The 72,089-nt window shown below is 44.0% G+C and overlaps 1 protein-coding gene across 4 annotated transcripts; it reads left to right on the forward strand.

Moving 5' to 3' along the window:
* The first annotated feature begins 22,614 nt into the window (after window positions 1–22,614).
* On the forward strand, window positions 22,615–43,936 carry Sertm1 (serine rich and transmembrane domain containing 1). 4 transcript variants are annotated; one of them, XM_040754415.1, is made up of 4 exons: window positions 22,615–22,850; window positions 23,345–23,508; window positions 24,688–24,746; window positions 40,959–43,936. In XM_040754415.1, the coding sequence occupies exons 1-4, from the start codon at window positions 22,676–22,678 to the stop codon at window positions 41,473–41,475; spliced, it is 915 nt and encodes a 304-aa protein (XP_040610349.1). In that variant the 5' UTR covers window positions 22,615–22,675; the 3' UTR covers window positions 41,476–43,936. The 4 variants fall into 4 exon arrangements, with proteins under 4 accessions (XP_040610349.1, XP_040610350.1, XP_012974119.1 ...); XM_040754416.1 differs by having other exon boundaries at window positions 22,721–22,888; XM_013118665.2 differs by lacking the exons at window positions 22,615–22,850; window positions 24,688–24,746 and adding an exon at window positions 22,890–23,016.
* The last annotated feature ends 28,153 nt before the right edge of the window (window positions 43,937–72,089 follow it).

Raw genomic sequence — 72,089 nt, forward strand, 5'->3', positions numbered from 1 at the left:
ACAGCCCAGGTCCACCTACTGAGGGATGGACTGCTCACAGCAAGCTCTACCCTCCTTCACCGGTTAGCTATGAGAAAATGCCCCGTGGAACAACCTGAAGGATGTCGTGCAATATTTTGATCACACTCTGACGATAAAGTTTGCTTTGAATCAGAGGGCGGAGCTAGCTACCCCCTGACAAAAATTAGCCACAGAGGTTATGGAGGACTGACGACAGATAGAGAGACAGAAAGTGTCAGGGTGGTGCTTAGAGAGAGAGGGTCTGTGCTGCTTCTCTGACCATTCAGGTTCTAACCCCAATATCTGACTCCCTGAGTGTTTATTGATAAAGAACAAGGAGGCAATTCCTCAACTGAGTAAGATTACCGCTTACATCTAGATTTGTGTCGGGTTGATAAATCTAGTCGTGGTTGGGGGTGAAGGTCAAAGGACAATCATAGCCAGTACTGTGTTAAAGGTGCTGCGGACCTCTTAGCAGAAAAGGGGAGGGGTGGTGCTTTTCTCTTTCCTTGTTTGGGGGGGTGCTGTTTATTTGTTTTTGTTTTTGTTTTTTTTCTTTAGAGACAAGGATGGTCTCATTATGTATCTCTGGCTGTTCTGGAACTCACAGGTAGACCAGGCTGGCCTCAAACTCGATGAGGTTGGTCAGCCCCTATCACCCAGTACTAGGATTAAAGACCTGGGACACCATGCCCCACCTAATAATGCTGTTTTCTTAGACCTGTGTTCTTTCTCTCTCTCTCTCTCTCTCTCTCTCTCTCTCTCTCTCTCTCTCTCTCTCTCTCTCTCTCTCTACACACACACACACACACACACACACACACACACACACACACACGGAAAGTTTATTCTCTAAGAAAGTTGACAAAATTCTCAATTGTTTTTCCTGGCCAGATTTTAAACATGACAGACACTAAAAAGCTAGTAAGAGACTATTGTTAAAATCTTTTCTAAAACTTGAAATAACGCTTTTCCATCTATTTCATTTGTTTTACATGCCGACCTCAGTTATGCCCTCCTCCTCCTGGTCATCCCGTCCCATCCCTGCCCCCTTGCTGTCTGCCTCCCTCCCCTTCAGGTCTCCATTCAGAAAGCGGCAGGCATGTAATTTGGAGAAGCTGACATTGCTTGCTGTCACCCAGAAGCCAGAAATCTCCAGGAAAACGCTGTGAATGCCGCAGGCACTCAGCGGCCTCGTACTGGTGACTGGCACTGAAATGTGAAGCGATTCAGTGAAGACTCCACACCCATCAAGGATACGAATTAGCCACCACGGCTGCTCAGGGGGCAAAGCTCGGCCCTCCTCGAAAGAGAAGTGAGTCTTTCTGATAGAACTGCAGGTGCACTCAACTCTGCATCCAATTCCCAGGCCCCCTGGCCCCAGCAATCTAAAGGCAAAGCCTAAGAGTGCTTGGAGGTGAGGAATCCCCAACAATACACCATGGGAGACCGCTGTGCAAAGCCCAGCCTGACAGACAACAGACTCCAGGACCTGAGAAAAATCTACCTAGGAAAGTTAGAGCATGGAGTGGAGCCAGCCCAAGAGAGAGGCGGAGTGTCTACCGGCAAAGCTGAAGAGGAGAGGCTGCTCGAGCCTATTGGCGCCTGGATGACTCCATCATGAGCCCCAGAAGCCGACCTGGAGCAGCAGGGGCTGGAGATTGCCTCTGTTTCTTGCCTTGGCCTGATGTTTCTTTGTTAGGCGTACATTCCTCCCTTGGAGCATGAACAAGCTAACTCCGCGGCAGTGGTTGTTATCAGCACATAAATGGTTTTCTTTTCAGGGACTCACAATTGGATTGCCCGAGCGTCAGGAGAAACTGCGCTTACGATTTTGAACAGTTTTGGATCTGTTTAAGCTTTCTGGACTTTTAAGGATGGACCAACTGTATTTTGTGTTATGAGATAAATGGAGGCTCAGAAATGGGTGATGAGTGCTTAGAAGTTATTTGTTTGAATATCAAGTTTTACGTAAGGAGAACCTGTGAGTTAGTCTTGGTCAGCTGCTGGATGGGATTTGTGGTTGTCTGGGAGACAGACCTCTAAGCGTATCTGTGAAGGTGTCCCCACAGAGGTTTCACAGAAAAGGGAGGTCTACCCTGAATGTGGGTGGCACCATTCCCCAGCCTAGGGTACCACGTTAATCTAGGTACTTGTCCTGTTGCTATGACAAACACCATGACTAACAGCAACGTGGGGATAAAAAGAAGTCTTGTTGGGAGCTGTGCAGCCTCGTTTTGGACCTGTATATGAGTGTTTGCCCAATTCGTCTCTGGATGAGACAAAGCCCACAGCACAGCCTCACTCGACAAGGACAAGTGGACTTCAGGACGCACAGAATCCTGCTGGGGTTGCATGGCTTGCATGCCACCTTCTCTCTTGATGCCAACTCTCTTGGCAGTTTTAGTGTCAGTCACGCATGGAACAGATGTGATCATTCCTGGAAACTCCTTCTTCTTTTCAAATATTTTCCCCTAAAACTCTTGGGGAGCTGATGCTTCTCAGGTTTCTTGTCTGGGGATGCCAGCTGTCACTCCAGACCCTGGGAGCTGTCCTGATTCAGTGCTCACAGGACTGGAGGCAGATCACCTCTATTTCTGTACACATGCTTTGTTAAGTCTTGAACAATATTATTGTTGTTGAAAATGTGTGCTTGTGTTTATCACCTTTTAGTTTTATAAGGACAGAATGTCCCTGGCTCGATATTCAGCCAAGATAGCAAAAGAGTAAGTGTTGTCTTCGGTTTAAAAGATGTTTTTGATGTAAAAGTTGGAGGGGAAAGCTTTTTTGTTTTTCTGGAGGTTAACATTGGAGGATGGGGAAAATTGTTTGTTAGTATGGAAAACCATGTTTGTTTTGATGTATAAATAAAGGCTGCTGGAGCTATTTGGGGCCAGTCACTCACCTGGTGGTTGGACAGTTCATTTCTCTGCACCAACACTCCTTCCTCATCTCAGGACCTGAACCCAGGCTGCAGCAGGACCTTAGAAAGGTTTTATTAGGCTTAAAGGTTACAGTCCATCATCAAGCAAAGCCAAGGCAGAACTCAAGACAGAAATGCAGACGCAGGTACCATGGAGGATGCTGCTTACTGTCTCTTCACCTCTAGCTTGGCTAGTTTCCTATACCCAGGACCACCAAGCAGGGGTAGCACTACCCACAGTGGGCTGAGCCTTCCCTCATTAGTCAAGAAAATGCCCCCATAGACTTGCTCATGAACTAGTCTGATGGAGGCAATTTCTTTTTCTTCTTTCTTTCTTCCTTTCTTCCTGTCCTTCCTTCCTTCTTTCCTCATTCTTCCCTCCCTCTCTCTCTTTCCTTCCTTTCCTCCCTCCCTTCCTCCCTTCCTTCTTTCCTTCCTTCCTTCTTTCTTTCTTTCTTTCTTTCTAAGATAGCGTTTCTCTGTATATCAGCCTGGCTGTCCTGGAACTCACTCTGTAGACCAGGCTGGCCTCAAACTCACAGAGATCTGCCTGCCTCTGCCTCCCAAGTGCAGGCATTAAAGACGGGCACCACCATTGCCTGGCAGGAGGCAATATATTTATTGGCATTCCCTCTTCCCAGATCACTCTAGTTTGTATCAAACTGACAAAAACTAACCAGCACAGGCTGAAGTTTTAAGAATGGGAAGGGCTGTGGAGTACAAGCCTTCTCTGCCTGCTTCGTGACTGTGTAGGCAGTGTGACCAGGTACCTCACACATCTGCCTCCATCCATGCCTGGCCTGCCATGATGGACAGCACCTTTGCATCAGGAACTGAGATAAATCCTTCCGTCTTTACACTGGTTTCCTCACCTGTTTCATCACAGCAACAAGAAAAGTTATCTTTATCTCGCTCTATTAAAATATGTGTCATTAAGGGACACACGTAGAGGAGTCTATGATCAGATCATGACAGAATCGAGATAGTAAAGCATTCAGTTGGTGAGGTGTTTGCAATGATCCTCTGCTGCACATGAGTGTGGCAAGGACTGAATGTTTGGCTCAAAGGCATGTGCTTAAGATGTGTAAGTTCTATGCTAGTGATTGTGCTTAAGATGTGTAAGTTCTATGCTAGTGATTGTGCTTAAGATGTGTAAGTTCTATGCTAGTGATTGTGCTTAAGATGTGTAAGTTCTATGCTAGTGATTGTGCTTAAGATGTGTAAGTTCTATGCTAGTGATTGTGCTTAAGATGTGTAAGTTCTATGCTAGTGATTGTGCTTAAGATGTGTAAGTTCTATGCTAGTGATAAAAGCCACACATCAAAAGCTGCCTTTGTCATTCAAGGGTCGTGTTACCTGGTGGGTTATAGACATGTTCAATTTGTGACAACATTTCATCTCGTATTTGTGATATTTGTAAAATATAATTGTTCTGCAAACTTTTTAGGAGACTGTTTTGTGACCTTTCGACTTACAATCATGTATTTTGTAATGTATGGAAGTAGCGATACCAAGAGGATATTTCTAAGTAATCTTGGTAGATGAAATGAAGGAAATGTTTCCATAATTCTTAATGGTCTTTAGTATTAACTATAATAACTTTTAACATTGGGCTTCCAAAGATTTAATGTTGAGTCAGAAACACGTGGATGGGGATTTGCCCTCTCATTAGCATATAAATCTTTCAGTACAATAACTGTGACACTGGGGATAATGAATCACTTCGTATAAATAAACCTTAGGAATATGCTGTCTTTCACATTGGCTTTGGAGGAAGACCTCTTTTGTAAAAGATTAATGAGAGCTAGGAATTAAGGTTGCAAAATTTGTAGGAAACCATTTTAATGTCCTTCCAGAGGAAGACTGAATTTTGCCCTGTGAGATAGTCCCATACTCCATAATGCTTTATTAAATGTAACTTTAGAGGTTTTAAAGTGTCATTTAAAGTATAACATAGTTTCATGAAAGGAAAGAAAACGTCTTTGCCACTTCAACAACCCTCAGGCATGATTCAGGGTCATTTGAAAATAGCCACGCTCTCTAGCAAGGTTTGAGAGACAGTGTTGTCTAGAACCCAGAATTCTCCTAAGCTCAAGATGAGTCTGCTGTGAGGCTGATGACCCGCTCTTTGTCAGCCTGGCGAGGAGGCTTCCAAGCTACTGGACTGTAGGGTTCAGAAAACTCAGCCACATTCCTTCAGGGACAGTTCTCAGAAGCCATTTCTGGTCAACTACCTGAAGAAGTTCTGAATTGCCTAAACTGACATAATTTGTAGAGGTGAATTCATTCATTTCAAGTGATATTATTGTAATTTTCTATTTTCCAAAAATCATGGAAGCTTCAGGGCACCCTAACCCTAGGTCTACCTCAGAAGGATTTCTTTGCGAAGCAAGCATGTTACTACAAATGCCATTTTACAACTGAGTGTCATGGGGCTCTATCAGAGACCCTCACCATGGTTTGTATGAATGGGCAAGTGGTTTTCCTATGCAATCATCCAGAGATTGAGGCTAATCAAGTGAGTACTAAGCCTTGGAAGAAAATGGAATCTCTGGTTTAGATATATCCCCCACAAACCCTCATAGCAACAAGTGCATTGTTGCACTGTGAATGACCACGCAGGTGTTAATTTCAGTCTTGTTGCTAAGGAGACTCCTACGAGGTCTGCATGATCTGCCCCCAAATCTCCCACTGAAATCCATACTCAACATCCCTGAGAAAATTCAGCAGCCACCTACACCATGATGACTAGCCAGCAAGTACATTAAAGGCTTGATTCCTCTGAGCACCATACCTCCTTGGCTCCTATAGGTTCTACTTGCTGATCTACAGAAGATCAAACTAGCATAGAGACCCAGAGCTGACCCATGGATAGCTGCCAATCATCTTGAAAGGCACGGGCTAAGAGTTCATAAATGTTTAATGCAATTAGCAAAACACTGCTTTCACTTCAAGTTCTGAGCTCACTAACTGCCTGGAACTAAACTTTAATGAAAATGATATGGCAGACCTTCAATGTAATTAAGATGAAGTAGGATTTTTTAATTATGCATGTTAGGGGCTGGGGAGATGACTTGGCAGTTAGGAATACTTTCTGCTTTTATAGTGGACCCAAGTTCAGTTCCCAGTACACATGTGGTAACTAATGGCTATTTGTAACTCCAGTTCCAGGAGATATGATACCCTCTTCTGGTCTTCACAGGCACTGCACACAGGTGGTACACATACATGCACATAGTCTTTAAAATTTATGTATTGCCTTTAATCCCAGTGTTGGGGAGGCAGAGGCAGGTGGATCTCTATGAGTTGGAGATAAGCCTGGTCTACAGAGTGAGTTCCAGCACAGGTTCTAAAAGCTACAGAGAAACCCTGTCTGGGAAAAAATGTATATTAAAGTGACTTCTATTACTGGTATGAGTATCCTTTTGTTTTTAGAATTAATATATAAGAGAATCTCCACAGAATTTCCTAGGTCAGAAGGTGCTGTCTCCTTTAAAAGAATGGAAATTCTTTTATCTTTGATAAAATGCATGAACCCGGAGGACATTATGCTAAGTTAAAATAGCCAGTCACAGAAGAAAATAAGCCACTATTATGAGGAACCTAAAGTAGTCCACTCATAAAAGCAAAGAATAAAATAGATTGAAAGTAGTTTCTGGGGGCTGGAAGTGGGAGGAATTGCCAATCGTGGACATGAAATCTCGGTTGCAAAAGATGATTGACCTCTGTACATTTCACGTCCGTCATTGTGCTGACATTCTCTACTTTAAAATGTCAAGAAAGGAGATGGCGCCCTATGTCATCGTGATTTTAATAAATAAAGTGAAGGAAAAAAGGAGAGAGAGAAGAGACAAAGAAAGTGGGGGAGGGGGCAAAGAATAAAGAGAAGAGAAATGGGAGGGAGGGAAACAGAGGAGAGATTTCTCAAAGAAGGCGAACACAATTAATTCCTCATCCTGCTGCTGATGGCATCGGTGGAGGAGCAGGGGCTGAGAGTGGAGGAGCTCCAGTAAAGAGCTTGAATAAATGTCAGGGGGAAAGTTCACGGGAGTCTGGCTGGCTTCCTTAGGAGAAAGCTGCAAGCCAATCCTTAATACAAAAGTAAGAGCCATGGACCTGAGAGTCCCTTTCAGAATATCCTAAAGCACAAAACCATATTTGCAATGGTGCTTGGATGTTATCTGCCTTTTTCATACCATTAGTGTTCACATTAGTGGTGCAAACACAGTAGCTGGTTAAGTTGCTTGTGGCTTAAGGGAAACCAGGGCAGTGGCCATGAGTGATTAGTGTAAGCGTCCTGGGACAGTGTCGGGCGCCACTCATTAGGCTGCCTTTCACAGTCACTCATTGGTGGAGATAGGGAAAGGACAGAAGATGTCCATCTTAAAGTTTCTTTGATCAGGCAATGCAAATAAATAGTAATCTTATTAAGCAGATATCAGCCCTTGCACAGGCTTTTTTTTTATATTCTTCCTGACAAATAGGAACATGTGCAAAAAAAAAAATTACTCCTGGTGCTTGCTAAGGTGTGATGGCTTTTCTCAAGGAAAAACCATTGTAAGATTGAGGTATGATCAAAACCAGTCACTTTTTACCCGGAAGGCAGCCTACATCTGATTCAGCTAAGAGCCCTGCTCATTGAGGTCTGATAGTTGGCAGACCCTTTCTCAACAACAAACCGAGGGAGAAAAAGACTGAGTATTTGCTGTCAATGCTAGGACTCAAGCTTTCCACAGGAACTGGGGTTGTAGATGGTCGCATATGTCATTGCAGACTTGACAGATTCTTAAAGCTCAAGAATGCTTCTGATGAGAGTAGCAGAAATAATAACAAATACGGCAGTTTATTGCATAGTAAAATACACCAGCACAAGGAAGATCTACACGGCACAGCGAGCTGACACTTCATTACCATAGTTAAAACACTCATTCAGCACAGAAGACAGGCCAGGAAACTCCAACATGACAGAAGTTTGAAAAGTTCATTGGTACAATTTCAGTTTCCAAATTACATCTTACCTTTAAGAAAATGCCACTTTGGTTTTCTTATCTACTACTGCGATTGGGAACTCTTATCTAAAAACATACGCAATGTTCTGAAAAGGCTATTTAAACTTTTCTAAGAACTTACCTGTAAGAAGCTGGCACTGCCTAATACATGTCAATCAAAACAACATCTTGGTGGTAGGGATGACAAGGCTCACTCGGTAACACATTTATTTTTCAAGTCCAGTGGCCTGACTTCAACCCCCAAACACACAGAAAAGTGGGAAAAGGGAAGTGACTTCCCCAAATTCGTCTTTGAACTCCACATGCACATTGTGAAAAGTGGGAAAAGGGAAGTGACTTCCCCAAATTCGTCTTTGAACTCCACACGCACACACACACACACACACACACACACACACACTAATAGTAAATAAAATGCAAAACAAAAGCCTCTCATTGTAGATTGATATGGCTTTCAGAGTCATCCATAGACTACTTGACCATGAGTTAGTAGAATCCTATCCTGTAATTTTTATATGCAAGCCACAAAACAATAATCTCAGATTGCAAACTGGCCAAGCAAGTAATGCTTATGCTGTATAATTCTACCTTAGTCATTAATCCTCACGTCTAGTGAATAAGGGAATGATCCATCAGAGATGACTGCATGACTTACAGCACTTCTAAGAGGTGCTACAGTTTTCCTTCACTGTCTGTCTCTGTATCTCTGCCCTCTGTGTCTGTGTCTCTGTCTCTCTGTCTGTGTCTCTGTCCTGTGTCTGTGTCTCTGTCTCCCCCCCTCTCTCTCGTATGTGACACACACACACACACACACACACACACACACACACACACACACACTGAATTTAACCAGAAATGAGTTAATGTGTCGGTTGCCTGGTGCACCTAATAACAGAAACAAGAAACAAAGAGTTTGGAAAGGAGTGGAATTCATTTTGCACACTCTTCAATTCCTGCTTTCACAGCCCCTAAAAACAGTTTCAGAAACCATGGACCTCCCACACATGTTTACTGAGATACATAAATGCTTTGTTGTAAATTTAAATGTGATAGACTTTTTGATATACAACACACTTTTATCTATCACTTTTTTAAACACTATCCCATGAATGTAAATACCATATAATTTTGGTACCCACCATCATCCATTTAAAAATACACGGGAAAGAGTTTCTTAATTTGAAAAATTCCATCTTCTTTCTATTCGAGTCTGTACTTTTGGTCCACTCCCTTCACACCTTCCTCCGTAATTGAATTGTATATCTCTGTGCTCATAGGACTTTTATTTATCACCCTCACACATTTCTCTGCAACAAATATGTACATAAACTGAAGTTTAATATATTATTCTATTTTTATGAGAAGAAAGTTCTAGATGGTAAAAAAATTCTTTCAGACTGAGCTGCTACTGCAACTATTATAAAGTAGTTATAGTTTACCTATTCAAATGTTTCGTCAAAACAACATGTTAAAAAACTTATTAAAAAGCTATTAAATGTAAAAGCTAACACTTTTTTTGGAACTCTCTTACAAGGATGAGGACAGTCAGGTTCAGTATCTTAGTGATTTTTCTTTTGCTGTCATAAAACCCCATGACCAAGGAAACGTAGAGGAGGGACAGTTCACGTCGGTGATGGCAGAATGGAGGCATGGTAACCAGGGTGTGGCAGTAGGACCAGGAACCAAAGCAAAGACAGCACACGGGAAGTAGCAGAGGCTTCTCACTCTCAAGGCCCTCCCTCAGTGACGTACTTCTTTCAACAAGGGCACATCCACCAAACCTCTGGAAATGGTGCCTCCAACTGGAACCAAGTTGTCCCTATGTGGAGACCATGGGCAACGAGTCTCAATCAAACCACCACTGTAAATGAGGATAATCTCTTATCATTATTTCATCAGTAATTAAATGTTACTTATTTCTAGGTTGTTACAGAAAATATAAACCATCATAAATGCCCAAATTTACTGGTATGTGTATGTTCAGAAGCTTTTCCTGATACTCAAATAAAAGAAATTGTGTAACAATGACACTTTGTCTAGCTTCATTTCTGTGCCGTGACAACCACACTAATGAAAAGCCACTTATGGAGAAAGAGTCTATATGCCTTACAGACCATGACTTTGGAGAATTCAAAGTAGGGATCCCCTTGACATCTTCCGTGAAGAACAAAAAGAGATCCTTGCTTCATCTCAGCTAGCTTTCTCCTCTCTTACGTTGTTAAGAACCCATTGCCTAGGGAATGATGCTGCCCACAGTGGGCTGTGTCTTTTTCTTTTTCCTTTTCTTTTTCTTTTCCATTTCTTTTCTGGGTTTTTCGAGACAGGGTTTCTCTTTATAGCTTTGTAGACCAGGTGGGCCTTGAACTCACAGAGATCCACCTGCCTCTGCCTCCTGAGTGCTGGGATTAAAGTTGCGTGCCACCACCACCTGGCAGTGGGCTGTGTCTTAATTACTCTTTAAGACAACCCCTCCACAGACATGCCCACAGGCAAACCTGACCTAGAAAAGACTTTATAAAGTTTCTCTACCCAGGTGAATTCTAGGCTGTGTTGAACTAACAGTTAAAACTGAACAGCACAACAGTCAACTCTATGAATTCCCTTGAATTAAGCCAGAAGAAGTTATGTAAGAATCTATTATGGAGGTGTCAGATATCAGCAATTTGTTAGTAGTGAAGAGTCTTCTAATTCGGGAAGATATTTGTTATTCAGCTATTAGAATCATTTATTTCCCAAAGTCCTTGACATATGTCAAAAATATTTCTAAGACTTGTCTGAACATAAATTATACGTGTGTTGATCTTTCCTTTAGAGGCACCTTGTTTAATCTAGATTTTTCATAACAAAACACAGAGAATTCAAAGAAGAGTGGGCAGAATCAGAAACTGCCACAATTTCAAGGCTGACCTGATCTGTAGAGTAAGTTCCAGCCAAAAATACAAGCAAAAGGCCGCCGTGTCACAACACTTTTGTGAAAACAGCATTTTTGGTATGTCCCATTTTTCAAAGTTGAAACTGTATTTTGAGACAAATGTTATTTGTAAGTGGTTGTAAGTCACAAGTGGTGGTTAGAAGCAATTCGGAAAGACTCATATACCCCTTATCTGGTTTTTATGCATTTCATTAGCACTTTTTAAATGTCAGAAATGGTTTCCTCCTTATATGGAGAAAACCTGTACAATACAAACAACAAAAGTAACATCTGACAAGTCAGGCAGTAAGCTAATACTTCAATACCTTTAAAGGAGGTTAACGTCCTCCTAAGATTATCCTTCATGTGTATTAATGATGTTGCTAAAATAGAGAGAAATTACTGGAAGATTTTATGAGACTATTCTCTACTGAATAGAATGTTTTCTCATCGGTTATGATAAAAAACGAGACAGTAATATCCTGTCTCCATGGTGATTTTCTGAGACTATTCAATGGTCAACTACAATGACAACTCTATAAATGAAGAGAATAATAACATACTCATGGCTTCTTTTGTGTCTTCTATACATGCATCTAGCTTGTTTCTTATCTTGTCTGAAATAAATTCTAAAGAATTAATACATCAGAGTTCTGAGCCAGTCCTGATGGCTCCAGTCCCATAAGCCCAGCATCTGAGAGCCCTGTCTGGACCAGAGGGTTGTGAAACCAAGGCCAATTTGGGCTTCTTAAGGGGCCCTGTCTCTAAAAAACCAAGTAAACAAAAATATATAATTCTCCATTAGTATTTTCACTGTAGAGGTTTTTAACAACAAATTCTGACTTCTTCTTATCTTATAAAATCAAAATAAAATCAGCAACTTTCACTATTGAAAACTTACCAACAAGCAAACAGCTACAGTAGTATTTCTTAATACTAAAAAGAAATTATTAAATATTTTATAACATAAGATTACTAGCAAAATTAGAATGTATATTTTATTATTTGCTAAAAGGGGATTTGTCATCTCAAGAAATCTTAGGAATTCACATACATGAACATTTTAGTTTGTAATTTTTGAGTTGGGGGTAGTGGTGCACACTCACAATCCTAGCTCTTGAGACACTGAAACTAGGATATTACTGTGAGTTTGAGGCGAGCTGGGCTGCATAGTGAGTTCCAGAACAGTTACCCAAGACCCTTTCTTTAAAAGCCCAAATCGAGCAAGCAAGAAAAATCTTCAAAACCTACTGGTCACACAAAGCACAGCACTGACTGGTAAGAATCAACAATATGAACTTATTTTATTGAGGTATTTCGAAGGTTTTTCTTATTTCAGCTAGGGAGGGTTTTTACCATTGTCAACCACAGCAATAACTTTAGAGTATTGTCCGTGGAGACCACCATCCAACACCACCGCAGCAGAGTGGGCGAAGTTGGAGCTGATAAATGCAGCCTGTGTGATGATGGTGGCCCCTGGGGCCTTTCCCAAAATCTGTTGCTGGTTAAACCATAGAAAAAACTGCAGACAAATGCCTATGAAAGGACATTGATAAAATCCTAGCCAGTACTGTCCTGGTTTGGGAAGGTCATAAAACAAAAGAGTTTTAAGGAAACATCACAGCCAAAAATAGACTAAGGAGACAGGATGGTGAATGTAACTTGGCACTCTGGATGCCATCCAGACTGGTACCTATTAAAAGCTGGGAAAAATCTGAATAAAACATGACCCATGACTAAGATGGGAACATTAATTGTTTTGTTAATTAGGATGAAGATGCCATCACAATGTAGGATGTCACTAGCAGAACTTACAGGGGGTGGAGGCCGTGAGGGAAAGGGAGCCAATGTCTTTGTAATTTTTCTGTAACTGTAATTGTTCAAAAATTTCAAATTGTATTTGTTAAACATCTCAAAGGGAAGTCTCTTGGATAGATAAGGTAAACATTTCAAGTATCTAAGAATGTGGCTTTGATTTTTGGCATTTCTTGAAGGTTCTCTCTTTGTTTCATTTTCAGAGCTAAACTTTATTGCAGATGGGGTGAAGATAAAAGAACCAAAATCATTCAACAAAATGATTTTTTTCTTCTACAGTACTCTATTCAATGTCTGAATTTAGACTACTAGAAATGACAAAAATAGACTATTTCTCCTTAAGCAAAATCCATAGGAAAGAAGGAAATATGTGAAGTCTCAAGACTTTAAATTGGCTAGTTTTAAGAAAACTTTTCTTTAAATAATATGGTGGCATAATTTCATGTAGCATGCTAAAGGTTTGACAGCACACTGGATATACAGTAGTAGGACTCGGGGCGAGCTTGCCTGTGCCTTTCTCAGATGCAGCAGCAAAAGGGTGATATAAATTCCCGTGAGTTCTCAGATGTATCAACTTAAAAATAATTGACACGGAACCAGCGGGCTTCCGTAGACGTCTTTGCGAGGCCCTCAGCTTGCTGCTAGTCATCCTGTGCTGACGGGCACCTGCTCGGAAGGCTCCTGGGATGATGGGCACTGGAGCCCAAGCTGTGGATGGAGGGAAGTGGGGCATGGGGGGGGGCGATCAGGCAGGAAAAGCACCAGGGATGCTGACCCTATGCCCCTGGTGATGTTGAAGAAGCACTGTTGTCTGAAGCCTTGGGGAGGGAGGGATGAAGGGGGAGGGAAGGAGAGGAGACGGAGTGGGGGAGGGAGAGAACGCAGCAGGAAGACGGGAAATAATGAGGCGTCTGCTCGGTTGGTTTTTAAGAGGACGAGAAGAGGCAGAGCCAGTATGGGAGGATCTGCACACTGGTGGAGAGTGGAAATGTCACAAGGCGGGTGGCGTTTCCGGGCAGATCTGAAGTGCTCGTGCTGGCCACAGCCGCTCTTGGATGTGCTTGTCACCTTGCCTGTCACCTTGTCTCCAAGACAGTCCCTGGTTCATGGGAGGCCTTCAGTAAGACCTGTTGAAAGAAGTAAATGCACTTCTGAAATTTAGATTGCAAAGTGCTGTCAGCGAACCGCAGGTCAAAGCAAGGGTGAGGGCCGTAGTACGGCTGGCCATGCTTTCCGCTTGGCCTGCTGCTGTTTGTGCTTGTCAGGGTAAGGTCTCTCTGTCTAGCCCTGGCTGTCCTGGAGTCCACCATGTAGACCAGACTGGCCTGGAACTCATGGAAATCTGCCTGCCCCAGCCTCCTGAGTGCGGGCATTAAAGGTGCGCACCACCACACCTGGCTGACTGGCCAGTCTTAATTGCATAAATTCCACAAACATTTTAATTACATTTACTTTGCATAGACATACTTTCTTAAAGGCCTTACCCCTCCGAGGAGTGGGTGCAGAGGTGGAAAAGAGGGGGCGGGGAGAAGGGGAGAGAGAGGGAACTGGAGTTGGTATGTAAAATGAAAGATAAAGAAAAGTACATGAAAGGAATGCAAATATTCTGGCATTATTTTACTAAAAGGAGCTACCTCTGAATTCATAGAATTTTATTTTTGTTCTATTACGCTTTCACATTTATGTATCAATATTTACTAAGATATATAACTTTTTCATAATACTTAAGAAAAATTAATATACCTAAACAAATATTTGCATATAAATGAATAATATATAACATATTCATATACGTATGTATTTTGTAGTAATTAAAATAGAGCAAGCTTTTTTTTTTCAAAAAAGAGTTCCTTGAACTCTTTTGAAGAATGTGTTTAAAAAAAATCACGCTGGTGGCACACACCTTTAATTCCAGCACTAGGGAGGCAGAGGCTGGCGGATCTATGTGATTTGGAGGCCAGAGTGGTCTACAGAGCGAGTTCCAGGACAGCCTCCAAAACAATACAGAGAAACCCTGTCTCAAAAAACCAAAAATAATAATAATAATAATTCATGTTGGGCAGTGACGGTGCACACCTTTAATCCCAGCATTCAGGAGACAGAGGCAGGTGGATTTCTGTGAGCTTGAGGCCAGACTGATTTACAGAGAGTTCCAGGACAGCCACAGCTGTTACACAGAGAAACCCTGTTTCAGAAAAGCAAAAACAAACAAACAAAAAAGGTAACTGCACAACTGTGAATCCCTTGGGTGCACACATAATACCTCACCGACCTGACTCAGCAGAGAAAGTGGGGGTCCAGGTGTTTTCTCCTTCTGACACTTTACTGACATGTGTATATCCCCAGGCCATGGGTGTCCAACGATGCTGGTGCAGCAGGCTCCATGGGACAGTCAAAGACACACACACACACACTCACACACACTCACACACACTCTCACACACTCACACACACACACTCTCTCTCTCTCACACACACACACACACACACACACACATGTCTGGCACTAGGAGCCTTTGTGGAAAGCAAGGCCAAGTATGCAGCAACTGTGCCTGACTTGGAACCTTCTCACTCCTCTCCTGAAGATGACCAAGTCTCATGGCATCATAACTCTTATCCTCTTTAAAGCGTTCTTGTCATGCTGACAACTTTTTTTACAGATTTCCCCCCCACCTCACCCCCAGGAGAGTCTGAGCAGCAAGATGAAGAATGGATAACAAAGCTCTCACCAGACAACGGGAACTCTCAAAGTCAACATTTTTGGGAAGATTTCAACTTCAATATCTCAAGCTCTTCCTACTACACTCCAAATTTCCTGCCTATGCTTTCAAAGTCAGTTTCCCAACCCTGATGCCCTTTCACTGTGAGGAAACAGCAAGACCATATCAGGGAAACCTGTCTCTGAGAAGCACATAATGGACTGTGAGGCTCCCACAGAGCAACTGAAAGTGATGGCTATCCGTCTCAAGCGTCACTTCCAAAGCTGCACATAGACCCAGTTCAGTAGCCACAACACAGAGACGCCAAGGTTGCACGGGTCCCCCATCGGTGATTAGCATTGCTCACGATTGATTTACCACCCACAGCACAGCATCCGGCACGCAGGCTCACTGAGATGATTCTTTTATAAGATGTATCGATGCTATGTGTCAGTGTCTTTCTCTCATCTGCACCCTAATGTGACTCAGTGCAGTCCCAAGAACAATCCCACCCACTGTTGAAAGAAAGAGGGAAGGAAGTGAGGGAGGGAGGGTGGAGAAGCCCAAAAGTCTCTGCTACAGTTTGGTTTTGAAAAGTAAACAGAGGATATTTTTCCTTGGGGAAATGCGCCTCCCTTGGGGATAATGTCACTTCTTTCAATAAGGACATTTTAATGTACCTCCCCTTCCTTCACACAGTGGATGCTTCCTACTTGAAGTTTCACTAATAAAATCATTGTCCCCCTGAACTGTATGCAGTCCACTGACGGGTTGGGAACATGCGGATGTCTTTGCCCTAAACTGGGAGAGGTCATTGTTATGGGAGATGAAAGTGAAAGTCACAGATTCCTGTAATTAACCCCAAACCACAGCTAAGGCTGGAGTAACTCAGCAGAACACGATACCAGCCCAGGCAAACAGGCCGGGGTGTTCGGCGTTGGTGTCTGCCACCTGCCGTGGCCACTATCGTGGCTCCACAGCCTTCTGGCACCCCCTCACACGGTCTGCCCAACTAGGACCTCCTCTTGGGGAACCGCACCACAGGGCATCCTGTTAGATTGCTGCAAAAACCTCACTGTCATTTTCTACTAGCACACAGTGAAGATTTTCCTACTCTTGGTCTGATTTCCCTGCCCTCTACCCAGCTCATTCCCCAAGTATTGGCCATGGTGAAGTTCACATTTAAGCACCGGGTGGGTCCTCAGATCTCTGTTGCTAATGGTCAGTGCTGCCATGGCCCTTTTTCCCCTTGGTGGAATAGAGCATCATTTAAGAGGGGACTCCTGTGGAACATGAATTGTGAACACAATTGCTCGGCTCAGACACAGGCTCCGATGCTGGAGACGTCTAGACAAATAACAACTTGGGAGGCACACCAGTAGCTCCAGCCAGCCATTTTACAGAGCTTAACCATGTAGGACAGCCATTTGCCGAGTCCTGGTCTGTAACTTTTGAGATGGTACATGTAGGCATATAGAACAGAACATTACCTAACTGCCTTGAATAACTGGGGAGTTGTGGAAGACGTGTCCAAATAAGGGCAAATGGGAACTCACAAAGAGCCAGAGCCGTTCAACTTCCTAGAAATGCAAATCTAGTTCACAATAGGAAAGCATTTCAGGGTTCCAGGAAGATCCAGTGGGCTTTAGCTTGGAGGCTCCCAAAGGGTGACTCACTCATTCATTGCCTTACCCTCACTGTGCTCTGATTTCTGTTGGCCCGCTGATCTCGGGTATCACTGTTCAATCTTTTCTCCTCAGCATGGACTTTGTTCTTTACTAACTCACAACTTTTCTTTTCTTTTTTTAGACAGGTCTCATTCTGTAATCCTGGCTGCCTCAAACTCACTGAGATCTGCTTCCCTCTGTTTCTCCAGCCTGGGATTAAAGGCGTGTGTCACCAAGCCTGGCAGTTTTTCTCATCTGTAACCTCTACTTACTCAGGATTTCAGCCCACACCGGGCTATGCTGTCCCAAAGCACTCGGTGTGTGAGTTTTTAGCATCTGTCCTAGATGAGAATGAACACATCCTAATATTTCTAACTCAAATACTGTAAGAAGAGAAATTACCTGAATCAGTTCATTGTCTTTCTTGTTGAAGTACACCCTTTCCAGTCTTTAGCCAAAAGTATTGTTAGTTTCAGTGACAGAAATCAGTTTCCCTGTGTGTTTTAATTACCAGAGATGTAGACAAATGAATAGAAACAAAGAGAAGACCAGAATCACACCCATGTATTAGCAGAGAGGGGACTCTCCTGCCATCACAACAGTAGGAGCTGTGTCTTGGAGCTGACCCCTGGACACTAGAACCACACACAAGTCACTAGCCATCCCTGCACCCGGGTTGGTGCTGGAATGCTCCACTGGTTTAAGTACCACCAGAGGGAGCTCATCCTAGCAGCCCCCTGCATCACCAGCTCCCAACTCCAGGGCTAAGGTATATACATTAGACTGCCAAGTCTAAATCACAGGCTCTCCACCAGTAATTACATGTTGAGAGGGAGAAAGAGTACATGGCCTCCTAGACTTCATCGTTGAGACATGGGTTCCACTTGCCACCAAATCTCAAGCAGTGGAGTTGTAGTAGGAGGGCAAAGCTACAAAAAATGAGCATGTCAATCACAGTAACTCAGATATGGCTGTCTTTTTGTTACAAGTCCAGCTGGCTTGCTCAGGAAGAAGAATGTAGCTACTCACTTAGACGTAACCATGGATAGGGAGGACATCTTGGTTTACCAAGACAAGATAGTGTCTCAATCAAAACTGTACAGGGATTTCTTTCACATGTACCATGAAACACACATACAAATAAGATCATTCACAGCATGCATTTACGGCATGTCTGTCTTTCTGGGATAATGCATACAATTTTAGGGCATGTGTTTTGTCTCCTTTGTTTTTATTTCCTTAGTTCCTGAAGATGGTCCAAAAACACATCTTAACAGAACTCGTAGACCTGGGATTTTTCTGTAACATCAGATGACATAAATTCCCCCATGCTTTGGAGAATATCATGATTCAGATACCAGAAAAGCCATATTGACACATCACAAAATTGTTATGATCTATAATTTTCTTAGAGTTATGTTTTCTGAACACTCTTTCAGAGATCACTGGCTTCTGAAGTCGGGGTAGGTGGAATGAGAAAATTGCTTGAAGACTGAAGAGTGGAAGCAGGAAAGGGAAGGCAGATGGGGGAGGTGCATCAAAGGGGGAACAGAGTAGGAAAACAACAGGATATGGAAGATTCCGACGACCTAGAAGATTATTAGTGAATGGACGAAGGGACTTCCAGTGTTGCTGTAATAGTAGCAAGGAAGAAAAGGTGAACTTTTTACAAAGCTTTTATTTTATATGTGTGTGTGCTACATGTGTGTGTGCTACATGTGTACAGCCCCATGGAGTCTAGAGGGGGCATCAGATTCCCTGGAATTATAGATGGGCTGTTAGGAACTGAACCCAGGTCCTCTGCAAGAGCAGCCAATGCTCTTAACCATTAAGCCATTTCTCTAGCCCCAGAGGTAAAATTTTATGCGTGCACTATATTCTGAGCTGTAACTAAGAACCAGGTACATTGGTACCATTTCACAAGTGTGTACATTAAACATCCCTGGCAACAATTTCATAAAACAGACACTACTCTATCTAGTTTATAGATCAAGAAAATGAGGCTCCAAGAGTTTATATAATATAATTGAGTTACATCTCCATCACGCACATAGTAAGCGTCAGTGTCATGTTTTAATGATTCTTATTACTCCAAATCCCCCAAGTTTTCAACACCCATTTCTCCCCTAACAACACTGATCTTGGTGAAAGGCTAGCTCCTCAAGGTCACCAGAAGCTATGTCTCCAGGGTCTCACCAGAAGCTGTGTCTCCAGGGTCTCACCAGAAGCTGTGTCTCCAGGGTCTCACCAGAAGCTATGTCTCCAGGGTCTCACCAGAAGCTGTGTCTCCAGGGTCTCACCAGAAGCTATGTCTCCAGGGTCTCGCCAGAAGCTGTGTCTCCAGGGTCTCACCAGAAGCTATGTCTCCAGGGTCTCACCAGAAGCTGTGTCTCCAGGGTCTCACCAGAAGCTATGTCTCCAGGGTCTCACCAGAAGCTGTGTCTCCAGGGTCTCACCAGAAGCTGTGTCTCCAGGGTCTCACCAGAAGCTGTGTCTCCAGGGTCTCACCAGAAGCTATGTCTCCAGGGTCTCACCAGAAGCTATGTCTCCAGGGTCTCACCAGAAGCTGTGTCTCCAGGGTCTCGGGTGCTACCTTGCCAACATCCAAAGGGGGCCCCTGTAAGTAAACTTTCCTAGGTATTTGTACATGGGAGGAGGAGGAGGAGGAGGAGGAAGAAGAAGAAGAAGAAGAAGAAGAAGAAGAAGAAGAAGGAGAAGAAGAAGAAGAAGAAGAAGAAGAAGAGGAAGAAGAAGAGGAAGAGGAAGAGCATTGATTGCCGTATCAGCCAACTATCTACTTCTTCACTGCCATAGGAGGCAACAGAAGAGTTTTATATCATTTTAAATAGAGGGTGAAATTATTAATCCACTTTAATTCAAAGAAAAGGGAAAAAGAAGAGTAATACACAAATGGCAAAAACTCTGAGACACACTGGCCTGTGTTCTCTCAGCCGTATCTGAGTGCCTCTTTCTCTTGTGTCGTGTTAGCAAACTTACGTTGACAATGAGCTAAAACCCTAACATTGATAGCATTTACTACTGCCCAAATGGGAAGGCAGGAGGTCCTAGCCCAAAGCAAACAACTTGGATAATCACTAACCATCTGTAATGGGGTGAGTGGTCTCACCCCAAAATATATGTACAGTTAGAACCTATGAATGTGTGTTTGGGAGACATCCGAAGGTCTAATTAAGACTCTCAAATGCTGTCTGGCTAGACTGGGATGGAACTTAGAGCTAATAAAACTGTCCTCAGAAGATAAGAAACACACAGAGAAGATGAAGAAGATGAAGATAGGTGGCAAATGGGCTGATCCATCTGCCTACAAGCTGAGAACCACAAGGGTAGCCAGAGTCTATGGAAAAGGCATGCAGCAATTTCTCCCAGAGCTTCCAAAAGCGCCCCAGTGACAATTTGATGTCTCCTGTTTAAAGATGTCATGAGAAAAGAAGCCAGCTAGGCCCAGGCACCAACCAGCCTTCCTCCCTCCCTCCCTCCCCCCCCTCTGAAACTTACAGTCTGCAGGATTCTCAATGGAGACCCTGAACTAGAACCACATGGAGTGTGGAAACAGACTATGGGTCTGTCTAGAGATCTTAGACGCAGAGATGTTTGAGGACAACTGTCCCGAAGGCTGACAAGCTTAAATATCCTCTCTGAATCCTCAGCGTTTCCCAAGTGACGTGTAAGAAAAGAAAAGTCAACTGGCTCCTGACATGATTTTAGGAGGCACAGAGAACTTCTTTTTCAGTGGCAAAACATCCCTGCATATCACAACCCAATGCAATGGACATTATTGCTCAGAGAGAATAAGTGAAAATGCACATTAGAATTTACTAAGCAGTGGGCAGGAGGCTGTTCTGGTCTGCCTCTCCATTGCTCTGACAGACATCATGACCCAAGGCAACTTGGGGAGAAAAGGTTTTGTCTGACTTACGGGTTACAGTCTACCATGAAGGGATGTAGGGTAGGAACCCCAGCAAGAACCTGGAGGAACACTGGCTGTTGGCTGGTTCAGTGTGTCCTCTTACACATCCCAGGGTCACCTACTCAGGGACGGCACCGTCCACGGTGGGCTAGGTCCTTTCACATTGTCAAGAAAACGTCCCCCGCAGACTTGCACATAGGCAGATCTGGCGGTCTCATTTCCTCAGTTGGGGTTCCCTCTCCTTCCGGGACTCGAGTTTATGTCAAGATGACAAAGAAACCAACCAGCACACAGGGAGGTGTCGTGTCACAGCTCACAGACGTGGCAGAAGAACAAGCGGGTGAGGTTTGCCAGCCACGCAGGTTGCACACACCAGTAATGCCAGCACTTGGGACGCTGAGGAAGAATGTCGTTTTGAGGTTGGCCTGGGCTACACAGGGTGTTCCAGACCAGCCATGGGTTACATAGTGAGACCTTTTCTCAAAAGCGGGAGAGCTTTGGAGGACAACTGTTGGGAGAGAAGCTTCCTTGAACTTGCCTTCTTGACAACACAGCTCATTAAGCCCTCCTGTGTTTTTAATTATTTATTTTAAATGAGATAGAGTCTTAGATAGACAAGATCGCCCTAATTCTGCCTAGGTAGTTAACAGATGGCCTTGAACTTCTGATCCTCTGCCTCTGCCTTTGAAGTGCTGGGAGTAAAAGAATGTACCACCATGCTGAATTTATGTGGCGCTAGGAATGGAATCCAGAATCTTCTCTGTCCAGGCAAGCACTCTACCAACTGAGCTACATATACCCACTCCTGCATTTTAAATGAGGCACGTGCAGACCCACATAGAAAAGTCTCAAGTACCCTGGACAAGGAGCAGAGACACAGCACAGTCTGTACTCACAACGGTGCCCCAGAGTTTAGCTCCTGGCCTGTCTCTACCTGGAAAACCAACGAACATGGTCCAGACGCTGGACGCTGGTGAACAACGGTAAGCACATAGTCATAGAGACTCCGGCATCTCGATGCTCTGTTGATTTTGATTTTCAGCCAAAGAAAAATGGGTCTCAGGGTAGAAATTCATCAATTAAAAAGTAACCAACACTTCCCAGGACCACATAAGCCAGGAAGTCAACTGGATCACTGAATGTCTGGAAAAGGAACCGATCTCTAAAGAAGGCCAGGTGTGGAAGGCTCCCGTTTCAGAATTTCTCTATGACTGTGACAGTTGTCTGTGTTTTACGATTGTCTGTGACTAGCAGTCATAGGAACCGTGGTCCTATTCAGTAATTCGATGATTTCTCAGAGGACTAAGAAGGCATTAAGGAGAAAGGCTGACGAGGGCCTGGGGTGGGGGAGGTAGTGAGTATAAGGTGAAATTCATCACAGGAGGAGGCTATGTCCCCGGGCTCGCCTTTGGGAATGGGCTCTACACAGGACTCATAAGACATAAGAGGAGAAACTTTGGAAGGAAGTAGGTGCTTTCCCCTGCGCCTAAAAGAAAACTCAGCCCCATCACATAACCCCAGAAAAGTTCACCGCACCACACCTGCCTTCCCCAGATGGGGCTCCCCGCGCAAACGCCTCCGCATCCTCCAACCGCGGTGTAAGCTCCTCCCTCGGCAAAGCCTGGTGCTGTCCTAGACCCCCCCTGCCCCTCCCCCGCTGCCAGGCGGCTGGGAGTGGGCCCGGCTCTCAGTCATTGGTCGCGCGGCCCCGGAGGGCGGAGGGATGCCGCAGAGCGGTGCACAGCCAGCCGGGTGCCCACTCCCACTGCGCCCGTCGCCCGTGCACTCTGATCGCGCTCCGCGTCCCCGCGCGGTGCATTCCCTGGGACCGCCGTGTGGGCGCGCATCGCCAAGACAGGGCCGCCGCCCCACCCCAACGCCAGAGTCCAGATTCGCATGTCAGTGAGCCCCGGGCACAGCAGTGGAGAACTGAGACGTAAGGGCGAGGAGCGATGGCAGTGGGCTTTTCCCCAGAGGGGGCCACCGGACGCCCCGCCTAGGTCGCCAGTGGGATCCCTTAGCTGCGGGATTCTTTTATCCCCGACTCTCCTGGGACTACTTGAGGTTTGGCTCCTTGCTGTGGAACACCTCCAAATCTTTCCTTTTCGTAGCTGGACGCATTCATAGGGTCCTGAACAGGCCCTGGAGCCCAGCTCTCAGGGTCTTAGGGACACTCAGCCAGCTACAGCTGGATCCACCTGGGGCCCGGAAGGCAATGTCCTTGGCCCCAGGGTGACCTGCCAGATTTCCTGCACAAGGAGTCTGGAAAGTCTGCCCTCCAGGCTACCGCTGCAAAGGTTAATTCCCCTGCGGATAGTGTATACTTTGTAATAGGTTTCTGGTGCCTTTTGTGTGGTTTTTGCGGTGTGCGTGAGCTTTTCTTTATTTCTAGGGTCATCTGTCCCTTCCTGGGGAGTCGCCACACGCACATTGACGGCTGCCGTTGCTCTATGCTGTGTCCCCTTGAGTCTTCTCACCTGTCTTCGGGTGGCTGCAAATCCGGATAAGTTTTTCCCTGCGCCGAACACTTCGGTTTCCCGGCAGAGCGTTCTCTGGGTAAGTAAGGCACCCTCAACCCTCTCCCAGGATGCGAGACTCTGCCTGTAGTCCTGCACCTCCCAGGCAAGAGAAAGGTGCACGCATTATGGGCAAATGTTTGAATTCTCATTAAGACGGAAGAATAAGCAATGAGCTGTCCTCCTGGGAGCAGAGAGATACGTTCACAGAAACATCTTGTGAAAGTCCAGGGCGATGCCTGTGCGCCCTGCGTTGCCAGATGTCTGGTCCCGAGGGCTCACTCGGGTTTGGTGTCAGGTTCCAGTGACTGGGTCTGTATCTTAAAGTCCTTCGTTTTCTCTGCCGGCTTATTTTCTTGGGGATAACGTTCTGCTGAAGCACTTCAATTCCGCAGGTTTTGTCTCATGGCCAGATGCTTAGAGAAGGTCAAAACCATCGTATTGGACTCGGCTCCCCTTGCAGGTACCCAGAGCAGGAGAATGGGCAACCACCCAACCGTCCTGGAGTCCACCCGAAAGTCACTCCTAAGGATGTTTATCCTAGACTGCATTTCACTTTCTAGTGCTCTGATTCATTGTTCAGACAAGGGAAAAGAGGCAAAATTGTTGAGTCTTTTCTTAAAATATCGGCTTTTTTTTTGTGCCATCCTGCCGCCCAATACAGCGTCCTTAAAACTGTATTAAAGACTACATGTAATTGTCTTAGTTGGCCAACAAGACTATAGATAAGATTACTTTGTGATCTAGCCATAGGTGGCCTTATATATCGGTCTGTAACTGAATGTGCTTCATTTTTGCTGGAGAGGCTTTTTGGCTCCACCCACCACATACACGCAAGGCACAACCTTTATCAAAAGAAAGTTGAGGTGCTCGCGGGTGACGTTGCCCAGTGGGACTGCAACCTGATTACTTTCAAATGTTGGGCAAAGTGGAGATAGAGAAAGGTTTGCCCTGCTCCACTAATACTCTGGGGCCGCTGAGCTCCAGGAAGTGGGTAGGGTATTCCATTTTGTGTTTTGAGCTGGAGGACGGGGAAGGACCCTAAGAGAGACATACATGAACCTCCAGAGAAGGAGAAAGGGACAAGATCTCCTGAGCAAATTGGGAGCACAGGGGGAGTGGGGAGGGAGGTAGGAGAAAAAGGAGGGGAGGGGGAGGAGAACACGAGGGAGCTGGAGGGGGCTTATCTTTCGTCTTTATTCCCCTTCGAAATGCAAAGTTCTTTGAAAAGCAGCTCAGAGCACATTCGTGGCTGTCACTGAAGAAGCTTGGTGCCAGGTAAGACGGGTTCTGCTCTCCCTTGCTCTCGGTCAGTTCAGCTTACCGTGTTTGCAGATGTTTGTGGGGTGCACCGGTGTGTCTGATGCTGAAATGCCGGCCATGCTGTTGTGCGTGCCACCAGTGGATTCATCTTTCTGAATTCCTCTTCCTGTCCTCCTTTATCCTACTTAATGAGGCGGATGAGCGATGGCGGAGATGAGGGTCACTGTGGTTGATCGTTTGAGGGAGTCACTGAGTAACCTTGGGGTCATCGATCATTTTAAGAGTGAAAGATGAGCCCATCTCAGGTAAAAATTCTCTCATTCAGCCTCATTTCCCAGCAGGATCAATTTAGAGTTCATTGGATAACAGTTCTAAACTCACTCTTTTCCCTGAACTTACATTCTACCATTGCTATTTTATATAGCTATTTTTACGTTTAACATCAGAAAGAAATGACAAGAGTGGATCATATTGTGTTATCACATTACTGTATTAATACAAAGGATCATAGGCTCAAATTTTGTTAACTTTTATCATTGCTCATAATGAAGGCTAAAGAGAAAATAACAAAACATTTGGTTACTTCATAGACTCAAAAATCCAGCAAAGGTGCTCAGGCTGTCAGTGCACAGATAGGCAGGACTCTTCTCAGACTATATGTGCTTGTAAAGGACCCAGACAGACCTTAGTGAAGTCCTGGGTGAGCATACATGACTTGTCCTTGATTTAAATTCAACAAGTCTATCTGGGCATTCACTGGCCATTCCAGGATGGCATGATGCAGAGCCAAAGTCTGCTGTCCTAAGCTCTGAGACAGAGAGAGACAGAGACAGAGACAGAGAGAGAGAGACAGAGACAGAGACAGAGAGAGAGACAGAGAAACAGACAGACAGAGACAGAGAGAGAAACAGAGAGAGACAGACAGAGAGACAGAGACAGAGAGACAGAGACAGAGAGACAGAGACTGGTCCCTAACATTCAAGAAACCGTATCCACATGAACAGCATCTTTGAAATGGTTACAACCCAGCCCAAAACAGCATGAGTATGGCAGAGCTCTGCTCTGCTACCAGGAACCGAGAATGCCATAATGCCATTGACAGATCCAAGTTCTCAACTGTTAACGTCTCAACTATTGTCTTACATGAAGATGTAAACCCAGTCCAGATGAGAATAAAGTATGCATTATGGACCTTATTGTTTTAAATTGATATTGTTGTAAGCAGTAGTGAAAGGCTCGGATAAACACCAGTCTATAATAATTACTAAAGAGGTCACTTGAAGAAGGCAAGAGACCGAACTCAGCTTCTGATGGGAAGCAAAAGAAGAGGTGGCTATAATGCCCAATTTTAACTTCAGAAAGACAGGGTAATGCCCCATGTAGACCACTAGCTGCTGTATTCACATTGTGAGATACCCTTCTGTTCACAAGTATACCCTTCCATTTCTTCCTTAGCTATCATCAATGGTTGACCAGATAAAATCTCAGGTTTGTTAGTCACTAATGGAAACCGTAACTGGTTGTGAGGATGGATGTGTAGATCTTATTCTGTATCTCAAAATTTAATTTTATTGCTACAAATAAATTCTTTATAAAACGTAGGGAGAGTTCATGCATATTCTGAGTATTTAGCATTCTCAATAACGATGATTTCATACAGGATCACTTATTCATTCAGCAAATATTCTTTTGCTTGTAAAAATAGAGTATGGGCTGTCTCTCCAAGAAGCTTCAAGTTTCTTTCTTATTTCATTCATTCATGCAACTGTCTAGAAAACAGTCATTGATCAGGTATGCTCGGTGGGTAGCAAGGTGAGTGAAATATTGGTCCTTTCACCTGGGGATTCACAGTCTGTCAAAACATACAGACAATGCAGATAGAAACTGTTATACTGAAGTGTATAAACACTTATGGGGAGAATGCAGAGCACAGCTTGAGAATACAGAGGAGGGAGCCAGAAATTTGCATGGAGAAAGTAGGTGGAGATTATGAGATTAAACATAAGTGCTAAGAAATTAACTGGGAAATTTTGAGCCGTTTGGTATGCTTGTAACATCATTCTTAGATATAATGGGGGGATTATATTGGAAAAGTAGCCTATGATTAGATAGTAAAGGACCTATAATATAGGACAAGTCATGTCTTTGTAAATGTCTTAGTCAAGATGGTGTATAAAACATGTGTACAAGAAAACAGCCTCTTCCAGACACAACAGGGTAGATGCACATGGACTCACAGACACTGTGACAGTGTGCCCAAGACCTGCACAAGCTCCAGACAGACAAAATCCCAGCACAGACACGGGAAGTGGGAACAAAGCCCTGCCCTTTGCCAGGAAGGATTTGCAAGTAATATCTGCTGGGAGAGGGGAGATAGGTTTTCTTCAAAGGAGTGACACTGGATATCTCAATCACACTCCAGGGCAGGCCCCAGGGCTGCAGACATTTGGTCAACACAAAACAAACTCCATGTTTTTAGTGGCCTGTTTTTATTTTGTTTTTAAAAGAGAAAGAACATGATGTGGGATGAGTTGTGGGGGCAGATCTGGGAGGAGTTTGGGGTTGGGAAAGAATATGATAAAAATATACTGTGTGAAATTATCAAAGAATAAATGTGAAAGGAAAATAAATATGCATCAATTGTATGCACATAATGATAGTTTATCCTTTCCCGTGTATATTACATAATTAAAGACTCTTTACTGAATTAATGTAGAAAAGTATATGTAACACAAAAAAATAAAAGACCCAGAGTCAGAATTTTGGGGTTTAATTGTCAAGCTGAAGATCAGAGAAGCAAAGCAGCCAGCCACTAGCTCTCTACCTCAGACTGAAAGGGGTGATCCTATCCCCACGAGCTCTGCTCCAAGCCTCAGACTGCAGCCTCTCCTCAATGTGACTAGAGGATAAATAAATCTCACTATACAGCCGGAGACACTGGGCTCCTCCTGTCTTTTATATACCTCTCTAGGGCTGGGATTAAAGGTGTGAGCTTTAATTCTCCTTTATGCTGATTCAACCCTGTATAGGCCAGGGTGGCCTTGAACTCAGAGAGATCCAGCTGCCTGTCTTCTGAATCCTGGGATTAAGGGTGTCTGCCACCACTGCCTAGCTCTATGGCTAACTAGTATGGCTGCTGGGATTAAAAGTGTGTATCACTGTTGTCTGACCTCTGTTGCTTATGGCTGGCTTTGCATCCTCAACCCTCAAGCAAGTTTTATTAAATCATAAATAATATATCACCACAAGTACTGCTTTTCTGAACCAAAACCAATAGCCTTCAACCTAATTTCTATGATGGCTTTTTTAACTTTAAGCTACTTTTAATATCATCATCGCCTGTCACCTATTCCCCTAGAAATGATTTGTTTCTGTTGATCACATTTAAGTTCAAGAGGGAATATATTCCTTTTTTTTTTGCTTTTTTATTACTTTAATTTTAAATAGCTTGCTTCACATGTCTATCCCAGTTCCCTCTCCCTCCCCTCCTCCCGCACCCCCTCACCATTCCCCCCCAGCCTCCCACCCTATGGCCACTTCCTTCCACATAGGGGATACCTAGAATCTGTCATTTCACTCAGGGTAGGGTCCAGGCACTCCCCTAAGAGTCCAGGCTGAGAGAGCATCCCTCCTTGTGTTATGGACACATGAATTCCATTTGTATGCCAGGGATAAACACTGATCTACTGCCCAGGGCCCCAGAGGTTGCCTAGGCCTCCTCACTGACTCTAACACTCAGGGAGTCTGGATCAGTCCCATGCTGGCCTCCCAGCTGTCGGTCTGGGGTCCAAGAGCTCCCCCCTTGCTCAGATCAGCTGTTTTGCCAGCCCATTCTTTGTCAATTTGCCCATCACTCCTCTCTCTCTGTCACTGGGTTCCATGGGTTCAGTTCAGTGTTTAACTGTGGGTGCTTGCCTCTGCTTCCATCAGTCACTGGATGAAGGCTCCAGGATGGTTATAGACATCAAGTTCATTATCAGGAATGGGCATTTAAGGTGGTCTCTCCACTATTGCCTAGCTTGCCAATTGGTGTCATCCCTTTAGATCACTAGAGGTCTCACTGGTGTCAGATCTCTCTTCTAATCTATGACTCCATCTATTATCGTATTTCTCATCCTGTTCTCCCCGTATTCTACCCCACACTCAACCTTCCTGTTCCCCCATGACCTACTCTCTCCTCCTCTTCTCCCCCTCTCTTCTTCCCAGCTCCCACTCCCCCCCACCCCTCGCTGTGTTCCCCATCTGTTCAGAAGATCTTGCCTCATTCCTCTTCTCTTAGGTACCATTCATATCTCTTAGGTTCTTTCCTGTTTCTCAGACTCTCTATCGGTGGAAGTGCAGATTGGCACTATCCTGATCCATGTCTAAAAAACATATATGAGTGAGTATATACCATCTTTCTCTTTTTGTGACTGGGTTACCTAACTCAGGATGGTTTCTTCTAGTGCCATCCATTTACCTGCGAATTTCAAGATTCCATTGTTTTTTTCTACTGAGTAGTACTCCATTGTGTAAAATTTCCACATTTCTCTATCCACTCTTCAGTTGAGGGGCATCTAGGTTGCTTCCAGGTTATAGCTATTATAAATAATGTTGCTATGAACAGAGTAGAACATATGTCCTTGTTATATGAATTTGCATCTTTTGGATATATTCCTAAGAGTGGAATTGCTGGGTCTTGTGGGAGATTGATTCCCATTTTCCTGAGGAATCTCCATACTGATTTCCAAAGTGGGTGTATGAGTTAGCACTTCCACCAGCAGTGGAGGAGTATTCCCCTCTCTCCACATCCTCTCCAGCATAAACTGTCTTCGGTGTTTTTGATTTTAGCCATTTTGACAGGAGTAAGATGGTATCTCAGAGTTGTTTTGATTTGCATTTCCCTGATGGCTAAAGATGTTGAGCACTTTCTCAAGTCTCTCAGCCATTTTAGACTCCCCTATTGAGAATTCCCTATTTAGTTCTGTACCCTACTTTTTAATTGGATCCTTTGATGTTTTGGAGACTTGCTTCTTGAGTTCTTTGTAAATTTTGGAGATCAGCCCTCTGTCAGATGTGGGGTTAGTGAATATTTTTTCCCATTCTGTGGACTGTCTTTTTGTCTTGTTGACTGTGTCCTTTGCCTTACAGAAGCTTCTTAGTTTCAGGAGGTCCTATTTGTTAATTGTCGATATCAGTGTCTGTGATCTCAGCTACTGGTGTTATGTTCAGGATGCAGTCTCCTGTACCAACTCATTGAAGAGTATCTCCAAATTTCTCTTCTAAGAGTTTCAGTGAGGTTGGATTTATGTTAAGTATGTGAGTGACATCATTTAGTAAAAGGTAAAAGTTAATAATGACTGGCTTTAAGAGTCATAAGGATGGAAAGTCACACATTAAGAGTCTTCCCTCTCCTACTCTTCCTTCTCCCAGAACTAGCACATGTTGCTCACCAGCAAATTCTCACAGCTACCATCCACGTGGAGATTCAGTTCTCCCCACTGATTTCTCTTGCTCTTCCTTCTCCTGGAGGCATCCAAGGTTCCCCTCCCTCTTCCCATCTCGCTCTGAAGTTTGCCCTTCCACACATCCCCTGCCTCTTTCTTTCCTCTCCTTCATAGCATTCTTCTTCATGATATATCCCTACATGCCAGCTTGCAGCATTGAAATAAGAAAGAACAAGAAACAGGTCATTGCAGTTAAATGTGTGCCTCTGACCAAGAAGGCTTTTATGAATAGGGTAAGTCAATGAGCTTGTAGAAAAGAGTATTCATTATTTCCTGTCTCAAACCATATTTGTTTATATTTTAGAAAAATATATAACTATTTTGCATAGGTCACCCATTCAGCAGTCTGTTTTCAGGAAATAATTCTCAGTTATTTTTCAATTTTGCCTTCTTAGATGTCAAAGTTGAAGTACATTCTAGGGGAACTGAGCCAACTCTTGTTTTTTGCTCCCATATTGCATTTGGCAGAGTCTGATCTTGAGTTATTATCTAAGATGACAACAAGCTGCTGAGGGCTTGAGTTCCTCCCACACTCTATAGATAGCCTGGCATATCATTTGTTTTGTTCGGTGTTACAAGGATTATGTTGATATTCTTTGTAGGCCAGACCTTTTAGCTCACCCTGAGGGGTGCACAGTTGGGAGGGTAAATATAGGCAAGTTTTCCTACTCTGTTCTCACATGAGGGGTGAGCAGGATCTCAGAAGTCCCGTGTGGGAACACTCTATTCACTGACACTGTGGTCTATATAGAATTCCAAGCAAGAGAATACCCATCTGCTTGTGGAGATGGCGGCATTTGTAATCCACATCACAAATCTAATTTGTCTAGCCTTCAGCATTTCAGAGTACCTTTCTGCACCCTTGTGTCATCAGTGATGACTGGAAGGCCCACTTCTCAAATCAATGCTCCCAAGTATTTAATTTACAGCTGTGTTTGGAATTGATTAGATTCAGTTTTTAAACCCTATGCTGTCACCTTGTTTCAAAGAATTCTGACCCTGGACTGTAGAAGACATTGTAGGATGATGTTTGTTTGGCCTCCTACCACCCTGGAGAACTCACCCAGTCCTGGATGACCCAGGAGGTGGTCACGCTGTGGGACTGTGAGAAGCATGGTTGCGTTGATCTGTGAGACTTGCTGTTTGCAGTCTGTGTGTTTTCTTTGGCTACCTAGGTAACGGCTCTATTTCTGTCTAGTTTATCTGCTACTGCTATTTCCCAGGTCTCTACTTTGAACCTGGACTTTAGTAACTATTGTGGGCTTTCCCCAAGCCTCTCAGAGTCCTCCTACTCTGTGGGACTAGGATGCCTCCACAGTGCTGTCTTTACCTGCCAGGTATTTAAGATGCAGGAGAGTTATCTGCAGCTGCCTCTAAAAATGGGGAGTGATGACAGAGTAGCATGCCTGGATTCCCTGATCCAGCGGACACATAGGACATTCATTTCAGTGGATAGTAACGGTAGTTCATTCATGAGCAAGGCTCACTGGTTTCTGGTTCCCATAGAGAATTCCTTTTACCAGGGACCATGTAATGGAACACTTTTGGCCCAGCAGGCCCAGCAGCCCTTGAGCCCCAAATAAACACACAGGTGCTATATTGATTATTAAACTGTTGGCAGGTGACTAGGGCTTCTTATTGGCTAGCTCTGTCTTAATTATTAACCCATTTCTATTAATCTGTGTATTGCCAAGAGGCTGTGGCTTACCCGATAATGCCCAGCATGGTGTTATTTCCTCCAGAAGCATCGTAACTCTGCCTGTGCTCATTCTGCCTACCTTTCCCAGAATTCTCGACATCTTCTAGTCCTGCCTATCTCCCTGCCTCTATTGGCCACACTGTCTTATTCATCAACCAATAAGAGAAACATATACAGAAGGACATCTCCCATCAGGAACATCCTGCAATTGTTTGCCACAACAGCCTGTGAGACAGGAGGCATCATGAGGTTGCTAATGGTAGCAGCAAAGAGTTGAACTTTTTGACACTAACTGAAACATCATGCTTCCATCCTTGCATTTCTTTAGAAGCTTCTAACATTTTGGCTGAATGTCAGCTTATTGTTCTAAGAATATTTTCTTGAAATCTTTCAAAGAATTCATGAAAGCTTGCAAGAGTCTTAGCAGTGAATACCCATATATCCTTAGATTTGGAGCAGCCAGTTGTTAGCACATTGGCGCATTTGTTCTACAATATTTTTTTGGTTTTTTGAGACAGGGTTTCTCTGTATTGTTTTAGAGGCTGTCCTGGAACTCACTTTGTAGACCAGGCTAGCCTCAAACTCACAGAGATCCACCTGCCTCTGCCTCCAGAGTGCTGGGATTAAAGGCATGTGCCATCAATGCCCATCCTTGTTCTACAATATTCTTATGCGTGTGTACATGTATGTACTTTTGTGTTACTTGAAACTTACTTGCTAATGTGGCTAGCTATTTCAACATAATATTTCCTAAGAATACTTTCTTATTTTCTTAGATTTCATTTGGAAATTTACTTTTGATGTAATCTAACATACAGTCTTTATTAAAAATTCTCAGTGTTTTAAGCCATCTTATAAGTTTAGTCCAGGCTGGCCTTGAACCTAGGATACTCTACATAGTGTGGGGATTACAGATGTTCCACTGTAAAGAATTCTTAATGTCCTTTATAACAAAGCTTTTTAAAATTTTAATATATTTAAGATCCATCAAGAATTCTGCCTTACAATTAGGGGGATAAATGTTGAAATCTGGGTCTCTCTCAGTATTCAGATGGCATAAATCATGTCATATGACCAAAACCAAATGCTTCTAAAACTTAGCCGGTGCAAGCTGGCAATTACTAAGCATTATTCTTCCTAAATATCCACTTTTTTTCCTACGAAAAGCTTCATCACTCTTTGAGTGTCTGCCATAGAGGACTGGAAGAATGAGGGTATTTATTTGGCAAAATTCATCTGTATGTGTTATGCTAAATACTTGGCTAATATCCAGATAACATGTGCAGTTTGTACAATATATAATCAACTAAGTTCTACTTGTAGCTGTATTACAACAGATGATGGCTCATTAATTCAAGCAAATGTTAAAGTTTTAAATACATTTAAGTCAAAGACTCTGTGAGCTGGGATCCCTGTAGAGAAATGCAAGATACAAAACATTTATCCACAGTTGTGAAGCTTTAATACATTGTCTGAGGCTTCACTTCAAGCAAATGCATGGATGCATTAGTAAAGATATAGCTATGAAAATCACCTGGTTGACTATTTTCTTAATGCTGAAGCTCACTCTAGACAAGCTGGGTCATCACCTGTTTTCAATCTGTGCTTATGTGCATGACTTTATGGATCAATTATGGGTTTTAGTCTGCAGTGTACAGTTATGAGCAAACTTTAAAATTGGATATATTAGATAATTTGCATTCCTGTCTTCTCTATGCCTCAAATATCAAGATATTTTAAGTGGATATAAATTTGGGATCTTGGTTAGAATGAATGAACTGTTCAGGGGTCATACATTCTGTATGTTGGAAACACATGCATACACACACACACACACACACACTCTCAAATAACAATAATAGACATTTATAGGACCACATACAAACAGAACCATATTCACTAAATACCTTACCTGGGATGTCTATGAGAAATATAGGAGGATGGCATGAAGAATGGAAGGGAAAGGGGACTGGGGTCACAATAAGGCATGACATGACAAGCATCTGTGTGTATAAGGAGGGAGTGACTGATAGAAACTAAAAAGGAAGGGTAGCATGGGCAGGGAATGAGTGATGACAACCACATTTTCTTGTTCTCAACAGCCTACAGCAGGCCCCTTCTAAGGAACCTGCATAGATAGATTTAGGGTGGACTTGATCAGCAGCTGTAGAAAGATTAATTTTCCAGGCTCTTCCCTGTTCCCCTAAGCAGTCTAGGGTATACACAAAGGCTTCCAAAGCTGAAGGACATCTAGCATTGGTATGTAAAGAATTTAAAAGGTGTTTCAGTCTCAGAGATTTATGATAATTACAAACTTTATAAGAACAATTTTTCTAGATTGTTACACTAGATAAGATGTTGTAAGAGATGTTCTAAGCATACCTTCAAAGGAAAAACATCCATTGAATAGAAATGATTTCACAGCTGTAGTCACCAACAAAAGACTTGCACAGGTTGGGGATGTGCTCTCCAGGCTTAACCCCTTAACTGAACATCTATTTGCAGGTAAAAGCAGTTGACAGACAGGCATTATTCTTGGAGGATGTGACCACTGGTAGGTTTCCCATGACCCATTGAGTGACCTCACATTCACTCACTAATTATTCGGGCTTAGTAGACAAGCATTAATTGGATTTAATGGGTTGCCAAAAGAAAAAAGACACGAAGTTGGGAGAGAGTCATGTTGCAGATACTGGGGGAGATGGGGAAAGATGGAAGTGGAGATAATAATATTTTATTGTATACATACATGAATTCTCAAAGAACAAAATTATCATAAAATTATTTTAATTGAAGAGATAAAAATGGGACATAATAAGAAAGGATAGGACCCCCTTCACCCCTACCACAGCATGGATTAATGTGAATTTTTAAAAATACATCCAGATTGTATAACAGTTTGTATACTAATGCTGTGGTTTAAACAATCCTAGCAACTTTAAGTGTAAGAAGTGTTTTTCCTGAACACACACTTCTAAAATCTGGAAATGGTCAGAGCTGCATATGAGGAGAAAACATAACAGAAAGCTCTCATTAAAACTGGAGTACCATTTTGAAAGGCAATCTTGGCTTGGACTATTCTCCCCAGATTTGTTACAACTTGTCCTGTGATCAAGTCATTACTTCCCTGTTTGCCTTTTCTGTAAATGACCTCTTTAACTGTGTGTTCCATTGATCTATTTCTTAACCAGCTCACGTTTCATTTGACCTTGAAGTCAACTGTTTTCAACATTTTGATGTAGTCTAGTCACCCCATACACGGTTGGCCTACTCACAAGTATGGGGATTTTTCTTCTTGGTCTTTTCCCAAACACCTTGGAAGAATCATAAAAATGCTATGCCTGGGACTACCTTTAATCTAGGCACTTCCCTATTTAAATTACCTATCCCTCTTATTCCAGGGATCTATTATGATTATTTTACCAAGGCAGTGATTTAGACATAAAATCTTTTCATGGAGCATAAATACACTAAAAATGTATTAGGAATAATAGTTTCATTTTCTCCCCCAAAACACTCATATAAATGCAAAGGACTTACACCTAAATCATTTTTGAGAATATAGAAGATAGAAAGCTATTCCCATTGCAATGCTTTCATGTTTTTATAACATCTCTGAATCAATTCTGTTTGTATATCAAAAAAGTGTATTTGTGATCTTAATCTTAAATGATTAATTAATTAATTAATTTCTAAAGTAATTAGGATGAAATTAATTGTCTAACAAAGCGGCATTGATCTTATTTTTCATTCATTGTTATTGTTATTATGGTGTGTGTGTGTGTGTGTGGTTGTGTGTATATGCACATAAGTGCAGTGCCTGAGGAGGCCACAAGTATCAGATCCCCTGGAAATGGAGTTATAGACAGTTGTAACTCCATTTCCTGACATGGGTGCTGGGACCAAACTCAGATTCCCAACAGGAGAGGTACGTGCTCTTAATCACTGAGCCGTCTCTCTAGCCTCCACATTTATTTGCTCATTCATTCATTCATTCATTCATTTCTCAGTAAACTTTGGACTGACTCTAAAAATACCTTGAGTAGATAAGAGATTTGGCTGATGGGGAGACACTAGATGAACTGGATCCACAGTTGTTCTATTGAAAAATAAATCACTGATACAAAGCTTTCACTTTGATGTTACAAAAGTGCAATAAGGAGTTTTCTGATCATTCATCTGAAACGAGAGAGCAGAGAACTGTGCGTTCTCATTTTCCATTGTACCCTATCCAGCAGGGACCCATGAATTCCAGTGCACTGTGCAGAATTTCCAATACCTGCTGTAGATGGTTCCTACCCTTCCTAATGCTGCAACCCTTTAATACAGTTCTTCATGTTGTAGTCATCCCCAACCACTAAAGTTTTTTCATTGCTACTTCATAACTGTGCTTTTGCTACTGTTATGAATTGCAATGTAAATATTTTTGGAGATAGAGGTTCTCCAAAGGGGTCTCATCCCTCAGGTTGAGAATCACTGCTCTAGCTCAATGACTGATAGCCCCTGGATGCAGTCTATTAGCTTAGCTGAGTTTCGATTTTTACTGGGCAGATACAATGAATGAGTGTTCATACAGAATTCTACTCACACGGTGTTCTGATAGTAAGAACACTTCCCAAATGGGAAATAGTGGATAGCTGAATCAGTTTTGAGCAAGCATAACTCATTAGATAAAAAACTTCACTTGGATGACCGCAAGTCTTAGTCTGTGTTTGCGACTGAGAGCAAATAAGAATTTCCATTTAAAGAGAGTGGTGGGGAGAATTATGGTCAGCACCAATCCTCTCTCTCTCTCATTTCACACAACCTAAAGAGAAAGCATTATAGAGAGGCTAGTTACACAAAGTATGAAGGAATGGCTGAAAGGCAAGGACTTGTGTAATACATCCTTCTTTATAAGAAATCAAAGAGGGCTTTGCTCAGATGGAGTATAATCTCTTCTGGGTCCTGATTATAGTAGTTCCTCAGTGTCCTATAGAGAAAGATAACTTACACATCACCTGAAATGATCACTGCGTTGCAGTATTTCATATCACATCTGGGCAGATGTATGCCACTCACACAAGAACCTTATCGCACACCTCTAAATTCCCAATGCGTTGGGAAGATCGCTTTTGGTAGGGCACAGCAGGACTTGATACTGATGAAATGACACCATAACCTTGTTGATCATAATAGCTAGGTGACATTTTAAGGAACAACTGCAAGGATACAAAGTAGCTTGTCCCTGTTCCCCACGACAGCAAAACTTTAAATACTTCTTACCCACATAGCATTCCAATGGCAGCCCCAGGACCCAGCATTCCTATGCCACAATGGAGGTTGACCAACAGGCTGAGTTTCATAAATCAGTGTGTGAGAATTCGGGGCCATGTCAAGTCTCTGCTCGTGTGCCTCACGATGGGTGTTGAGAGAGAACTCTGAGGTGAGGGCTGGCCAGTTCTTTTCAGAAGAGATGTAGGGAGGAAGGTGCACACTGCAGCTTAGCTCTTTCAAATTGTCACAATTCCCAGGGGCATGGAAGTGGATGCCGGCTCTCAGGAACGAAGGCGGGGAATTGTAAATTCAAAGCCAGCCTGGGCAGTATAGTGAGACTCTATCTCAAAAGATAAAGAAAAAAATGAACTTACAATCTTTATAAGCACCTCGTGGAAAAAAGTATCCTGTCTATGAGATCCTGGGCATGGTGTCAAATGAGTAAACACACTTTGTCATGTGTGTGTGTGTGTGCGTGTGTGTGTATGTGTGTGTGTGTGTGTACGCGCGTGCACATGCGTGCTATCACGCCATTCCCCATATCACTGAACTCACGGAGAATATGGCAAGCCCTACCTTGCTCATTTCAGTAGCTATATTTCTTCCCAGGACAAGTTTTTATTTCAAGAAACAAAGAAAGACTTGGCTAGCCATGAACTGTCTTAGTTGCTCCGAACACCACCACCACCACCACCACCACCACCACCACCACCACCACCACCCTCCAAAAAATTCTCTGCTGTCTGAGAACGGCTCTGAAAGGAAAATGGAAATCTTCTCCTGGATCCAGTATGACTTAAGATGAAAGACTGCTACCGCTGCCCCGAGACAGGTCTCCAGTCTAGCCTTGTCTGTGAGAAAGAGCTGGGAGTGCCATCCTGAAGCACTCTCCCGTGATTTCTTTTCCACAGTGTCACGGACACGGCGTTAAATGAATATGGGTTTGGTTATCAGCAGCGTCAGACACTTACCACTGGAGAAAACATTCACCAGACAGAAAGGATCTACCAGCCAATTTTTAAAATCTCCGGTAGAGAAATGAGTATTGATGTTAACCAAATTAAAATCACCTCCAACAACGCATGTACTCGGTTGTTTCAGAGTAGAACAATGAGATCAAATTTGGGTTGCTGTCATTTTACATTAAGAAGCAATTTAGAAATGATAGTCAATTTGTAATATTAGGAAGACAGCTTTCAAAGCAGGAGATATTTTACTGCAATACTGAATGCAGACACAGAGGTTTTTCTGCTCTTCCTTTCCACAATTATCCTAAGGCCACATAGGAGACCCACAGCTTCTTAGTGTTTTCTGTGAACTGTTCTGTAGACAACTGAGGTTTCCCAAAAGAAAGCAAACTCAAGCTGTAGGCTTCCCCAAGGTGGATGTCAGCTAGGCGCTAATTACCCAAGTCTTGTCATCCGCTATGGAGGAAACCAAGATTACAATTCAAGCATGATTCTAGTTACTTCTTTCTCACTATCTAGCTACACACCCCAAGTAAACCAGAGTATCTTTGGACCCCAGTTTCTCATCTGCAAAGTGGGTTCTATCCCTGGAAAGTGTCTTGAGGAGCAGAGGGTACCCAGTCCTTACCTTCTCTGCTATTCCAGAAGAGGAATCCAGGCCTTACTGCCAGAGCTATTGAAGAGTAAAGAGCAGGCGGTGAGTTCTGGGCTTGTGGAAGCCTGAAGCAGGGCTTTATCTTCTACCCACAACTCTTGCTCTGTCTAACTATGCTTGCTTCTCCTCTCCCCTCGGCACGTTGTTTGTGCCAGGACACCTGGGGTGCATTTCTGCTCTGGTCGATCAGGCTTCTGCCCTAATTCTCTCCATGCATCATGATGCCTCCAAGACCCCTTACTTTACTCTCCAGAAAGGAATGGCTGGATCAGGAAAGCGCTGTGTGTTGTCAAATCAGGAACACGTTTGTACTCCCACTGCAATTCCTGTTATCATTTTTTTATTTTTAAAAGATTGTTAGGAGCCTGCAGCAGCCTAATAGAATTAAAACCAGCAGGCAAAGCAAAATGAGAAGTGGAAGTCTAATTATTTTAGGAAATAGTAAGACATTGTTGCTAGCCCAATTTGAGGCACTCAACAAGACCCATTGCTGTGTAAAATCTGTCGGGGACAACTCTTTCTGAAGTGTCCCCTATCCAGAGATCACCAGTCATGGCCACAGCACCAAATGCCGTCCACTTAAAGTTTCCACCGCTTAATTAGATTTGGAAAAGAGAAGAAAGTTAGGGGGCCAGGTTCTCAGGGAGATTGTGGGGCAGCATTTAGAAGGGAAAGTCGGGGTCACCCTGTCACCATTCTACCATACTGAAGTAAGACGTTGAAACTTATTAGAAAAATAGCTTCATGCCAGAAGGAGCTAGGAGGAGACACTTTAATGGATCTGAAGAACGTTCTGGAATTTTCTACCAGGATGGATATTCTTTATTGAGGTTATGTCCCTCACAGAGTGAAGAACCTTTCTTTGCACCCCAGTAACAGGAAAGCACTTGTTTTCCAAACTTCTAAGAAACACACACACACACATACACACACACGTGCACACACACGTGCACACACGCACATATGCACACACATACACCTACACACACACTCCACTGAGCCCATTTAGGGTTTCTCTTACCTACATGTGTTTAGGGCTGAACACTTTGAATTGGACCACTAGAGTGCTCAGCCATGGAGAAGACTCATTTCTCTCTCTCAGTAGCCATCGATTGCCTGTATTTCTTCAGCTAGACTTGCGGTCCTATCAGATTTCCCCATCCACATCGACAAGTCAGCTGGTGTGGTCACTGTGCAGGTCTTGCTTAGGGAGCCACATTGTTGGGATTTCATGGGTGCAGCTTCCCTGACACAGAAGACGCTGCCTGACTCTTCTGCTCCCTCTACTATGGTGTTCTTGAACCTTAAGAATAGGGGCTTGCGGAAGTGACAACTATGACTGTGTTCACCATGGCACACACATATTCTGTGAGTTTGGGCTCATCTTGGGGTCTCTGAGGTAGCCTCTAAACAGAAATATTCTTAAGGAAACTCTATGCCCATTCCCTTGGACTACAACAGTTAGCTCCTTATCTACCTTATGTATTAATTCACTCTAAGAATTGCAGTCCCCTTGAGACTTTCAATCAGTTGACACTAATGTAAACATGATATGAAAATTTCTTTCTTATAGAAGTTAGGGTTCAAGGGGAAGGATAAGGAATAGTGAATAATTTGAGTCTCAAACTGAAATCTCTTGCAAGCAAATCCTGTATCATCTCCATCATTCAGAGGGAATCCAACCTTAAGAGAAACACGTAAGAATGAACCTGAGTGGATAGCAATAAAATTTTATTAATACATCAAAAAAATTAGACAAAAAGCATACATTGGGTCCCGTGTTGGTCAAGAGTTGCTGCATGTAGCCTGTGCACGGTTCATTTTTGTGGGGAAGGGAGCTTTGGATCTGAACTTTGGTTCCCATCCGCTAGAATCACAAGGGAACCCATCAGATGTGTGTTTTTCTTTTTACTTTCTTTCTAGTTCCTTGGAGAAACCTGGCACCTAGGATACTGTGAAGGGAAAATCGAAGCTCATTTTTTACATTTCATTTATAATAAAAAGTCATCAACATTACTTGTCTCCCAGGGAATTGTTTCATTTTTTCCTCTCCCTGGCGGGCTTCATACTTAAGCCTCTCTGAAAGACAAACTAAAAAAAACCAGTGACAGACGCGTTATTTCCTGACAAGTGCGCTGAGCTGTGCCTTCGTTCTTTCTGCAGTCTCTGCGGACAACTGGTCCCCGATGCTGCCTCCGCTGGAAGACCAAGACCAGTTTGCTGCGCTGATTGGTGCTCCAGCCTGTGGTTTCTGCTGCCACCACCATGGAAAAGCAATGCCGGTTTCACCAGTCCTGAGCCCGGTGTGAGACTTTTGAGTGCACTTAAGTCGCGGCCCCACCCCCTCTTTGTAGAGATGTCTGGGGCTGAGCCTTCCTCTGGGTTTGCAGGAGGTGTGGAGAATGGAACTTTCCTGGAGCTGTTCCCCACGTCGCTGTCCACGTCGGTAGACGCGTCCTCGGGCCACCTGTCCAATGTCTACATCTATGTGTTCATATTCCTCAGCCTCCTGGCCTTCCTGCTCCTGCTGCTAATCATTGCCCTCCAGAGGCTGAAGAACATCATCTCCTCCAGCTCCTCCTACCCTGAGTACCCGAGCGACGCCGGCAGCTCTTTCACCAACTTGGAAGTCTGCAGTATCTCCTCCCAGAGGTCTACTTTTTCCAACCTCTCGTCGTGAAGACGTGGAAGGTGTCCCGAGCGAGCACGGCGTTGGCTTCTCCACGCAGGAGGGGCTGCTTCGTGAAAGAAATGACCCTTCGGGTGGACCTGTGTCCCTCTTTTGTATTTTTTAATGTCTTTCCTGCTCGGGATGTGCTCCGATTGTGAGGGGAGGAGCCCATGCTGACGGAAATGTATGTAAATGTTGAGGTATGGGATTCACCCCAAAGTTCTTGGTCAGCCTGCAGGCCGGTCGGCACTGTGCTGGACACCAGGGACTCAGCTGAGAACCGCTGGGGATGCTGGTTGCAGGCTCTTTGACTCGGCCTCTTCCCAAGTCCTGGGACTAACCGAGCCAGCAGACATAAAAAAAGAAAAAGAAAAGGAGATTATTCAGAAGATGTTTTCTGTATTTAAAAGATAAGGCAGAGATGGTATATGAGAGAGGGAGGGAGAGAGAGAGAGACAGAGAGAGAACTTAGATTTAGCATGCAAAACGCTTCCAAATGGAGGTTAAAATAGGATAAATGTTTTTCTTTGATTTCACCTTAGCAAATGTCACACATGATGAGAAGTCATCTGGGAACATTCTGGGGGAGTCGAAAGCGTCAATAGCACAAGGAAAGTGTGTCGTGATGTGGTTTACGCTGCTTTCCTGCTCCTGGGCTGTCTCTTGGCTCGCTTTGCAGTCATCATGCTCTCCGGCTATGGAATCCCTTGTGGCAGTTGCTATCACTACACAGAGCACGGAAGCAGTGCAATTCATTTTTACCTCCTCACTACCGTTCTCATCCAGTAGGAATTAAACGCAGAGAAATATCTGTTCAGCTGTATTTTACGTAGTAATACTCTCAGCGGCTGTGCATTCCTTCGCGGAGTTTGTCTCTAAAGCTTTACTGCGGGGTCACTCGTCTCCAAGGAGGCAGGTGTTCGCGCATGTGAGTTTGCAAACCTTAGGGACTGTATTGCTGATATCTGTGTCACACTCCATGAACATCATGTGTCTCTGATAACTTGTTTATGTTGACGAAACACCCTGCACTGGGTATCTAGGGTGGGAGTTTATACTAAAAGCTGCACACATTGCAATTGGGCAGCAGCAGATACTTCAGGGCTGCTGGAAGCTGCTAGACTGAGACCAGCCACGGGTGTCCATGAGATGAGCTGTGAGCACAAGTGTGGTATGTGCAGGGAATCAAGCAAAGCCAACGGCACCTTCTTATGGATCAGAATTTAAACTCCATTTTGTAAAATAAATGGCCCACTGGATGAAGGCTCTAGGATGGCACACAAGGAAGTCGTCAATCTCATTACCGGGGAAGGACATTTAAGGTAGCCTCTCCACTATTGGTTAGATTGCCAGTTGGTGTCATCCTTGTAGATCTCTGGACAGCTCACTAGTGTCAGAGAAACCCTGTCTCGTAAAAACCAAAAAAAAAAAACATTTAATAATCTTAAATAAACACTGGGAACCTCATCACAGCCCCTGGGTGGATTGTGCAGGCAGAACTCCCCAGGAACAGGAATGGGAGAAAGAGTCCAGCATTTTACAGGCCCTGCCTGGCATCCTAGACGTGCAGAGGCTTGGAGATCAAAAGCTGCCTCCTCCTTTTCACTCCACAATCAAATCAGGACATGCTGAGCTGCTTGTGTGTCAAGGACATCCACACACACTGTCAGACCGGTACAGATGCTGCCCCAAAATGTGTGGTGACAATCACACCTCTGCGGTCACTTACGGCGTGACGTCACGCATAGCAGAATCTTGGTCTAGAGAAGTTCTGCATTTTGGGAGGTGATTACCATTCTCTGGGAGTCTGTGGGCACATGTATGCCTGCAGCTATGTATACGAGGTGGGTGGACACAGATACACGTATGTCTGCACATGTTTCCAGGGAAACGTCATGTGACAGCCACCAGGGTTATAGAAGCACCTGTCATGTCACTTCTACCTTTTAATTATTCTTGGGCTGTTTTGATTCTGAGATTATTGGGTACAGAGGTTTTTTTTCAAGACAGGGTTTCTCTGTATTGTTTTGGAGGTTGTTCTGGAACTCACTCTGTAAACCAGGCTGGCCTTGAACTCACAGAGTGCTGGGATTAAAGGCGTGTGCTCCACCAATGCCCAGGTACAGAGATTTTAATAAACAAAAAGACAAACATCCCATATGACAGATAACCTGGTTAGGTCTTGTCCTGAGGAGGTGGCTTTAATATCCTGTCCTTCTAGAATAGGTTCAAAGACTTCAGACAAGAAAACCACGCAAGTCAAATTCACCTGCCTTTGCAGGCACAGTGCTCCTCCAGCCACGTGATTCCTGCTCCCTGCATCAACTGGAATAACTGCCAGCAAGTCTCAGAGACGGAAAACAGGAGTCACCACTAAACACTGCGCAGGCTGAAATGGGTTTGTCGTGTTGGAAAAGTTCAGGGAGACTGGAAAACAGGGAAACAAATAAAGAGGTGGCGTCTGTTGAAAGCCTGGGTTCTCGTTTTGTTCAACAATTTACTCCCCCCTGGAGAAGACAATTTGCCCATGAGTTCTAAGTGTATCTATAGAATCTATACTATACAATGTCCATATACCAAAAGCCCATGTGGGGGGGGTGGGCGGCTGGAGAGATGGCTCAGTGGATAAGAGAGATTGCTGCTCTTCCAGAGGACCAGAATTCAAAGCCCAGCACCAATGTTGGGTGGATCACAACCACCTATAACTCCAGCTCCAGGGATCCCACGGCCTCATCTGGCCTCAGGCACTCACGCACATGGCACACACATGTACATTCTATATAGAGTATCTGTGAAATGTGTGGACATGTTTATATGCATATCACCACTGCCTTTCTCTAAAGAAGGATGTCCAATGTACGACACAGGGCCATCCTCTCCTCAACACTGCAGGGATCACTCCCTCTTGGCAGTGAGGGAAGTCTCGGTTTGGCCTAGAGAAGAATCACTCACAAGAATGCTTGGAAATTTCATAAGTTCCTACCGAAGCAGGCATCTAAAGATCACAGAAGGCTACAGGTTCAGAAGAGGTGAAGGAGGAGGAGAAGGATGGAGAGGAGGAGGAGGGAGAGGAGGAGGAGAAGGAAAACCTTCCTGTTCTCCACAAGTACTGGGAGTAAGGCAGTAAGTTTGGCTCATGTGCACTTGGGAAGAGAGCTTCCTCTCAGGCATTGCCCACCTAATGGCAGTGTCTCCAATCTGAACATTGGCCCACCTGCCACCTACTCACAGACCCACTTCAACCTCCTCTCCTGCCGGAGCATGGAATCCAGACCACCTTTCTTAGCATGGGGGAAATGCTGTTATTGTGATAGCTTTGGAGGAAAAGACAGGCGAGCCAGGTCCTATCTCTCATCAAATCCCTTTGTTCCTACAGCTCCACTTTCATGAGACAAAGCATGTGTAGTAGGCTAGATGATTGAAGTATTTATATGATGAGGCAAAAAAAATGTACATTTTATACCAAGACACTCCCACAGCCTAAAGGAGAATCACAAAATGACTCGACAGCCAAATCATCAAAGACAAACGCCTGTTTTGGTTGATGTCCTGCCTTGACATCAGCTTCCGTACCTTCCCATTCTCCTTTACAAAGTCCCTTGGTGGTCCATCTCCATCAGTCCAACACACAGCCCCTTAGCCTTTAGAGGCTGCTCCATGTTATTTGTGGAAAGACCAAGACACCACCTCAATTCTTAAAGTCCTCTCAGCTCAATTTAACCCAGCCTTCCATGGCAAACAGAATGTCATTTCCTATAGCTGGAGAGATGGCTCAGAAGTTAAGAGCACTGGCTATTTTTCCAGAGGTCCTGAGTTTAATTCCCAGCAACCACATGGTGGCTCACAACCATCTATAATGAGATCTGGTGCCTTCTTCTAGCATGCAGGCAGAACACTATATATATAACCAATAAACACATCTTTAAAAAGAATGCCATTTCCCCCTCATTCATTCCTCCATTTTAAAGCCATGCCCAAGCTACTAACACTTTATGAGACACTTCCTGTTCATAATGATTTTTATTGTGACTCTGACCATTCTTCTGATGGCAGAGTCCTCATCAAACCATCCCAAATGTAGGTTTTCTTTTTCTTGGCTGGAGTTCATACTCTGTGGGGGATATGCCATCCTGAAAACTGTAAGAAGTGTTTAGCAAGCATTTATGAAATAGATGAATGCATCCTTTGGTGCTGGATAGAACAGACAGAGTTCCTGCTCTCCCGAAACATATGACCTCATGGAGGAATTACTCAAAAGAACATGAAAAAGAAATATAAACAAGTGTGGTGTCATGAGTGCTATTGAGAAAAGCAGTTGAGAAATGACAGACCCCAAGGGAAATTCACTTAGGAAAATACTTGAATGGTGTTAAAAAGAGCGTCTGGGATGTAATATTGGGAGGTGGGCGGGACAGGTCAAGCAGGAGCTTATAGATTTCATCACTGGACTTACCTTTAAGAACGCATACTCCAATTTCTTTGTGGAAAAGTGAACAAAGATGGACAAAAAGTCCTAGTCAGATGCATGCTGGGTGGGACACATGAGTGGGTGGAAGTTGTTCTGTCTGCTACAAATATCTGCTCATCTCCTAGCCATGGAGACAGCCTGAGCTAAGAGTGAGTTTCTTGCACAACCCATTCCTCCTACACTGTTTCCAATCCTCCCCCTACCTCTCTCTTACACAGACACACACACACACACACACACACACACACACACACACACACACCTTCTCATACTCCCCCCACTCTCCCGACTTGTCCCCACCTGGCCCTTATTTAAAATCTTTCAATCGTTTTCGGTCCAAACTGCAACTCTTACTCCAGTATTTTTAACATGTTGTATGACTAATGCTCCCACAAAACTCTAATGCCACAGTAAAGCTACAGCATTAAAAATCTTACAGAATCCCATTTCTAAACATGTGATTGCCCTTTGTACCCTACAAAGCCCACTCCTCATGATCCCAGCCTCCCGTAGTTAGATAATATTTTGAGATGTGCTCTCCTTGGCTATCTGCCTGCCCTGCTAGTTATTGCTGACCTTCTTAGAACGTGGCATCAATCTAGTCAGGCATTCATTTAAATCCCTAAGCCCCAGGTATTCCCTCCGTGACCTCAGGCAACATGTCCTGAGGCCCCAGGTCTTAATAAAGTGTAGAAGGAATACTGTCTTTAAATGCTGTGTGGATTCAGAGACAGCCATATGTGAACTGGTACCTCACTGTTTAGTACATGGTAATATATGCATGTGCCAAGCCAACATCACTTTGAACATTTGGCTTCGGGGGTTCAAATCTTCCCACTGTTTCTTCTACCTCCCACTCTCTCTGTTTTTCTCCACCTAATTCCTCTCCCCTTCTTCCTCCCTTGCACACCTAACCTAATCTTTTGCATGCTGAGCCGTCTGCCCTGCTGTCCTCTTCTGGCTTTAGCCCATCAGCAGTCTCCTCCACGGCCCCAGCATACATATAGAGGAAAATACAGAGGGCTTCCTGCAGCCCTTTCTCCCAAGGAGTTCACCCACTTATTCAGTCTGCCCCCTTCCCATGGACCATAGGTAATATTCATGGCTCCTATGCAAGCAGAATTGGTGAGGAAACACCCAATCTCAAAGATATCTGTTGAGTTCCCTGCAGTTCAGAAAGCATCGCCAGTGTGCTGGGGACAGTAGGGGTTACAAGGAGACAGGCTCTGATTCAAGGGAAGCCAGGTGGGGTAAGGTGTTACGCTCTTCAAAATTTTTGCCATAGAAGCTGCTTTGTGCAGTGGGTGGGGTTAGCGCATGCTCTTAACTGCCAAAGCACTGGGAATCAGCGACCAAGTGTTTAGTCCTAATGGAGCCTCTGTATCAGTCCCCTCCCAAGGCTCAGGGGACACTGTGAAAGACGAGGCAGGAAGAATGTAAGAGCCACGGAATGGGGAGGAGTGCTGTAAGATGCTGTCGACGTGATGTGACCATCGCACTCATGAACTCATTGTCGTGGACGCCTGAACAAGACCTGTACAAGATCAACCAGTCGAAACTCCAGCATGAATGAGGGAGGGACTCGGAAGGTCCCACACCTGGATGAGGACCTATCGGCAGTTAATAGCTGCTGGGAATAGGAGAGTCATTTTCCCTTTCTGGTATGGCCCTTGGTAGCTTTTAATTCTCCATATGGGTAACACTAACTGGACTCAGTAGGTTATAAAAATAGCAATAAAAGGAAGAGGCTGAGCCGGACGGTGGTGGTGCACGCCTTTAATCCCAGCACTCGGGAGGCAGAGGCAGGTGGATCTCTGTAAGTTTGAGGCCGGGCTGGACCGACAGCCTCCAAAACAATACAGAGAAACCCTGTCTCGTAAAACCAAAAAAAAAAAAAAAAAAAAAAAAAGGAAGAGGCTGTAAAGTTGTAGGCATTTTGGAGAGTTCTAGAAGGAATTAGAAGAGGAATATCCACATATTCATATATAAACGTATGAAAAGTTCAAATAGTAAATAGAATGATATTTTAAGTTGGTAGAGGAATGATGATAAATTAAACATTAAATTTTATAATAGGTCTAAAATGAGTATCAGACTATACTTGCTTTAAAAAAATTAAGCTATTACTTTCTTACCTGCATATGGATACAGATGCTGTGAGCCTCTCTGCTCACTGAAATGCTAGAGGCAAAAGTATGCAACACTGAGTAAGGACTCTTGCTTCTGCAGTGTGCACACAAAACCATCTCAGCCTCATGGGCGACCCAAGGAGCATGCCTGCACCAGCAGACTTTTCCTTTCGGGCCACCAACCAGCTCCCAAATCATGACACAGAAACTTAATATTAGCTATGACTACTCAGACTAACTTGGGCTCATTTCTGCCTTGCTCTTTTAACTCAAATTAACCTGTTTTTCTTTATCTACCTTTTGCCTGGGGGCTTTTACTTTTCTTTCCTTCTCTTTATCTCACTTTCACTGCTTCTTGTATCTGGGTAGCTGTGGCTGCCTGGCTTCTTGCCTCGGACATGTCCCTCTCTTTATCTCTACTTATCCCTCGTTCTCTTCTTTCTCTTCTCTCCCTAAAGCCTGGATTCCTCCTCCTATTCATTCTCTCCGCCTGCCAACCCTCCCTATGCCTCTACTGCCTAGCTATTGGCCATTTATCTTTCTATTAGACCAATTATTAGACCAATCAGATGCCTGTAGGCAGGCAAGGTGAAAGAAATACAACACATCTTTACGCAATTAAACACACATCCTTACATCATTAAGCAAATGCAGCACAAACAAATGTGAAGCATCTTTGCACAGTTAAAGTAATATTCTTCAACATAAACAAATCTAACACACCTTTACACATTTAGAGTAATATTCTGCAGCATAAACAAATGTAGCACACCTTTACACAGTTAAAGTAATATTCCACAGCACATGCCAGGACACACAGAAAAGATGCATGCATTTTAGGGTCCCCTTCCTGGAGAAGACTGATTTCTTTTATGAAATGATGAGCAGTCATTCATTTAGCAAGTATCTATTGAACATCTGCTGCATGCCAGCCATGGTTCTTTGTTCTTGGAATTTGACATTAAATAAAACACACAAAAACCCTTGAAGAATTTTACATTCTGGTGGAATTTACACAATGACAAAATGTGAGAGTAAAATATACAATATGTTTGATAATCATTGGTGAAGGAATACTACAAATCAAAGAAATGAGATTGAGAGTCTAAATTTAATTGGAAGTCTAGACAAAGGGAGGTCTTCCTGAGTAGATGTATTTGAGTAGCAAAATGAATCTTTTGATTCATCTGCCAAAATTGTAACAGAAAGGGCATCTTCCAGGAGATTACAGTACAGGAACTATTAGTGAAAACCCATTATTCCAGCCTTCTAAACTAAACCAATATGAAACCACACAGGAAATATTTCATGATTCACCTTTTTTTTAAAGAATACAAATAAATTAACCTTACGATAATTTGGCCTCTCGGTGCTCTGCCATCTACATGCTGATGTGAAAAATGGGCATAATTCTTCTCACAGAGTTTATTTTTCTTCTGCCCAACTAAAAACGAATACTCACTTTTTTAGCATCCTGTCAAACCAGCCTCAGCCAAATTAGCACGTTAGCTCTAACACTCATTCTACTGGGAGGAAGCATCAGGTACGGGACTCACTGTGGGAGAAATCTGTGCTCAAGTTGAGAAACTTGAGTCAACTGCTGGCTACACGTCTGGTACTGAGGGGAGGCAGTCTGAGGGAGCACCAAGGTACCTCAGAAAGACAAGAGAGTCGGAGAAGACGCAGCCTTGCAAGGGTGCTGGGCATTCCCTATTGTTAGCCACAGCACTAACACCATCAGCAGAATGCCCCCACCTTTCATAGCTGGTGCATCATCTAACTCCTCCTGCCTCTGACTCCTCGACACTGTCAACTGACCACTCACGCAGCTCAGTGACAGTGTAAGGACCTTAGTTCAAGACTGAGGTCAAGAGGCTCTGCACAAGCAGCCAGATCCACCTCACCTCATCCACATGCCTCTTCCTCTGAGGATCTAGGGATCTACTCCCTGCTGAGGACCCCAGAATGGTCTATAGTTAGTGCTATCCCGGGGAATAGTGAAGAATGGGCTCAGTCAATAAGGACTCCAAAGAACAGGCCCAAATGCTGCAATAGATCTGGGTGTCATCCTGTAACTATGGGAGCTGTTGGACCTTCTCATGCACTAGAAGTAATGATATATAAAGAAGTGTTTTTTCTAATGGAATCTTGAAATTTGCAGGCAAATGGATGGAACTAGAAGAAACCACCCTGAGTGAGGTAGCCCAGTCACAAAAAGACAAAACTAGTATGTATTCACTCATATATGGATTTTAGACATAGAGCAAAGGAGTAGCAGCCTACAATCCACACCGTCACGGAAGCTAGGAAACAAGGAGGACCCTAAGAGAGACAGACATGGACCCTCCCCAGAAGGGGAAAGGGACAAGATCTCCTGAGCTAATTGGGAGTAAGGGGGAAAAGAAGAGGGAGTTAGAAGAAAGAGAAGGGAAGAGGAGGGGAGAGGAGGGCAGGAGAAAGCAGGAAGATTGAGTCAGGGGAAGAATAGAGGAGAGCAAGAAAAGAGATGCCATAATAGAGGGAGCCATTATAAGTTTAAAGAGAAATCTGGCACTAGGGAAATGTCCAAAGATGTACATGGTTAGCCCCAACTAGTAGTCTAAGCAATAGTCTGAGAGGCTACCTTAAAAGCCCATCTCTGATAATGAGATTGATGACTACCTTATATGCCATCCTAGAGCCTTCATTCAGTAGCTGATGGAAGCAGAAGCAGATACCCACAGCTAAACACTGAGCCAAACTCCTGGAATCCAGTGCAGAGAGGGAGGAGCGAAGAGCAAGGGGGTCAAGACCAGGCTGGGGAAACCCACAGAAACAGCTGACCTGAACAAGCAGGAACTCATGGACCCCAGACTGACAGCTTGGAAACCAGCATAGGATTGTTCCAGACCCCCTGAATGTATGTGTCAGTTAGGAGGTCTGGTTAATCTATGGGGCCTCTGGTAGTGGATCAGTATTTATCCCTAGCACACAAATGGACTTTGGGAGCCCAATCCACATAGAGGGCTATCTCTCAGCCTAGACACACCAGGCAGGAGAGGAGGGAGACAACTTAGGCCCTGCTGCAAATGATATGACAGACTTTGAAGATCCTCATGGAAGGCCTCACCCTCCCTGGGGAGCAGAAAGGGGATGGGATAGAGGGTCGGTAATGGGAGGGAGAGGGAACTGGGATTGACATGTAAAACAAGCTTGTTACTAATTTAAATAAAAAAGAGTTCTTCTAAAATAAATAAATAGATAAATAAATAAATGGGGGGAAGAGCAGGTGTTTTTACAAGCTTTAAATTCCTGGGGTTCCTCCTTAGTGCATAGGGTGGCTTAGTAGCATTCATAGAATGGATGAGGGGTTAACAGACCACAGGCAGACACAGGTTCCCTCCGCTTGCACAAGGAGAACAGCTTAGCTGTGAGGTCCCCTGACTCACACTGATTTCACTGGTGCTTTCTTGGAGATCCTCTCTGAGGTAGCTTCAGGGGATACTCTGCTTGGACAGGGGAGTGGGAAGAAGTTGTCCTGATGCCATGAAGATCTTAAATCGCCAGATTTAGCAGAATTGAATGTTTCTCTGGTACTTGTCCTGAGAATATCCCCCAAAGCTCCTGGGACACAAAATAAGCCCCAAGAGCAGGTAACACCACTAAAGAGGAAGGGGACCTTTAGTCCTGGAACTTACCCTTTTGGAGACTTTAACCCACCCTTTCTGACTCTGGAAGTTAAGGTTTTCATCAGCTGTCCCATATAAATGCCACCATAGTTCAGGTTTTGTACCATTTGCTTCAGTGACCCTGCAGACAACTGACCCTGAGCTGTTTGCTAGGTTGGATGAAATGCAAGGTCCAGCCTGATAATTCTTCCCCTTTGGAGATCCTTCCTTCCCTGTAGCCGGCAAAGGTGATCTGTGTCACAACAATCTCTCCTCACTTCTGACACTGTCCTCTGGCAACCCCAAGAGTCTTCTTCAGGGTTTCTATGGTCTCCTCACCATTTTCCAGGAGCAATCAGACACACACACACACACACACTCACACACACATACACACACACACACACTCACACACACACACACACACACACACACGCTTGAGGACTCACACGAGCCTCTATCCTGTACTTAGTTTCCAACACTCGTTGGCTTGCTGTTCCAAATGCAAGGCTACTAAAACTGTCTTCTCTGACAACCTTAGCAAAGTTACTGCAACGGTTAATCTGCACAGTCAATTTGACTAGACTTAGAATCACCTAAGACACGGGCTCCTGGGCATGTCTGTGGGTGTTTTCCTAGTGATTAACTTGGGAGGGGAGACCACACTGAATGTGGGGGACACCATCTTCTGAGCTGTGAATCAGGAGAAAAGAAGAAAACCAGGTGAGCATTGCCTGCAGGTGACCCAGATGTGAGCAAGACCCTACCACCACAGCGGCAAGCGTCTCCTGGCATCACGCCTCCTGCACTGGGATGAACAGCATCTTCTCCAGCCATGAGCCGAAATGAGCTCCTTCCCATAAACTCTCTTCTTGTCGGGTATTTGTTAGCAGCAACGGGAAGAGTATCTAACACAGTGATGAGGCATCTGCACTCTGATCTACACTCAGTAGGCTTTTCAATCGCACTACTATAAGGAAGCAGTAAGGCAGTGTGTGAAATGACACACATCTTCTAATCCTTGGGGTAGGGCTGACTACATATTTATCTAACCTACATTTTCATATCAGCTACATTTTCCTGAAATTTATCATGGTTGTATGTTCTTCAGCGGCAATGTTGTTTAATGTTACCCTCGCTCTGGCATCTAAATAAAGTGTGTAACAATAATTCACTGTGCTCTCTGGTGAATTAGCTTTCTTCCTACATGAATGCTACATTTGTTACTTCATACTCTGTGTGTGTGTGTGTGTGTGTGTGTGTGTGTGTGTGTGTGTGTGTGTAAGCACTTAATCACTCATCTCTACACAGAGCCCTGGTACCTCATATATGACACAATTTGATCAAAACATTTCTCTATGAAGATTAATATATTCTCATCATACTTGGAGGACTCCGCCCTAGTTTCACTTCTGTTACTGTAGTAAAAGATGCAGACAAAAAGCAGTTTAGAGGAGAAGGGTTTATTCACCTGGCAATTCCAGATTAGAGTCCGCCGTTGCAGAGAAACTGAGGCAAGAATTGAGACGTTAATCACATCATACGTACAGTAAAGACCTGAGAGAAACATGCATGCTTGCCGGTGCTAGCTGACTCTGCTTTTCATTCAGTCCAGGGTCCAGCACAGGAAACGGTGCTGTCCAGAGCAGCTGGAATAGTAGATGACTGAAAATCTCATTTGCGATATAAAATAAGGAAGTTTGCAGGAAAGAAAGGCTAGAGTCCAACCTGAGGGTCAGAATCATGGGTTGGGGGAGCTCTCTCATAGCCGCGGGAGGGAATGCAACAGCAGACAGCGAGCCAGTACAGACAGAGGCTCCGAACGTCTGTACTGTTCTTTCAGTAAGTTACTCGTAGAGCAGAAGAAAAAGAGAGAAGGGAGACAGCACTCCCAAGAGAAGGGCAAGGGCTGGGAAAGCCCAAGTTTCTTGGCACCCAACTCGAGCAGTCCTGAGAAGCCATTTCTAAAAAGATCCCTACTAAATCCACGACTTGGAAATACTAGAAACACACTGAACCTCATACTCTGGGAAACCAGTGGGAATATACAGGAATATATGCTTAGACCTGGTCTGGAGAGTATCTTTAAACGGAATAGAAGCTGAATCTGTATCACGCAGTATCCAGCAAGATGGACATCTGGTCTGAACCAGTCTGCAGTGAAACAAGCTCCAAGTGTACACCGAACTCTGGGAAGGACCACCCAGAGGTGTGTGTGACCAGCGTCCGTGACAAAGATCAACCCAGGGTGTGACCACATTGCGACCACTCAGAAGTTGGACCAGTGTTCACAACTGGGCCAGTGAATGTCAGCATCTAATGTGCAAAAGGTCACTCGGCAATGGGGCTGGCATCCAGGAACACCTACAACAAAGGCTGGAGCCGTCAGCAGGTGAGAGATGACATTCAGACTCTGCACTCCAGCCAGATCTCGCCCCTTCGCTTCTATTGCTCTGTTAGTTAATATCTAAGGCCAGGTTGGCAGACCAGCTTTGCCCTGCTGTTTCCCACTCTCTATTGTCTTGGGTTTTTTTCATTTCCATTTTCACTTTGATTCGCTAGTTTGGTTTGGGGAGTCTCCCTGCCTCAGCCTCTTGAGAGCTGATCACGTATTTTCGCTCTTTCTCCTTTCATCCAGATTTCAGTCATGGCTGTCCTATCTCCTGACCCCTGTTCCTCTTCTCCCATCGTAATCTCTCGTCCCTCTCTTTTTACCTGTCATCCTAATGCTAATCACCAGTCTTATTCTGCCTTTTTTTCCTCTCTCCACTCATACCTATAGTAAAAATATCTAATTGCCCACAGTACTACCAATATTTCTTTGTTTTGCACAAATATTAGCATCAAAGAGCCGCTGTTAATATTTAATCAGCTGCTTTGCCAGTGATTGTTTCTGCAGACACCATTCTATTCTTAGTGACATGTTGGGGATTGAACCTGGTGCCCTCAGCAAATGGGCTGAAATGTAACTACAACGCAGACAGAAATGACACTGTGACCCTACAACAGCCTAGGACCACTTGAACATGGTAAGCAATTATCCTGAAAGAATGAAAGTGATTTTAAAACTATCCAACCAATGGCCTAATCTCCCAACACAAAAGCACAAGAAACATGATAAACCAAGCAACACGACTTCTCAAAAATTACTAATTCCATAGTAATAACTTTCAATGTGAGTTAATTTATATGAAATCCTAGATGTATAATTAAAAACAGAAGTGTGCTAAAAAGAAATCACAGTGGAAACACATGAACTCCTGAATGAATTCAAAGAGATCGCAAACAGATGAATAAAAGAAGTCATAGGGTATGAAAGCTGAATTCAAGGAAAAGCTGTAAAGCCAAACTGAAATACCGGGAATTAAACATTCAGGAGTAGGGAGATGGCTCAGTAAATAAGAACACTTGCTGGCCAAGCATGAGGACCTGAGTTCAAATCCCAGGCATAACTCTAAAAGCTGGACATGGTAGAATTTGAGACCCAGCCTCAGAGAAATAAATAAGAGAATTTCAACATAATATGGGAATCTGTGGGATACCATGTAAATGGAAAAGTTACAAATCCCAGACATGTAAGAATAAGACTCTCACTGTTGACAGTTTAAAGCTACGTGCTTGAACAAGGAATAGCAGGCATTATGGAAACTGGCTGTTTTTAGATGTGTGGCAGAGATGCTCGTGCTACTGTGAGGTGTACTCATGGGTAAATAAAAGATGAGGTGCGCCAAGTGAGCACAAAACGTGGGAAATTGTCCTAATCTGGTATTGATCCAACGAGAGAGAAGAGGGCATGAGGAGTAAACAGAAATGTGAAAAGGGATTGTTCTAAGATAGTTGATCATGGCATCTTTCAGCGCTATGACTACGATAAACTACAGCTGTGTGGAGATGAGAAATGCCTCGGCAGAGTCTGTCCATTCCAGCAGTGTTTCCCAAGTGCCACTAAAAGCTGTGATCTTAGCTCCACATAAGTGCAGTGGCCCAGGAGACTTGGGTCTAGAACCCTGGTTAGGGGTGACAGGGGAGTGAAGAAAAGACAGGCATACATGCACACGGGGTTGGGATGGAGGCATGTCTCTAATGCTACTAACACAACTTGGAACTTGAGCATAATGACTAGGTATAGAACAGGGGGAGTGGTTAGTGAGTCTGGGTAGGAGGTCTCTGTAGGAGAGCAGTCTCGGGCTGTGAACACCAGGAGCGGCTGCTGCTCTGTGCACACACTGATCAGTGTTAGTTCATAAACACTCCGACTTGAGAGTGCTGAGAAAAGCTTTGCCATTTCCCTTGAGTGTGAGTCATACGGGTAATGGCTTTGCCAATTTCTCATGGGCCAGTTGGTCTGGATAGCTTGCTGTGTCCATATCTGTTGTGCTATGCTTTACTCTTTTGGCCTTTTGAGGGGCCCATCGCCCAGCTCCCAAATAAATCACACACAGAGGCGTACTCTTAGTTATGAGTGCCCGGCCTTAGCTTGGCTTGTTGTGTAGCCAGATTTTCTTAACTTAAATCAACCTGTCTACCTTTTCTCTCTGGGTTTTTATTTTTCTTACTTCTGTATATCTTTCTCTCACTCTTACTCTGTCTGGTTAGGTGGCTGGGTGGCTGGGTGGCTGGGTGGCTAGCCCCTGATGTCCTCTCCCCCTTGTTCTCCCTTGTTGCTTCTCTCTTTCTTTCTTGTTCCTCCTTCTGGTTATACTCTGTGCCTGCCAAACCTGCCTCTCCCTGCTCCTGCTTTGTTATTAGCCGCTCAACTATTTATTAGATCATGGGGCATTTTAAACAGGCAAAGAATTGCAACTTCACAGAGTTAAACAAATACAGCATAAACAAAACTCACACACCTGAAAATACATATCAAATACACATTCATTCACTCAGGGCTTCTTACACTCCCTACACACAAGGGCAGAGTCTACTGGAAATGCTTCCTCTGGATTGTAGCTTTCTTCTCAGATGTGGAGACCCTGAAGGATCACCTTGCTCCCTGCCCAGTCAGCCATTGGCAGGACCCTAGCCCCTTTCAAGGCATGGGGTTGCCTTTGGAAGATGGAGAGAATCTTGCCACCCTCCCAATGGATAAACTTGCCCAGCTGTTTTCTTTGGTTTCTAACCAGGCACCAATTTTCTCCTGATTCCCTCTTGTCTAATGTTTTCACTCAGGAAGGGTTATTTGGATAATTAATGACAGTGGAAAGCCACTGCTCAATCCAAGCTGCTGTCCCCACATCCAATTCATCCTTACCTTCACAGCCAAGAAGGTCCACACAAAACCCCCTCTCCTACCTTTTTCCAAATGAACATCATTTGGCGGGCTTTCTGAGATGAAGCAGGGTTTGGAATCTTTAAATTCGCAGGCAAATGGATGAAACTAGAAGAAACCATCCTGAGTGAGGTAACCCAGTCACAAAAAGACAAACATGGTATGTACTCACTCATATATGGATTTTAGACATGGAACAGGGGAGTGCCAGCCTACAATCCCACCTGAGTCTGAGAAACATGGAGGACCATAAGAGAGATATGCATGGTACCCCAGAGAAGGGGAATGGGACAGGATCTCCTGAGTAGACTGGGAGCCTGGGAGAAAGGGAGAGGAAGCTGGGAGAGATAGAGGAGGAGAAGGGGAGGGGAGAGGAGGACATGGGGGAGCAGAAAGGTTGAGTTGGGGGAAGAATAGAGGAGAGCAGGATGAGAGATACCATAATAGAGGGAGCCATTATAGGTTTGGGGAGAGATCTAACACTAGTGAGATTTCCAGAGATCTACAAGGATGACACCAACTGGCAATCTAACCAATAGTGGAGAGGCTACCTTAAATGCCCTTCCCCAATAATGAGACTGATGACTACCTTATATGCCATCCTAGAGCCTTCATCCAATGGCTGATGGAAGCAGAGGCAGACACCCACAGCTAAATACTGAACTGAACTCCTGGAACCCAGTTGCAGAGAGGGAGGAGTGATGAGCAAAGGGGTCAAGACCAGGTTGGTAAAACCCACAGAGACAGCTGACCTGAGCAAGGGAGAGCTCATGGACTCCAGACTGATGGCTGAGAGGCCAGCATGGGACTGATAAAGACACCCTGAACATGGGTGTCAGTGAGGAGGCCTTGGTAATCTATGGGGCCTCAGGTAGTAGGTCAGTATTTATCCCTGGCATATGAATGGACTTTGGGAGTCCATTCCACTTGGAGAGATGCTCTCTCAGCATGGACATATGGGGGAGGGCCTAGGCCCTGCCCTGGATGATATGACAGACTTTGGAGATACCCCATGGAGGGCTTCACCTTCCCTGGAGAGTAGAGTGGGGACTGAATGGGGTGTGGGGGAGGGTGAGGGAGCTGGGATTAACATGTGAAGCAAGCTTGTTTCTAATTTAAATAAAAAAAACAAAAAAAGAAATGATGCAGACTTTACAGACTGACAATCATAATTTGACAAACAAAACTCACAAAATGGAACAAGGTAATGAAATCTTAATGGAAAAAATTCATTCCATGTCTAAGAGTATTGACAAGCTTGCAGATAGAACATTGTTTTTGGAAGGTAATCTGCATGCCATTCAAATCTCTAAGGATGAGAATATTAAATCATATGTAAATGATGAGAACAAGAAACTGACTGATTTAATAAAATCTTTGGAAGTTTTTACTGTTCAGGAAGTTCAAACGCTCTAAGAAACTATGATGAAGAGATTACAGGCCATGGAAAACCTTCTTAAAACTGATACACCAGGAGCTAAGGTACAAATTAAAGAGAATACAAAAGATTTAACATCACCAGTACCTTTCAAAGTCATAGATGACTTACGAAAGGTTGTGTCGTCATCACCAGCTGTGGTGTATCCTGTTACTATTACTAAACAGCCAACAAATGATGAACACTCAGAAGGATTTACAGATTGCAAATGGGAGCCCATACACACAAAAGGTTTAAAAGATACGAAGGGAACAGTTTTAAAGGACAAACAGTAAATAGCTCTGTTCTGTCTCTGCAGAGATGCTTAGGAGGTAAAGTGTGCTGTGACTTTCTCCTTCTCTCTGATCTCTCAGCATTTCCCTCCATATCTGACTCCAGACTCTTATTATCTAGACCAATTAAGGACTCCTTTTACACAAAGTGGATGTACAAGTTTTCACTCCCAACAGCAATGGAGGAGTGTTCCCTTTCTCCACATACTCTTCAGCATAGACTGTCATTGATGTTTTTGATTTTAGCCATTCTGCAAAATGGTATCTCAGAGTTGTTTTGATTTGCATTTCCCTGATTGCTAAGGATGTTGAGCACTTAAGTATCTTTCAGCTTTTTAGATTCCTCTATTGAGAATTCTCTATTTAGTTCCATACCCTCACTTTTTAATTGGATTATTTGGTGTTTTGGAGACTAGCTTCTTGAGTTCTTTGTATATTTTGGAAATCAGTCCTCTGTCAGATGTGGGGTTGGTGAAGATCTTTTCCCATTCTGTTGGCTGCCGTTTTGTCTTGTTGACTATGTCCTTTGCCTTACAGAAGCCTCTCAGTTTCAGGAGGTCCCATTTATTAATTGTTGATCTCGGTGTCTGTGCTACTGGCATTGTGTTCAGGAAGTGGTCTCCTGTACCAATTTGTTAAAGGGTACTTCCCACTTTCTCTTCTAAGTGGTTCAGTGTGGCTGGATTTATGTTGAGGTCTTTGATCCATTTGAACTTAAGTTTTGTGCATGGCTATAGATATAAATCTATCTGCAGTCTCCTACATGCCAGCATCCAGTGATGCCAGCACCATTTGTTGAAGATGCTTTCTTTTTTCTATAGTATAATTTTAGCTTCTTTGTCAAAAATCATTTAGGTATTCATAAGTATGTGGGTTAATATCAGGGTTTTCAATTGATTCCATTGGTCTGTTTTTGTGCCAATACCAAGCTGTTTTGAGGACTTGAGCTCTATAATAGAGTTTGAAGTCAGGGATGGTGATGCCTCCAAAAGTTCCTTTATTGTACAAGATTGTTTTTGCTATCCTGGGTTTTTTGTTTTTCCATATAAACTCGAGTATTTTTCTTTTAAGGTCTGAGAAGAATTGTGCTGGGATTTTGATGGGGGAGCTCGTGGACTCCAGTCTGACATTTGGAGAACCATCATAGGACCGAACCAGCCTCCCTACACATTGAATGTCGGTGTCATTTAGGAGGCCTGGGAGGTCTATGGAGCCTCTGACAGTGGAACCAATATTTATCCTTAGTGCATGAATGGACTTTGGGAGCCCATTCCCTACGGAAAGATACTCTCTCAACCTAGAAACAAAGGGGTGGGCCTAGGCCCTGCCCAAATGATGTAACAGGCTTAATGATCCCCCATGGGAGGCCTCACCCTCCCTGGGGAGTTGATAGAGGATAGGATGGGGGGGTCATGAGGGGTATGGGAAGGTGGGAGGGAGAGGGAGCTGGGATTGGTATGTAAAATAAGATTGTTTTTAATTCAACTCTGAGATACCATCTCACTCCTTCAGAATGGCTAAAATCAAAAACACCAAGGACAATTTATGCTGGAGAGGATGTGGTGAAAGGAGAACACTCCTCCACTGCTGGTGGGAGTGCCAACTGGTTCAGCCACTTTGGAAATCAGTATGAAGATTCCTCAGAAAAATGGGAATAAACCTACCACAAGACCCAGCAACTCCACTCTTAGGCATATATCCAAAAGATGTCCATTCATACAACAAGAATGTCTATTCCACTATGTTCATAACAGCATTATTTATAATAGCCATAACTTGGAAGCAACCTAGATGCCCCTCAACTGAAGAGTGGATAGAGAAAATGTGGTATATTTACACAATGGAGTACTATTCAGCAGGAAAAAAATGGAATCCTGAGATTTGCAGGCAAATGGATGGCACTAGAAGAAACCATCCTGAGTGAGGTAACACAGTCACAAAAAGAGAAACATGGCATATACTCTCTCATATATGGATTTTAGACATAGATCTGGGGAGTGCCAGCCTACAATCCCATGGCCAGAGAGTCTGGAAAACAGAAACTTCATTCAGTGGCTGATGGAAGAAGAGGCAGACTCCCAAGGCTAAGCACTGAGCTGAACTCAAGAAAGCTAGTAACAGAGAGGGAGGACTGATGACCAAAGGGATTAAGACTGGGCTGGTTTAACCCCCAGAAACAGCTGACCTGACAAGGGTTAGCTCTTGAATCCCAGGCTGATGCCTGGGAATACAGCATGGGACTGGTCAAGACCCCCTGAATGTAGGTGTCAGTGAGGAGGCCTAGGTAATCTATTGAGCCTTGGGCAGCAGATCAGTACCCATCCCAAGTATACACACAGACTTTGGACTCCCATCCAACAATGTGAGGTGCACTCTCACCCTGAACTCTTGGGGAAGGGTCTAGGCCCTGCCCTGGATGAAACGACAGACTATGGACACCCCCATAGAGGGCCTCACCCTCCCTGGGGAAATGAGGGGATATTGGGGGGTATTGGGGGAAGGGCACGGGAGGAGGGGAGGGAAAGGGAGAGGGACCTGGAACTGCCTTGTGAAGCAACCATGTTTCTAATCTAAATTTAAACTTAAAAAAAGTTTTTAATTTAAATAAAAATCTGTAATAAAAGAAAGAAAGACTGACATCTGCAAGGTCATTTACTGCTGTTTCCTGCCTGAGTCAGCAAGCAGCCACTTTAGCTTTTCTCCCCTGCTTAATAAAGGATCTCTGTGGAAACGGGGTCTGGGTGGGGTTTGTGCCTAACCCACGGTCTAGGAGGAAGCCCTCGCTGTGTGGTGGTGGGGAGGGGGGTGTTCTCTACTCTCTGGTCTCCAATCCACTGCTTGTCCTTGTCCCTGTGCTACTTCCCCACCAATGGGAATGCCTTCCTTCCCTTTCCAGTCCTCCTAACATTCCCATCTATTAAACCTGAGAATCGTAAGAGAAAGACCAGTTCTACAGTTTTTGGGCCAAATTTGAAGTAAGCTTTAAATACTGTCCAGGATGATGGGCTCTGACTAGGATCATTCCTGGGTTCGCAGAAAATGGTGGCAAGCTATGTTTTGCAGAAGCTTATAAAAGCAAACCCATAAGGCCACCATGTTTCCAGTCAGGTCCAATCAGGGGCAAGTATACATGCTGACACATTTCCTGCCCATATACTTCCTGCCTACCTGTGATCAAGCACATCCGGTGCAGTTGAGTCAAACTTATTTAAGGGAGTGAAAACATGTGGTTTGTCATCTCCTGTAAACAATAGCCTCCAGTATTTCAAAAACAATCTGTCCTTGGGTAAGGGGCTTATACATTGGAGGTATGTTTGCTTCTTGGATCTCTTAGGCAATTAAATTAATTAAAACTTAAAACAGGGTGGGCAGTGGAGGCACACACCTTTAACCCCAGCACTTGGGAGACACTGGCAGGTGGATCTCTGAGTTCGAGACCAGCCTGGTGGGCAAGCACTAGTTGCAGGACAGGCTTTAAAGCTACACAGGGAAACCCTGTCTCAAAAAGCCAACAAACAATTTTTTAAAACCCTTAAAACACACCTTTGGTTCTCACACATCCTATGGAGCCAAATTAGACTTCCCTTTTCAAGGAAGTCTCCAAATCTTTCATCCTCTGACAACCTCTCTCTTCTTGCCCATTGGCAGTCAACGTGATGAATGATAGGTGATAAACCAACAACTCACCGTCCTGTGAAAATGGAACTAAGTAGAAGAATTTGAATGCTCTCAAAACACAAAAAAATATAAATGTTTAAAGAGATGAGCATACTATTTGCTATAATTTGTTACACATTTTATACATGTATTAAATCATCCCTTTTATATGCCTCATTGATATGTGCAAAGTATATGTGGCAATTAGAATAAAGGCCAGCTAGATAACTTGGCCTTAGATAAGGGTGTATAACTTTACCGTTCTTTGTTAAATCTGTCTTGGGATTTTTATGTTTCTGTCAATATTCTTCACACAGTAGTGGAGGTGACACTGAAGTCTTGATGGCTGTAGAGTGGCACCTGAAGTCTCTGTGTTCTCCGCGTGATGGTCAACTCAAAATCACAATCACATTCTTTCCCCAAACCTAATCTTCACACCATGCCCTCAGCAAATGCAGATTACACCACAGAGAGGCCTCTGCAAATTCATTCAGCGTTACCCCAGAGTTTAATATCTGCCTCCGGCAGGTTTCCACTACTTTCTCAGAAATGTGCAATTGATTTGTGGTCCATGCCCTATTTAAAGTGTGATAAGCTAAAGAGAATAATCGATTGACGGGTACTGGGTGCTTATAGAAACTTTGAGGTTTGGTCATCCCCAAGTTCATTATGTCTGCAGCTAGCATGAACTAAATCCATGTGCTTATTTGGGTTGAAAGCCCCTCTGTGACATCAAAGGGCACCACCACAGAGCTGTGAGCACTCCTGTCCATTTGAGGAGGGACTGAAGTAAACAGTTAACTCTTGAGGCTCTACTCCTCAAAGGCTTGTAGACACTTCAGGCCTGTCTTCGACGCTCTGGAGTCTTTCTTCAATCATTTCCAGCATTAGAATTAGCTTCTCCCTTGGTTTTTATTCTAAGTGTTAATTATACATTAACAGAGGAACCAGAAATAAACAGCATTTTTATTTTTGGTTTTCTGTGATTATTTAGGTCTCTGTCTTCAGAGTGAAATCATTTCCTCCCTGCCTCATCAGAATATGGCCGTGGACCCAAGCTAGATCTCAGAAGAGGAGGCTCGCTTCCCAACTGATTCTGTGTGTCCCTGGTGCCTTTCCCCACACTTCTTAGTGGAGCACCATCCCTGTGATTCTTGGAAACCTATGTCCATTCTTTAAAACCATGTTCAACTATCCTTCTCTCTGTTAAGCCTCGCCTAACACTCCCAGTTCTTAGTGCCTCCTCTTCACCTAATAGCACTTGTGTGGCTCTTTGAAGTCACAAATATTTATTGAACACCTGCTTCTCATAGTAACCCCATGCCCTGACATAATGTAGCATGTGGACATTATCTGCTGGCCTTTTAAGCTCCGGTCTTTCTCAGCTTCAATATGTTCCCTGTCCCATGTCTATCACAGAGTGGAGGCCTGATAGAATGATTGTCACCATCAGCCACAGGAAGTTTGCAGTTGCTAAGCAGCAGCTTTGGGGGGGTGGATTGATTCCTGGAACCTGTAGTTTTAAAGTGGAAATTCATTTAAGCTTCTGGTCCCTGGCAATTGGAAAAAAAATGAGAAGATGGGTCAGTGGCCCAGGGTCCAGCCTTCAACTACAATAATCTGCATAGCTCCTGACTTTGACTTCTCTTACTTCTCTGCCATCACTGACTCGTGCAACCCACATTTCTTCCTCATAGTATCTAAGTCTGTCTCCCTGGTTTACAGTTCTTTCTAGTCTACTATGATCTGTCTTTAACATGCCCTCCAGCTTGACCTTTCTCTGTGCTTAAAAATCTTTCAGTGACTCTCTATCCCCCCCCACACACACTATAATACAGAGTCCTTCACGTGACAATGAGGGTCCATCCACAACCCAGCCTTTCTTTCCTGTCCTGTCCCCTTCTCTCCAGTCACACCCACTGTTGAAGCTCCCCAAATGCTCCACTACACCAGAGCACTGTGTCTTCCTGTACGATGTTCCCTTTACCTGCTACGCGTGGGTTCACGCCCTTTGTCTTCACGTTCATCTGCTTCCTATTGCTACAGCAAAACGCCTGAAGTAAATCATTGTGCTCACCACTTTTCTTATTGTTATAACCCAAACACCCGACAAGAAGCAACTTATTTATTTGGGTTCACAGCTTTAACAAAGAGTCCATCCAGTCTGTCGTGTCAGGGAAGATATGGGGCAAACACACCAGGTTTTCCTGAGATAATTTCCTTTTGGTACATTTCCTCATATTAATGCATTTCTGTGGCGAGCCTAAATCCAGTCAACCTTAAAATGAAAGTTAACCATTCTTCTCACTTGCCTTCAAATATTTCGTCCCTTGGCTGGTTGGCTCCATCGTTTGCGTGCCTGTGGTAAGGCAGTACATGCTTGAGGAGCCCACGGCTACTCCTACCTAATGTGTCTGGGAAGCAGAGGAGACAGTGCGGGGAGGAGTCAAGGTTCCAATATCTCCTTGGAGGCCGGCAGGAAAATCCCTTCTCCAACCTATCAAGACAGAGGCTCAGTCAACAAAATGTCATTGTGAGAGAGGTTCTCATCACCTTGTCATACAACATAACCACGAGAGTGGCATCCACCGGCTTTTCCAGACTCCACTGGATACAACTCGGTGGGGCTCACTGTGGGGGGTGTTGGACTGGCACACTGCAGTCTCTGGCAACCAAGACAGACAGCCACAGCCCTGATGCATTCTGCTCTGCTTCTTTTCCCCTGGAAATAAGGCGTATTTGAAAAGTTGACGCTTACCTTTTCCCTCTTGCACTCGATTTTAAAGGCCATTGAAGATAAACAGAAAAGAAAAACACCACCCTTTCTGGTGATAAAAATTGTCAGTTTTCAGGCATTATTGACCTATACGAATATTAGTTTTGTATAATTTAGCCCAAAATAATCCCTTCCATGCTACACCTTGCCTTTAGAGGCTCATCACATGGCACGGTCTATTGCCAACTAGTGACCTGCTGTGGTGATTTCCTCTAGGAAGCAGAATGAAAATGAGCCTCAGCAAAACTGAAAGTACAGACATTCTACTGCGATTCTGTCTTTGCGGCAGACACAACAGCTAAATGGCTTTTCAGCTTGAGGTGTTGACAGAGATAATATACTCCGAGTTAATGGCTACTCAGGCAGAAAGTAGAATAATTGGGGGAAAGAATTCCCTGTGGTTGGAACAGAAAGCATGGCATTAGACAAAGACTTTCATTAATGAAGTACTGGGTCAAAGCCACCGTGGGAGTAACTCCAGGTTTTGTCAGCTTTCTCGTCCCAGGCATGTCATGGGTCTAAGCACGGGAAGTCACCCCTGGGGAAGCCAAATTGGAAAATGGTGGCTCTGATTTACTTACGTGGCAGTGTGCCTGAAGATGTCTATTTAAAGTGATCACCCAGATTCTCACCCAGGAGGAATAAAAGACAGCTAATTTGGTGCTCTTTGCCCTGATTGGAAACTCGGAATCAATGGGGATGTTATGAATTCAATTGGAGGGAGGAGAGGCCCAATTTTGGAAATGTGAATATTTTAGGATATCATAATGGGTATCTATGGATGTTTCCCTGGCCTGTTAAAATGAGTAACTTCCTACTAGCAGATTCCAGACTAGCCTACAATGTTCTCACAGAAGGAAACCTGGCCTTTGAGCAATTAGTGAAATGTTGGCAGCATGAAAGTCCCAGTTCCCTCTGGAGAGGTTCCCACTCCTTAGAACACCCTGAAGGCTTCTCGCACCCACAAGTTCTCTATCACACGACTCCCTTGCCGCTAACCACACGCAACCCAGCTATACCAACCTGTGCCCCGAAAGTGTAACTGGTCTGATTTGAGATGTGCCAGAAATGTAAAACACACCCCAGATTTCCAAACACCAAGAGCAAAATATTTCAATACTAATTTTTATACCAGTTGCATGTTTTATGATAACACTCTCCACCTGATAATATATTTAGGTTAAACAATATGCAGGGCTAAAGTTAGCTCATCTGGTTCTCTTTCAATGGCCCTAGAAAATGTAGAAGTATGTGTACACTCTGGTCTAGTTCTTCTTGCTAACTCTGGATCTGGGAAGCCCAACCGTCTTCTTAACCTCAGGGATGCCAGCTTTGAAAACTTTTAAAACCTGAGGTTCTGGATGCAGAGATGAGAGGTCACACATAGGAGGATGTCCCAGGGTCAGCAATATGGTAAGCAAAGAAGAGACAGAACCACCAGAGAGGGAAGGGAGCAGGGGCCCTCCAAAGTCACTATCTGTATGTCAGAGGAAATTAGGTGTGCCCATCTTCAGAGCCCAACTGCAGAATCAGAAACTCGGGTGAGGACACACCCGGTGATACCCTTTCTACTGAGTCTCAGAGGATCCCCGCACTGCTCAACTTCAGAACCACAGGCACCCCTCACTGAACATCCCTCTTGCACTGTGGGTGAAGAGCTATCACCTTCTCAACAGGTGGACTACTCAGCTTGTCATCATTATGTCAAAATACCTGAGATATTTATGAAGAGAAAAGGTTCACTTTGGCTCAAAGTTGTAGAGGATCCCATCTGTAAAAGAGTGGGACTGTTACTTTTAGATTCACGGGGAGAGAGGGTATCAAACATGTGACCAAAGAAGACCATCATCACTCTAGAGGCGGTAGGACATAGGAGAATAGAGCTAAATGAGGCAGACGAAAGTCTCATGCAACAGCCAACTTTATTCAGAGCATCAGACTGAGGGTTGTGCAAAGTGTACAGTCACAGGGAAGGCCGCACATAGCAGGCAAGTTGCATGTGGCAAAATTTTCTTCCATAGAAGCATGTAAACATGTAATGAATATCTGAAGTAAACTCACTCCTGTCCATTTTACCCCGGGAGGGTCACGAATCACATTCCAAAAACAATTCTGTGTTTTTGAAGAAACTGAGGTCACAAGACTCTTGTCTTATTTTCTTGGGGTTTCTCACAAGCACTCAGAATTCTCCTTACATGATTTCATTCGTGGACCATGTTCTGACAATAGGACCATCACTTCGTGGCTAGAAAGCAAAAAGAAGAAGAGAGGCCAGGGTCCGACTGTCCCATTCACATGCAAGGCCTCAGCGACTTAAGAGACTTCTTCCTAGGCCCTACCTCTCCAAAGATCCATCACTACCAATTGCACAGTACTGAGGCCAACTCTTTAACAAATAGACCTTCATAAGGCACTAATCCTAACCGCGTCACAAAGAAACCAAAATACAGAAATTAACAAACCAGGGCCTGGAGAGATGGCTCAGCATTTCTAAACCTTCACTGCTCTTCCAGAGGACCTGAGTTTGGTTCCCAGTATCCACATGACAGCTCTCAACCACCTGTAACTTCCATTCCAGGTCTGTGACCGTTTTCTGGTCCCCAAGGGCACTGCACACACATACCCTCACACAGACACACAGATGCACACATGATTTCAAATAATAGGAATAAGGTCTGCAAAGCTAATAAATTAAGGAAGGTGCTCCAAGCCGGGCGGTGGTGGCGCACGCCTTTAATCCCAGCACTCGGGAGGCGGAGGCAGGTGGATCTCTGTGAGTTCAAGGCCAGGCTGGACCGACAGCCTCCAAAACAATACAGAGAAGCCCTGTCTTGTAAAAACCAAAAAAAAAAAAAAAAAAGAAAGAAAAGAAAAAGAAAAAAGAAATGTGCTTCAGCTACACACAGCTGCTAGTGGGACAAATAATCAAACAAGAGAAAAAGGGAAGGAAGAAGGAAAGGAAGAAAGAAAAAACAAAGAGAAAACAAGGCTTTCGATCTCTTTGTTTCTAATCCTAGAAGTGAAGCCCCCTATTAAGTATCTAATAATGATAGAAACAAAAGTCAGATGAGAGATTTGGAATCTTTTTTTTTTTGGTTGTTTGTTTTTTTGTTTTATGAGACAGGACTATGTTCTGCACAGACAGGGCTGCCTACAGGACACTTAAGGGGAAATTTGTCTTAGATGTTGGATGGTGTCTTAGCTTATGCTCCTATAACAGGAGAAATCATTTTCCTGCCTTCTTAGAGGCCGGAAATCTGAAGCTGGCGTGCCTGGATCCTGGTAGAGCTCTTTGCCTGTCACAGACAGGCAACTTCTGGTGGCCTTGTATAGTAGAGCAAGCTCCGTTCTTATGACCCGATCTGAACCTAATTATTCCCCATATGCCCCATCTGCAAATTTATTGGAGATCGGAGTTCATGGCAGTTGGGGGAGGGTAAATTTCAACTCGCAGCCAATGAGTTAGGAGTATGTTTATTCTATTTGCTTTGCAGGGGCCAGAGTACTTGTCAGTGGCTAATAACTCAGCTGCTTTTTGCTATAGGGAGTGGTGAGCTTCGAGCTGAGTCTGCGATCTGGAGAGTGAGATCTCATGTGAGAAGAGGGACCAGGGCCAGGGACCACACTGCTGCAAAGCAAGCGAAGAGGGACCCTCGTCTCTGCCCCTCCCATTTGAAGATGAAATTAACGGCGGGCATTTCTAAGCTTCGGCAGGAAATTAGCCTGAAAAAAATTGATGTCCAACAGTCGTACCTTTGTGTTCGTGGTCCTGAATGTATTTTCAGAGCCTGGAGCAATTTGATAAGCACAGCGCAGCTTTCTCTTCACCTCGCCTGGAACTTTATAATTTGTTCCCCAACAAAGGAGATCAGGTGCTCACAGATAGAAACTGGCTGTGTTTTATCAGCCTGCAAACTAATGCTGAATGCTTACTCCCTCAATTAAAGAGAAAATGGGATATCCTGAACGTCATTGGCAAATCTTTATTGTCTCTTTAATAGGCAATTTCACATTTAGGAAGATAGGGATGGATTTAGGAATGCCTCTGTTTGGTTGCTGTGTATTTAATGCTCTGAAGTAACAGGCAATGACTGGTATGGACGTGTTGAAGTCCACCAAGTTAGCCCTTTAGAAAATTTCCTGTAAAGATTATAAGTTATAAAATGACGTGTAGAGTAAATGGCTTTTCTTCTTCTGACCCTATTAGCTAAACTATATCTTAGCGTTCTGCTCTGGAATACTCTTGTCAGTTTTTTTACAGCACCGTTCCCAAGGGTGATCCGGTTAATGGAGAGACTCACTTTAACCTGCTCTTGTGGGTGAAATCAGGGAGTGGGGGACCCTCATTACCTCCTGTGACTCTGCAGGGCAGACCTGGATGCATCTCCTGACGGGCTATGGAGGAAGCCTTCTGAGTTGCCTTGGACTGCTAGTTTTGGGCCCCAAAACACATTCTCCCCCTGGTGGTAATGTGTGTAAACACAAAATATTCAGCGACCCCTCTTTAGGTAGGTAGAAGGAGCTGCTCCTGTGTTCCTTCCCTCTGCATGGTGAGATTTTATTTTCTACATCTCCCTACCTCTGGGGACTTCTGAGCGTTAGCATTCACCTGAAAGTCATGATAGCTCTTTGAATGATGGTCAGGGCCACCAGCACTGGACTAAAGCCTGGACAAGAATGACAAGCATTCTTGCAAGCACCCAGTGATGCTGTTCTTCCAACGACGACAGCTCACATTGGCTTTGAGGTGACCTTCAGCCACATTACTAAACTGTGAACAAACCGGGGTCTAAGTTGAAGTTTCTGTCTCCATTTTGTCAGTCTCTCTTCCTTCTTGATAGAAACATAAGCATGCGCACGCACATACATACACACACACACATACACACACACACACCTAGTATTTTGTGCCATACCACAGTTTTCATTCATTAAAGATTTTACCGTTTAACTCGTAAGAACCATGATTTCCAGAACTCCTGTCATGATTAACTGAGTTAGTATTCTAGGAACATGCCTCACCCCCTAAAAGCTTCAGCTTGACCTCAGCGTTAGCTTCTGTTCTGTGAAGTAAGCCAATGTTATTTCCACTGTGAGCTGCTATATTCTCAGGCTGGAGACATCAGCACAAAAATAACTGGTAACTGAGGCTCCTCAGTACTTCAAGGGTCCTCCATCCTTCCTTTCCCTTCCCTGGAGAAGAACAGCTCTCCAGTGACTCTCTTGCTCCAAGTTAATCCCCCCAACTCAGTGCTATCTGACTGCCAACCCCTGATCTTAGCTAAAGGCAAAGCTGGCCTTTCCCCCTTTATCAGTGCTGAGTGTTAGGAGAGACCACAGATTACTACATACAGTTGATCCCGGCTAACTCAGAGAGGAGACAGAGCTATTAGAGAATATAATGGGATTTTGCTCACTAGTGAGGTTTAATTTGTAGTTTGGTTGGTTATACAAAGTTACTGAGATTTTCTGTATAATAATTCAGAAAATGTAAGCATAGTTGATAAGGACATTACCTTAGTCATCTACAGCTGTCAAGTTAACACAGCCCAGAGTCACTCAAGAGACTCTCAACTAGGGTATTGCCCAGATCAGATTGCTCATTTCCTTGATGGCTAATTGATGTAGGAGGACCCGGGTCACTGTGAGTAGTACCAGCCCTACACAGAGGGTCTTTAGCTGCTTAAGAAAACAAGCTGAGCAGCCGGGCATTGGTGGCGCACGCCTTTAATCCCAGCACTCGGGAGGCAGAGGCAGGCGGGTCTTTGTGAGTTCGAGACCAGCCTGGTCTACAGAGCTAGTTCCAGGACAGCCTCCAAAGCCTCAGAGAAACCCTGCCTCGAAAAACCAAAAAAAAAAAAAAAAAAAGCTGAGCAAGTCAGTCAGAGTTTTACCAATAAGGACTCCTGTATGGTCCCTGCCATAACACCCTTAGCGACGGACTGTGACACAAATACACCCTTTCTTCCACAAGGTGTTTTTGTTAACCGTGTTCATCATAGCAATAGACATACGCCTAGAGGAAACATCAAAATATACAAATTCAGAAGTAAATACTAAGAAAGGGCGTGGTTGTGTTTGGATTTCTCTTAAGGAGAGGCAATTTTTTTTTAGGAGAGGCAGTTTTTAATGAGAGCAAGGATATACTTCCAATCTCATCTGAAAATCACATTGACTGACGTTTTACTAATGCGTTTTGTCTGAAAAGAATCAAATTTTGCTTTATCTAAGCCTCCAGTAGCAGTTAAACTTGTTTTGGCCAGGACATCTGTTTATAAAGATTATACCCAAGCAAACTTTTAATGACTAGTAAAAATGTTCCTTCTTTGTCACCTCCCACTTGCTTCTGATGGTAAAAAGAAATAAATCTGCAACATAAAACCTCCTTGAGGGTTAGAAGCCTAATTCTAAGCCGAAAAAAAAGTCAACTAAGTTTTAAAAACTTAAACAGATAGTGTCTGAATACAAGATAATCATATAAAACACTAGATGCTAGAAGGCCTTATTTCCTCATCAAATCCAGGAGCAAGAACAATCTAGTCATCAGAAACTCATTATCTCTATTTTGGGAGAGACACCATGGAAGAAGCAGAATTTATGCCCCTTTAATTCTCAAAAACATCACTTAAATTACCCAGATAATAATTAGGCTGTAATTGAGACATGAGCTAAGTAATGGCCAGGAGTGATCAAGGCTAGAGCAATAATTCCAGGGACATTAAGGGAGAGGCTGAGGACGAGCTGATCACATGTCATCGCATTCCTTTAGCTTGTCCCATGACTGTTTCCTGAGACCTTTTGGAACACTGCATTCACCTTTGCCCTCATCCTGAATCACTCGACCCTGTCTGTTTGCTTTGTTTTGTTTTGTCTTGAATTCTGGTTCTGACTTTTCCCACTCAGCGATCCCAGAGGGCGTTATTCCTGTAGCCTCTGTGGTGCTCTGGAGACACTTCCGAATGGCCCCTTT

This window comes from Mesocricetus auratus, unplaced genomic scaffold (assembly GCF_017639785.1).
Source record: "Mesocricetus auratus isolate SY011 unplaced genomic scaffold, BCM_Maur_2.0 Super-Scaffold_100011, whole genome shotgun sequence".
NCBI lineage: Eukaryota > Metazoa > Chordata > Mammalia > Rodentia > Cricetidae > Mesocricetus > Mesocricetus auratus.

Coding starts and splice junctions, on each gene's coding strand:
- Sertm1 (XM_040754415.1), top strand. CDS start 22,676: ATGCCGCAGAGCGGTGCACAGCCAGCCGGGTGCCCACTCCCACTGCGC. Junction 22,851..23,344: donor GCCAGAGTCCAGATTCGCAT/GTCAGTGAGCCC, acceptor CTTTATTTCTAG/GGTCATCTGTCCCTTCCTGG. Junction 24,747..40,958: donor CTGAAGAAGCTTGGTGCCAG/GTAAGACGGGTT, acceptor TTCTTTCTGCAG/TCTCTGCGGACAACTGGTCC.